At 39.4% G+C, this 72,089-nt stretch overlaps 2 protein-coding genes across 2 annotated transcripts in view; both read left to right on the top strand.

The window, feature by feature from the left end:
- The first annotated feature begins 20,495 nt into the window (after positions 1-20,495).
- LOC142108234 (extracellular calcium-sensing receptor-like) lies at positions 20,496-51,645 on the top strand. Its single transcript, XM_075191864.1, has 5 exons — positions 20,496-20,753; positions 28,546-29,379; positions 30,970-31,194; positions 32,852-32,975; positions 50,747-51,645. The coding sequence occupies exons 1-5, from the start codon at positions 20,496-20,498 to the stop codon at positions 51,643-51,645; spliced, it is 2,340 nt and encodes a 779-aa protein (XP_075047965.1).
- An 18,918-nt stretch (positions 51,646-70,563) lies between these two features.
- Positions 70,564-72,089, top strand: part of LOC142108191 (extracellular calcium-sensing receptor-like) — a 12,287-nt gene continuing 10,761 nt past the window's right edge. Inside the window, exons 1-2 of the mRNA XM_075191817.1 lie at positions 70,564-70,821; positions 71,831-72,089. The exon at positions 71,831-72,089 is cut by the window's right edge and continues 584 nt beyond it. Of these exons, the coding sequence (XP_075047918.1) occupies positions 70,564-70,821; positions 71,831-72,089 (517 nt within the window). The remainder of the gene's footprint in view (positions 70,822-71,830) is intronic.

Here is a 72,089-nt window from a genome sequence, read left to right as displayed (position 1 = left end):
GGTTGCAATAATCAAGATGAAAAATGATGAGTGAATGGACCAGGATTTTGGATGCTTCCTGACAGAGGAAGGGATGGATTTTTGTGATGTTACAGAGGAGGAAGTGGCAGGATTTGTTGAGGGACTGAATATGAGGGGTAAAGCTGAGGGCAGAGTTAAGGGTGACTTCAAGGCAGTAGCTTGGGTGACAGCAAAGATCTTTATATTGTCAACCAAGAGAGAGATTTTGGAAGGGACAGCAACATTGGCGAGAGGAAAGGTGATGAGCTCGGGATTGGAGATTTTGAGTTTGAGGAAGCGCTGTGCATCTAAGAAGTTACAGCAGAGAGACAATTAGATACTTGGGTTAGGAAAGCGGGAGAAAGGTCAGGGGAGGAAAGATAGATTTGCGTGTCATCAGCATAGAGGTGGTATTAAAAACCAAATGATTGAATAAGTTCACTGACAGAGTTGGTATAAAGAGAGAAGAGACAGAGCCTTGGAGAACTGCATACAGTAAGAAGATGAGGGGAGAGGAAGAGCAGCTAAAAGAGTGGTAGGATGCAAACCAGCAAAGAGCTGTTTTGCGAAGACCTAGGAAGTGAAGGGTGGCACGGAGAAGAGAATGAGCGATGGTGTCAAAGGCAGTAGAGAGGTCAAGGAGTACAAGATGGGAGAAGTGACCTTTGGACTTAGCTGAGAGTAAGTCATTAGCTACTTAAGCAAGGGCAGTTTCAGTAAAGTGAAGGGGACAGAAGTCAGACTGGAGAGGGTCTAGAAGAGAGTGGGAGAAGAGAAAGTGAGTCTAACAATTGAAGACAAGTTGTTAGAAAATTTTAGAAGCAAAGGGAAGCAGAGATACGAAAAGAAAGTTGGAGAGAGAGGATGGGTCAAGGGAGAATTTCTTGAGAATAGGGGAGATGGGAGCATGTTTGAAGGCTGAGTGGAAGATACCAGTGGAGAGGGAGAGGTTAAAGAGCTGAACAAGGTGATGACAGACTTTGGGAGAGAGATAGCGGAGGAACTTGTAGGGGACAGGTTCAAGAGGACAGGTTGTAGAAGAAAAGGAGGAGAGAAGAGTAAGGATCTCAGAGACAGTTAAAGGAGAGTAGGAGCCAAGGATGGCAGAGACTGATGGGTGGGGACAGGTGAGTCTGGCTAGAGCAGATATCACTATCGATAGAGTCAATCTTGTCATCGAAGTAGGTGGCAAAATCAAGAGGGAGGGTGGACGCGGGGGGTGGAGGTGGGTGAGGACTCAGTAAATAATTAAGGGTAGCAAAGAGGCGTCAGGGTTTATTGGAAAAGGAGGAGATGATGGATGTGAAATAAATTTGTTTATCAAGAAAGAGGGCAGATTAGTAGGAGGAAAGAATGAATTTAAAGTGGATGAAATCAGCAATGGAGAGGGGTTTCCTCCATTGGCGTTCAGAGGAGAGGGAACACTTTTGGAGGAGACGAGTAAGAGTGGAGTGTCAGAGTTGGAGTTTATATTGGTGGAGACGGAGTGGGGTGGCTGAAGTTGCAGAGTCAAGGTCAACAAAGTGTGAGGAGTTGTAAAGAGTGACAGCGCCATTGGGGCAAGATAGGGAAGAAATGGAAGTGAGGAGGGGTTCGAAGGGATGACACAAAGATGATGGGATCAATGCTGTTGATGGGATACTGCATGCAAGTGACTTTGGGTGGGAGAGGTGGGGCAAGAGGTAAAGAGAAGGTAAAGGGAATTCAATTGTGGTTAGAGAGTGGGAATACAGAATTGGAGAAGTTAGAGATGTCACAGAGATGGGAGAACACCAGGTCCAGGGAGTGAGCATCATGGTGGGTGGCAGAAGTTGTCCATTGGGAGAGGCCATAGGAAGAAATGAGAGTTAGGAGTTTAGAGGTAGCTGTAGTAATAGGAGAATCAGTAGAGATGTTAAAATCCCTGATAATATTTATGGGAAGATCAGAAGAGAGGGAATGGGAAAGACAGGCAGCAAATTTATGAAAAAATTGGGAGGAAGGGCCATGGGGACGATTGATGATAGCAACACGAAGGTGAAGAGGGGAGAATAGATGGATAGAGTGAAAATCGAAGGAGGAGAAGGAGATTGAGGGTTCAGGGAGAATAACACTGAAAGTATAGCCAGAAGACAGTAGGACTCCCACACCACCTCCTTGGCAGACCCTAGGATGGGGAGTGTTGTAGATTGATAGACCCCCATGGTAGAGTGCATCGGGGAAGCAGTATCAGAGGGGGAGATCCAGGTTTCTGTAATGGCCAGGAGACTAAAGGAATGGGAGTGGAAGTGGTCATAATTGGGAGTGCAGACAGATCTTGCATTCCAGAGTGCACAGGACAAGGGAAGGTGTGTGAGAGAAAGGATGGGAACAAGATTGTCGGTATTGAATGTCCTGGGGAGAAAGGTGATATGTGGTAGAGGGGGGAGCAACAGTGGATAGATGAGATAGGCTTGGCATATAGTAACTAGTAATGATTTGGAAGTGGGTGGAAGTGCTGAATATAGAGTAATAAGGCAGAGCTGATATAGTAACTGAGTTCTTTCAGAGTCATGAAATTGAAGTGTCGGCTAAAGTCAGTTTAAACTCGGTTTCAACTCTTCATACTTGTGATGGCAGACAAAGCCTTGAGTAGCCTTGAAAGTACAATGATGAGATAGAATACTGAAACAACTGTTGTAGGGGGAGGACGTGACTGAGCAAGTAGTACAGCAGGCTAATTAAACAGAGGGGATATTGCAGGGAAATAAACTGACAGATAAAACAAATGTTCATTAGCTGAGAAGGAAATGAGATCAGAGTTCAAAACAGACTTCTTGTGGTGTGAAGCTTGCAGTCAGGGAGAGATGGAAACATCAGGGGGTAAATATATCAAGCTGCGGTTTTGAATTTCCAGCAATTTTCTCAGGAGAGTTTATAATCGCCAATTTATTAACCTGCGATTTGAAGTAAAATCACCACAGATGTGTTACTTTCAAAATTGCCATTTTCAAAAATCGCTATAAATTGCGGCCCCGGGAAATAAACTGACAGATAAAACAAATGTTCATTAGCTGAGAAGGAAATGAGATCAGAGTTCAAAACAGACTTCTTGTGGTGTGAAGCTTGCAGTCAGGGAGAGATGGAAACATCAGGGGGTAAATATATCAAGCTGCGGTTTTGAATTTCCAGCAATTTTCTCAGGAGAGTTTATAATCGCCAATTTATTAACCTGCGATTTGAAGTAAAATCACCACAGATGTGTTACTTTCAAAATTGCCATTTTCAAAAATCGCTATAAATTGCGGCCCCGATTTTTTCCCACTCTAGCTATACAACTCGCCATAGTATGAAGCTGCGATTTTGCAAACTCGCCCGAGTTTAAATTTAAAATCGCCAAATACAACACGCTGTATTATATAGGCAAGATTGGCAAACACATCACTGTTACCCTCCAGGGCAATGTTAAAATAACAGGAGGCATAATGGAAGTTTAAATAAATCATCTTTTTGTTGTAGAGGGGCAAAAATTATTATGACTTTTCTTACGGGGGACAATTTATTTTGATAATAAATTAGTGGCCCCAATGTAATTATAGAATAATACCGCTTTCATACTTCCGCCCCGGCAATATCCCGGGTTTTTCAAGCCGGGTTTTTGCCGGGGCTTGGAGTGTCCCAGCTCAGAAACACCATTCATACTGCACCTCGGACCCGGGAATTTCCCGGGTTGACCCCATTCATACTGCACAAGTCTGTGCCCTGGCAATTTGTGGGAGTCATCACCAGAGCAGTTTTCATTGGCTGAAAAATGGTGATTTCATTGAAAGGTGACTGGTTTTTTGACGCATAAAGATGATGCAAAAGTGGGTGGTGATTGTTTACCACATTACTTTTCATCATGGCCGACGACTCACTTTTGTGTAGCCCAGAGTTCATGTTTACTAGTGTGTTTTTGCTGTTTTATGCAGCAAATGAGAGTTTGCTGCAGCTGCTGACACTGTGCACTCTTGCACAGTCCCAGTTCAGGAGGAGGAAGTCTGTATATGCGCAGGAGGAGAGCTTTTCTCAGGGCCAGCATTGCCTCAATTTTGAGATTCAGTGCTGCCAGTAACCGAACCATGCGTGCCAGAGAGCGTAGCCACGGAGAAGCCTTCTGGTCTACTGTGGAAGCGTTTGAGGAACAGCAGTGGATGCAACACTTCAGAATGTCACGTGGGACATTTAACTATGTGCTGGACCTTATTACCCCAGCACTTTCCAGGAAGGCCACTAACTTTGGGAAACCTATTCCACCATGTAGGCGCCTTTCTATTGTGTTGTGGTGGTATGCTACCCCTGGAGAATACCGGACAATCTCCTGCTTGTTTGGAGTGGGGATATCCACGGTGTGCACTCTAGTGCATGAAGTCACCACGGCATTGCTGGAAGCCCTGTATCATCGCTTCATCTCCTTACCGCAAGGTCAGCGCCTGGATGATACAATTGCAGGATTCCTGAAGCGTGGGTTTCCACAGTGTGCTGGAGCCATAGACGGGACACACATCCCCATCATTGCCCCCACAGACAACCATGTGGATTACTACAACCGAAAAGGCTGGCATTCCATCATTCTGCAGGCTGTGGGTGACCACAACTATTGGTAAGCATTTTTCATGTTTTTTTTCATGTGACTGTGCCATGTGTAATGCGTATTGTAAAACATTGCTATATGTATTTTTTTATGTCAGTTTCACAGATGTTTTCATTGGCTGGCCTGGACGTTCCCATGACGCCAGAGTTCTAGCAAATTCAGACCTTTACCAAATTGTTGAGGAAAGACAAGATGGCTGGCTGTTCCCTAGAGAGGTAAATATAGGTGTAATGTTGTATGATGTTTTTGTAATTGAAGCTTATATACTATTGTTTGCTATCAATATTGTATGTATTTACTGCCCCTTTTTATATATAGATGTACCACTTGCAAAATGCATTTTCACCATATAGTACCAAGTGTACTGCGTTATGTGACCAATATTTTTAACATGGTGACGTGAAACTGCATGTTTTTATTTACAGAAATCTACATTTGTTGATGGTGTGGAGATACCAGTGCACATCATTGGGGATGCTGCTTACCCTTTGAGGCGCTGGCTGATGAAGGGGTTCACTCAGCAACATCACCTGTCTCAGGAACAGATCCGGTTTACACATACCCTCAGCTCGGCTCGGATGGTGGTGGAAAATGCTTTTGGGCACTTGAAAGGATGTTGGCGCTGTCTATTGAAGCGCAATGACATTGACACCAAGCTTGTGCCCCACGTGGTTGCTGCTTGCTGTATTTTACATAACATTTGCGAAATACAAAAAGAGCAATTTCTACCTGAGTGGAATGTGCAGGAATCTGAAATGCCAGTGCTGTCAGTGGACTCCAGTACTTTTGAAGGAGAGCGCACCAATACCTCTGCTGAACTTCTTAGGACCACCCTCACTGCCAATTTGACCTCACTTGTTTGAATGTACCACACAAATGTAAAAGTAAAAAAAAAATGTTTATTTCACATATTGTATTTTGTTTTGTACATATTTCCTCATATGTCTCTTCACAAAAATATAAAATGACACAATACAAAAGTGCTTACTTGCATGTAGAAACAAATATATATATATACACAAGTAGTAAACAGAAGACACAAATTTGCCCAAACAGTAAGTGCAAATTTGCTTTTCACGTAATATGTGAAGCTAATGGCGTGTTTCCAGATCACACGTAACATACATGATAACAATTAACTGTTAAACATTTGTCCATAAAACATGATTATTACAATTGCCGATATTGTGGCATTTCTGGTTGTGGAGTGGTTTGGTTACCAGGTGGGTATTCTATATTGGGGTTACCCATAGGTTGAGCATGTTGTGTATTCTCTACCGGGTTTGGAGGGTTGTTGTTGCCTAACATGGGTTGCCCCCGCTGGTACATAGGATAATGTCCATCATAATAGTAAGGACTTGGAGGAGGTGCCTGCACCCATGAGAGGAGTCTGTCCATGAATCCCATCATACAGTCACGATTTTCGCGTAACACGCGTTCCTGCATGTTCATGATTTGCATGAGGAAAGAGTCCTGGAGATCCAGCTCATTGTCCATGAAACGCTGCAGTTGTGTATTCTCGTGTTCCCTCATGGTGCTGTCCATCTCCCGCAGTTGATCCATCATGACAGTTGTCATTGTTTTAGTTGCTTGCTTCATTTTGTTGGGCCTTTTGCATTTTTTAGGAACGTTGTAAACTGTACGTAGAAAAAAACACAGTATAACATACATTAGAATATATAATGTGGCAGAACAAAAAAGCAGTGTTGTAAGCTGATATGTGCTTGAGGCCTCCTCCCTCTTGCCCAGTAGTTTTGCACTGCAACATATGCGTGTTAATGTTTTAATACTTTGGAGTGTATTATATTTGTCTTTTGGGCTTTTTGTTGATATAGTTCTCTTTTTTAAGTTATGTAGATATATTGGTATTTGGTTTGCATTTATATACTTCTCTTTTTTTGCCAGTTATGTTCAAACATTTTTTTTTTTTTTAAAAGTTATGTAGATATATTTATTGGTATTTGGCTTGCATTTCTGTTGATATAGTTCTCTGTTTTTGGCAGTTATGTTTATACAGATAATTATTTTTTTTGCCAATTATGTAGATATATTGGTATGTATATATAGTTGGTTATTATGTGAGATTATTAAAGATACTTACTGTTGGAGCGTAAACTGGGACCTGGCGTAGACTTTGACACCGGCACTGGTTCTGGCTGCGTTTCTTGAGAAGTATCTGTAACGACTTGCGCAGCAGGGAATGGCTGTGAATCATTCAGTTCATCCCAAGAAATGTTGGTGTCATCTGTTGTGGCAGAGCACTCCAGTTCTGGGGTGTCTTCTATAGAATCTTCTATTATTACCGTTGCGGCCTCACTTGTCTGTGTGCTCTCTGGTGGTGTTGGTATAGCTGCATCCACATTGCTAGAAGATGACAGTGCAATTGGATTTGTCAGAGGAGAATGTCCAAAGACCATATTGCACTGGTCATAAAAGGGCCACTTGCAGCGCCACTTTTGCGCCTGTTGTGGTCATGGACTTTAGTGTACTGCTTCCTCAGGGACTTCAATTTTTTCAGGACTTGTTGCTGTGTCCTCTTTATGCCATGTTGTGTGAGTATTTTGGCAATGTTGTAGTACACTGTGGCATCCTTCACAGTCCCAGTCACTTGCCTTCGAATTTCTTCCTTCCCTCTGACATTCAGCAGCTCACGCACCTCTTCCTCCATCCAGTGTGTCATAATTGCTGTTAATACACACTTTTTCAGTGAAATAAAAGCAATTTTCTCCAACAAACTCCGATTCTGCTTCAGCTTGATCTGCACTCCACCATCCACCATTTCTCCTAAACTCCTTCTCGAATCTTCCACGGGCTCCCACCGATGACATCATCCTCTAGAGACAGGCAGACAGCCAATCAGCTTGTTATCTGTGCAACCCGGGTTGAAAAACCTGGGTTGCACCATTTATAGTGCAGGCAACCCGGGTCCGACCCGGGAATTACCCCTCGATAAATCCCGGGTTGACGACCTGGGTTTTTAGACCCGGGATTTTTGACTTGTACCATTCATACTGGACCAAGACCCAGGTCGTTTGAGCTCGCCCCGGCTAAAACCCGGGATTTTGGTGCAGTATGAATGGGGTTTAAATGTAAGTGTTATTTTTTTTTATAACAGTGGCTTACTATTTCGTCAGCAATGGGCCAATTTGTATATTTTCATGATATACCAATGGGTCATCATTAAAAGTACAGACGTGTGGCATTATAAGTGCTCATGTGCATGCTAACACTTGTAGTACCACAACTCTGTACTTTTAAGAGTATCCCCATCAGGAAATTTTAAGTAAGGTGTGCGTAAAGAAGTCCCTGAAGAAGCTTGAGTAGGCATGAAAGCTGAGAGGTGGGGTGGTAATCTGAGAGAGAGCTTGTTTCCAAGTATTTTTTTTATAAGAATAGGAGTAATCACCATGTTTGAATAGTGATGGAAATATAACAGTTGACAGATAAATTACAAATTTAATTAAAGCTGGAATGAGCACTTGGGACAGGGCTCAGTAGATTTTTGAGGGTGTGGGGTCAAGTGGACAGGTAGTAGGAAAATAAGAAGAGAGTACATGCATAGTCTTCATTTGTGAGATAAAATGAAGAGGAGGTGTCAGCGGCTGCGAAAATTGAGCAGATTTTTGGTTGAGGAAGAAGATACATTTTGGTTTGGTAGGGTAGAGAATAATTGAAAAAACATGGCGATGACAGATCAGTAGACTGGTTTTTTAGAATATTTCAATAATTGAGTGCTAGATATCAGTAATGTGAGGACGTAATAAGAAGTAGGAAACCTTTGCCAATGTTGTTGTACTTTGTGAGAAAGTTTTTGAAGATATTGTCGTTCTTTATTTGTGCCATGGCTGACCCCATGGTTAGTGCAGACTTGATGGAGCCTCTTGATCAAGGGCATATGGTAGAGTTTGGTAAAGTTATAGTACTTTTTAAACATAAGGAAAAAAGAGATTTGCAGTATTCATTCATCCATAATACTCTTTTGAAGGGATGTAGTTGCAATGTCGACAGTTAAAATGCCTATGTTAAAATGTCTACAGTCATAAGGTTGACACAATTATAAGGTCGACAGTCAAAATGTCTATGCTGCTGCTTCTAGTCCTACACAGAGAAAAATATCAATCAATGTCACCTGTTAATAATATAGACAGTTTGGGAACCGCCGGTATAGAGTGTAGTGGCACTCCTTTTGTGTATCAGGGCAGCAATCTGAAGAGAGCGCTTGGTTAGGGATCACATATTTTTCTTGCTTATACTAGGTCATATGCTACACTTGAGTTTAGCAAAAAGGACAAATCGAGATTGAAATTTTAATCTCAAACTGAAGATGGCAACTGGATGTATATATACATGGTAACTGGCAAACATTTCAGAGTGCCTTTGTTTGACTCACATGGGCCGTGTTATGGCACACATCTACCTTATTCATAGCATAAACAAACACTTATAAGTAAATTAAAGTATTTAAAATCTCCACTTTTGTCATACAATAATGTGATGCTTTGCTCTTACTTTTGTGCATGTGCATTAGGATTTATGGGAAAATGTATGGATTTGCGGGGCAAAAGGACAGCGCCTACAGGGTTGCAAAAAGTTTTCCTTGCTGAGTGAGGATTAAGAGCATGAGTGCGGCTACGTTTGCACCAAGAAGCAAAAATGAGATTTCATCTTGCGGGACAAGAGCTATGGAGATGACGCAATTACATGGGCGCACCACCTCTTTCATCCTGTCTCACCAGTCACAGTTCCAGTCCCACCACCAGTGCATTTTCAGGTCACCTCTGGGCACTGTCATCTTCATCATCATCAACATTTATTTATATAGCGACAGCAAATTACATAGCGCTTTACAATCGTGTATCTACTTGTCTAAATACCTACTGATGTCTCTGTCCTTCTATCGAAATCTGATTGTCACGGCCTCTTCCCTCTCCATGATGCATGCTGTTTAACATTTCAAATTTAGTGTGTGCTTAGTGTTTCAACATTTTTATCTCTTTCACCTTACACTCAGTACGCTACAGTTTTTTTAGTTTAATTTATCTAATGGGCCTGCTTCAGTGGGTGGTATGGCAGATGAAATATTTTTTGCACCCGCTACAATGTTCTACCTGATTGCTGAATGTCAAAAATGCCCAGAAAAGAAACACACTTTTTTTCCCACTTAATATAGATTTCACTGAATGACTCTTAACAACTTCACAAGTGTAGAAAAATAGAATAAGTTTTAGAATATGGTAGCTTTTTGGAGGGGTTCTGCTGCTGACCCTCACATACAAACACTCCAACTTAATACAGATGTCACTTCCCCACACAAGATTACTTTCACTGCAACTTAGAATTTTAAAATAAACTAACTTATTTTTTGGGTTCTGCTTGTAAGTATTCTTACCTCTCTGTACACCTGCTCCATCAGCCGCTCACTTCCGGGTTTGCGTGGGGAGTGTCACATGACTCCACGTCGGGGATCATCAGATGATTCCTCGGCGGGGAATTTGAAGAAAAAGGAGAATCTGACATTTTACCTTTGTCAGGTTAACAGGTTAACTTCCTCCTGACTCCAGCGTGGGTTTCTCTGTTCCGTGAACCTCCTGCTCGTTTTTTTGTTTCCTGTGTACCAGACCCGGCTTGTAACCTGATTACTCCTCTGCTCTTCCCTGTGTACTGTCAGCCATCAGACCTGTGTACCAGACCCAGCTTGTGACCTGACGCCTCCTTTACTCATCACTGTGTGATGTCGGCCATCGCATCTGTATACTGAACCTGTCTCGTATTCAAACTTCACCTGTTGGAACCCGCAGTGTGCCAGCTGTATCCAGCATCACTCCCTACCAACCCTCCTAAGGTGCTACCTTATTTATATCTATATTGCCTTTATCACCTATCCCTCTCACGTCTAGAGGCCAAACCAAGGGCCGCGACCTGCAGTCTATTTGCAGCCAAGCCCATCCCACCTTGCGGTGGTTATTTGTAAAGACCAGAGGGCTGTTAGACCCCTGGTCTTCACCAAGACTGAGTGTACACTTAACCGTACACTGCTGCTATTAGTCTTTCAGAAAGGCCACATTGTTTTTCTCCACTAATTACTAGTTAGTTGTAAAATGGCAGATGAGAACATGAAGGAGGACTTTATATAGAAGATATTGATACAAAATTTGTGAGATCTGACATTTTCCTGGAAATTACGTTTTGCCTCGTTTTCAGATCCGAGTCATGACTCGGTTTCACTCAGAGCCCTAAATCTCGGATCTGTCGGATTTCTATGAATCCAGACCACTCATCTCTAATATTTAAGCATCCACTCCAGATCTGTTGTGGTGATCAGTGTGATTATAGTGAATTTGTCTAATAGCATAGCTATGTCTATTATTTTCTATTTTATATAATCATATAGTAACTTTCTCTATATGCAGAATCAGTCAATGATAATTATATAACAAATCTTGAAAGGGAAATTCCTCTTCAATAGTGATTGAGGCTTTGTAAACATTACTACATATACAGGATATTACAGTATTTGCAACAGTGAGATACATATACTTAAAGAATGACATATACATTACATTATATTATCTATAATATAAATGCCTAGTTGCGTGTGTTAGTCTGTCTGTGTGTGTGTGGAAAAATTAAAACTAAGCTGCAGCGCCACCTGCTGAGCGGAGTTATACACTGACCTACTAAATTCTTAGTGTGTGTGGGGAAAAAAATTCAGAAAGGGCTGAAATTTGGTATACTAAGATGTTTTTAATTTGTTAATTTAATTTGTTAATTGTTAAAAGTGTTTATAAAGATTTAAAATATATATATATATATATATATTTCTTGAAGGAGAAGTGACAGTTGGGAGCGGTTGGTGGTTGCCGGGGGTGACAGTGGGGAGTGGTTGCCGGGGGTGACAGAGTGAGAGAAGTGTGATACTCAGGACCGCTGAGAGAGAATCCTGTGTCTGGATAGACATCTGGATAGATGTGGCGATAAAGATGAAGGATGAGGTGATGGAGAAAAATGATGAGGTGGTGACATGTGGACAAAACCATGTTACAAAAGGGAGCTTGCGTCCGGAAGTAACGCTCTTCCCCTGAGGAGGCCTGGGCTAGGGCCCAAATGCATGACAAGAACCTTTTTAACACCTTAAGTAGCTTGATTTGACTAGAATGCATGAGTATCATGCACGGGTTAACTTGTATTATATATTGTGACAAAGGGAGTAATTTACCATAGGTCTTTAAGAGAGGAGATAGGTGTTCAGTTGACAGTATGAAGGCAAAGCTGCCGACAAAATCATATAAAAGCATACTATAATGCTATTAATAACAACCAGTAGTCACTTCTCAGTCTAAATTCTCTGACACCCTATCGATTAGCAGAACACAATTCTAGCAGACTGATATCTGCATCTCTGCATAAATAAACTGCAGTAAAATAACAGCTTGCTTCCTATCTAAATTGTCTATTTCACCCTGCCTTATCGCTTTCTAACCCTCTCTACATGTGATTTTTAAGGAAGAAAACTGCTGCTGACATCCTCTTACACACTGTCTGACTTAAAATGGCAGGTGAGAACAGGAGGGAGGGCTATAATACAAAACATATCGATCCAAAACTTCTGAGATCCACTTTTTCAACATTTTCCTAGAATTTACTTTTTCCCTCGTTTCGAGATTCGAATCAACACGCGAAACCGAGGCAACTTGGGGGCTCCCTCTGACCCCCAAACTTGGATCTATTGGATTAGACAGAATGCCAATATATATTATATTAATGCCCGTGGTTTTGGAATGAGATGCTCAACAAGCATACAGGATTTGATGCTTGGGTGACCACATACGTTTGGCCATGTATTGTACAAAATGGGGGAGGGGGAGGCGCTTAAAAACATCCACTTGTTTTTAGGATTCGAACATTAAGACGATATCAGTTATCCATTTCAGCTTAATGCGGTTTTACATGGTAGTACTCTGCTAGCCACTGATAAAAGTAAAATATTATTATTAAAGTGGAACTATCTTTTTTTTTGAGGAGCTTTCCCAAATGTACATTTTAATATAATAATTTTGAATGAACCCTTTTTCAGTAGTGTCCTTAAAATTGGCACATCACTGGCCTTTTAACAATGTAGTGTGACATCCCTTGTGCATTGCTGAATATTGCTAACTGCACACATCTAAATAGCTGTAGGGCAATTTGCTTAGTCAGCACAGACAAATATGCCACACCATTATATTTATGAATCCCCTCCAGATCATTCCTAATGTGCAAGATACTTTGGTGAGCAATGTAATTATAATGATTTTACCTAATAACATAGTCAATTAATTATGCTCTTTGAATATAATCACATAGTAGCCTCCTCTATAATCAGAATCATTCTGCCAAAGAGAGGGAATTATATAAAAAATCTGCTTAGGGAAATTCTTCTGTAGTGCTCGAGGATATTTAAACATATAAGGTGTATTATAGTATGCTACAACAGTAAGCTACAGATGTTTAAAGCATGACAACTATAAATTACTTTAAATTTACACTGAATGAAATAAATATTTGAAGAGCAGATTTTGAAATTTCCACTTTCCTATGATTTATAGCTATTTTGGATTTATTTTAATAAAGCCATTTCGAACCATATTGTACATTACACTTTATCAGTAATGTTTGGTTATGGAACTTGAATCATGGATACATTTTCTTGAAAGATTTTACGCTCAGTTTTAAGGTAAGCAATTATTATACTGTTAATTAGCTTTATGAAATACACTGTAAATCTAGAAGTGCCTGACTATCTATCTATCTATCCATCTATCTATCTATCTCATATCTATCTATCTGTCTGTCTATCTATCTATCTATCTCATATCTACCTATCTATCTCATATCTATCTATCTATCTATCTATCTATCTATCTCATATCTATCTATCTATCTATCTATCTATCTATCTATCTATCTATCTGTCTGTCTGTCTGTCTGTCTGTCTATCTGTCTATCTGTCTATCTATCTATCTATCTATCTAACTCATATCTATCTATCTATCTATCTATCTCATATCTACCTATCTATCTATCTATCTATCTCATATCTACCTATCTACCTATCTCATATCTATCTATCTATCTATCTATCTATCTACATATCTATCGATCGTGGTATGTGTTTAGCAAACACACCAAAAAAGTATAATAAAAAATCTATGTGTTTATTACTGCTTTTGTGCTTTTAGAAAGAAAATCACAAAATGTAAGATGTCCTTAATTCACAAGGAAAAGCTCATGTTTTGGAAATGTTATAGTTTTGCAATACTAACAGAGCAAGCTAGATAAATTTCTTAGCATCTGGTCTTATTGTATAGGCCTTAAAGTTTATAATTTATTGTGAAGGTGTAACTAAATTTTAAAAAGTGCATAATAATCAGGTTCAGTAAAGATGACATGATGGGATTTGTAGTTCCCCAAGGCCCACCAAGACAGTTTCATAATGTGATGTGTTTAGATGTATTGACTCAGAAGCAATGTGTCTCTGAAAGTTATCTTAAAATATTAGCAACTGTCAAGTGGGACAATAGTCTTAATATATTTTATTTTTGTTATCACAGATACAGTTGTCAAGTTTACTCAAGGTTGATTACTGGAGGCACTGTACACAAACGACATTTTTGACAGCTTTATATCCTCCAGGGCTGTGTCTGTAATGTGATAAACTGATTCAGAAGCCTCACATAGCAGTTAATGGGGTGATACAAAATGTAGCTAATTAATTGAAATAGTTCACTATGTTTTGTGCTGCACAATTCTAAATTGTATGTGATATCTTATTGGTATATCTAATTATTAAAGTTAAGCCAATTGTTTTTTGAAGAACGCATTGCCTGATTCATCAACACACGTATCTGCCGATTTTGTGCGGACTGTACACAAAATCACTCTGTGCATGCCCATAACCGTAGCATATGCAACTAAATGTTGCAACATTCAATGGATCTATGTACTTAAAGCACACACACTACAGCCTATGATATCTGGGAATGAACGGGGTGGGGAAGGGGTGTTTGCCATTGGTCAATGTACAGTAATGGCACGCAGTCATGTCTGAATCAAGCTTTGGGCATCTTGAAGTTACTTGTTTTTCTGCCGTAACTCTTGCTCCTGCTACAGGGCTAGTTTAAGCCCTGAGTACTATTGATGACAGTCTCGTATGCATGCTATAACATATGTTTGCAAATCAGAAGCAACTGTAGGAATGTATTTTATGTTCAGTAGACATAAATATTATCCTATTAATTGTATTTTTTTAACTGTTTTGTCCCTAATGCTTATGTTATTAACAGGTAGCCTTAATGGCCTGATTGATTAAGAATAGTAAGGCAAAAAAAATTGTACATTTTCTCCTGGACAAAACCATGTTACAATGCAAGGGGTGCAAATTAGTTTATCATTTTGCACATTAGATAAATACTAGCTGTTTTTTCATGTAGCACACAAATACTTGATAGCTTTCTTTGTACACTGAAATTTAAAGTTGATCTAAAACATGCCTTATCCAACTATAAATCTGCCATCACAATTTTAAATTTGCCCCCCCCCCCCTCCAGTGCAACATGGTTTTACCAAGGTGCAAAGTTACTTATTTTTTTTTCTTTACTTTCCTTAATGAATCAGGCCCAAAGTGTTTATATTATGCTCACCTGATCCAGGTGAGATTCCAGGTTTATTATGACTTTATGTTGGAAGTCTCCATTAGTGAAAATGATTTACCATGGTGCTTAAAAAGATATATCAGAAAAAACAACATAGGGACTGATGTTGGATGTCTGCCTGTTTTCTTAAAATACACACTGCGCGCAGCCACACAAAAAATTGGACGCTTTTGTCCTTATGCAGATACTTAAGCCTGGAGGTATTGGGAGGGAAAATGCTTGCAAATCTAGACCAAATAAGGTAAGAAAGTGTTTAACGTAATTGCAAAGAGAAGCACACCTACATGGAGATGCATATACTCTTGCCAATAGACATATCAATTGTAGGTGCCTATACGCAGATAAAGATGGTGGTCAGCAACACCAGCTAAAGGCTTCAGTTTGACTGATTGCAAATTAACCTCTGAAGCTGAAAGAGCTTTCTTATTAATTGTGCATATACTATATGATTTTGTGTACGTATTTTTTTAAAAAACTTTTTTTTTGGCTACTTTTTTTTGAGAAAGAAAATTATATTTAATGTCTTTTTTGTATTTTTGAATGCTAATCAAACTTAATAGCAAATGCATTTTTCACTGTCAAAACAAATGTTAGAAAAGTTTTCTTGTGCTTTTGACCTAGATAGCTGTACGCAGGACCGTAACTAGGGCTGTGCGATAGGGGCGACCGCCCAGGGTGCAATGCTGAAGGGGGCGCAATTTAGGAATGTTTTAGGTTCATTTGGTTAAAATTGAGGGCTAGGGGGGAGGCATTTATCTTTCTCGCCCCAGGCGCTAGAATTCTACGTTACGGCTCTGGCTGTACGTAAAACTTGGTGTAAGCAAGTCTGACGTAAACCTGGCCCATATGCTACCCAGGGCATGTGTAAGATTGCTCGACGGCCTTGGCAAAGCTTCAGCCTATCACCCCTCCTCCCCCCCAATACTCACTTCCCAGCCCCTCACACACTTTAGATTTCTAAAATAATACATAGTTGTCAACCTTTATCGATTGGCCTCCGGGAGTCTCGGTGTGGAGGTGGGCGCGAGGGGACAGGGCTCAGCGAATTGCGTCATTTTGGCCCTGCCCCCTGTGATGTAATGACGCAAACGCTTCATTTTAACACTGGGGGCGGGCCAAAATGATGCGATTCCCGGAGAATAACATCATGGAGGCTTCAAATCTGCCCCCTTCACTAGGAAGTGGGCAAATGCGGGAGAATTGTCAGCTCTCCCAGGAGTCCGGGAGACCTACCCGGAATTCGGGAGTCTCCGGGTATCCCGGGAGAGTTGGCAAGTATGAAATAAAAATAATAAAGCTCTTACCTACATTGCTATACTGCAGGAGAAATTACAGTACTCTCCTCACTTCTACCAAATGAGTCTTATTTTCAGACAGGTAGAATGTTGTCAAACAAAAAAACAGGCTACGTATGGTAGTAAGGAAAGCAGCTCTGGAAATCACCAGACATTGGGATCCAAAAAAAGGGCATGTAAACACTGAACTCCAGGGTAAATAATTTTCTGGGATGGGGTTTAAGTAAAATTTTCAGTTTTGGGTGTAATTAGTTTTTAAGTTTAATTGATCAGGTCTGTATATTTAAAATATAAAAAAATTCCTGAACAGAACATGAAAAGTTACTTTCTCAACAGTAAAGTGTTCCTGGAAAATGTGCCACATGGGGCATATTCAATTAGCCATGGACATTGTGTCTACGCGCGGCTGAACATTTTTAATGTTAATACGGTACCGCAACATCGCGGATATCCCTTTGCAAACCTTTGGAGACATGGTGAACGGAAATCCGCGATGTTGCGGTAACCTGGAGTGCCTCCGGGTCCATTCTGGAGGCACTTTGCGCTTAATTGAATATGCCCCATGATGTTATAAGGAATATATGTGTCATATGGTGTATTGCTGTTACTGCCTACTAACAGTCAGGGGTGCATGTGGGGTCCAGCTCCTAAGTGGAAAAGACACTTATTACAAAACTGAGAGCAGACTGAGACATATCTCCCTCTTTGGGCTTAGAGAGGAGGATTTGGGGAGGTAGTGGGTGGGTAGCCATAGACCTAGTGCAGTATGCTTGTGTTAATGCTCCATGCTCACTATGTTGAGATGAAGTAGTTGTAGATATTACTCTGCTGTGTCTGCTATACTACTGGTGTAAGATCCGCACTGATAGTTGTACGCATTTTGCGTACTATTCCAAGTTACGCCTATCTTAGGATACGTGTGGCTTGGAAGACAATGTACAGGACCCCTTGTATGTGTAAACTGTGTTAAACTCTACATGACCCCCCCAATGTGTATTTTGGTGGTGAATTCGCCCAATTGCACATGCACTGGATCAAACTTGTGGCTCTGAAAACACAAAGGGCCTGATCCATTAAGGAAAGTAAAGCAAAAAAAAATGACCTTGGCAAAACCATGTTGCATTGGAGGGGGGAGACAAATTTAAAATGGGATGGCAGATTTACAGTTGGGGTAAGGCATGTTTTAGATCAACTTTAAATATCAGTGTACAAATACAGTTATCTATTATTTGTGTGCTACATGAAAAACAGTCAGTATTTAACTTATCTGCGCAGTAATAAACTGATTTGCACCCCTTGCATTGTAACATGGTTTTGTCCAGGAGCAAACTTACTAATTTTTTTGCTTTCCATAATGAATCAGGGCCAATATATTTATGTATAACATCTTATATATATTAAATTGCTGTTTTAATTAAAATAGCAAACCCTGTCATATATCTTGCAATTCATGAATTCAAACACCTTTCAGACATTTTTGCCTGTTGCTAAAAAATGTGCACTTTATTTTTTCAAAACAGAATGAAGCTGTGTATATACTTCATGGAATCTTCCTTTGTGTATCTCATCCTGATACTGCTGCTGCTTCTGCTAACAAATTGTGATGATACGTGTGGAGCACCACTCAGTGGGTGCAGACTGACTAATGAGAACATTAATGGTTACACTGTAAAGGGGGATATAACACTTGGAGGGCTCTTTGCTATCCATTTGAATGTAGAATATCCAAAAGTAACATTCAGAGAACAGCCACCACCTCTCCAATGCCGCACGTAAGTCTTATTTTCAGATCTGCATAAATACACAATTTTGCTTACTTTCCAATTGCACTCTATGGGCATGAGTCATTAAAAAAAGTAAAGTAAAAAAATGAGTAAGTTATCTCCTGGATAAAACCATGTTACAATGCAAGGGGTGCGAATTAGTTTACCATTTTGCACATAAGTTAAATAATGTCTGCTTTTTCATGTGGCACACAGATACTTGTTAGCTTATTTGAACACTCAGTTTTAAAGTAGACCTAGGACATGCCCTGTCCCAACTGTTAATCTGCCATCACATTTTAAATTTACCTCCCCTCCAAAGCAACATAGTTTTGCCAAGGTGCAAAGTTACTCATTTTTTTTGCTTTGCTTTCCTTAATGAATCAGGCTCAATATGCATAAGAATATATAGTAAAATAAATAGTGGGCTCCATTACACAGCATGATCTCAAGAGCGGCATTGAGTAAGGCTGGTTACACACTACAGGGCTTCCAGCCGTTTACTGGGCCAATGGACCTGATATCGCATTAGTGTGTACGCTCCAACAATAGAGCAATGTTGTTCCAATTCTGCAGTGTGTATGCACTCACAACCAGCAGTGTCCATATATCTCTATGGAGTGTGAAGAGTCACTATCTCTGAAAGTAGAACTTGTAAAACGTGTTTAGTGTGTACACATAAGTCGGCATGCTGATCAGGACATTTTTTTTTCAGTCATTGGTAAAATCGTTAACTATATCACACCAGGAGAAATTTTGTGTAGTGTGTATCCAGCCTACGGGTATACACTTCATATCCACAGTCCAACATATTTCCACTTTAGAACCAACTCTTTTATAAAACAAAATGTTTCCATGTTTCTCCTAAAATACAGATTTGTTTAGTTTCGTTTATAGATTAAACATTAGTAAGATGGAACATGAGGACTGTCTCTAATATATGTAGCACTTTTATGTAATGTAAGATGACATCTGATCAACACTAGTTTAACTCCACTCATCAAGGATGGCCCAAAATATGCACCCCGAAAATATGCACCCTCTGCTTTTATCCCATTTCAATTATCTAGCTTCACAAAATTAAATTTCATATTTGTTCCGCTCCTCAAAACTATGTACACATGCTGTATATGTGTACTTTCTCTCACGCCAACAAACTCTACAAATTGGCCGGTGCAAATATCTGCTCCTCCTCAAATGGTTCCATCCTTCTCTGCAAACCGGACATATTTAGGCACTCCTATACATATCGAGGGGCACAGCATCGCAACAATATTTTTTTTCTCTGTGTCTCAGCCATTTTGCATTTTATTCATGACTCCATGTAGTACAATCTACTTTAAAAACTTTTTTTTTATATATATATATATATATATCCACATATTCACCTAGGAGAACAACAGCATTGTAAAACAGATTACCTGTGCAGCTTTATCTCTCCTCCACTGCCCCCCTTGTCAGGCTTTTAACAAGAAAGAAGCACTTGGAAAGCCAATATAAATAAGGCTGGTGCTGGAGTGTCTCAGCACTCTATGTTCATTTTATTATATGGCGCGAGTTTGAGCTGTATCTCCAGAATAAATCAACGCCTCTGTGTTGTCACTCTTCTTTAGGCAAATATTTAGGCTAATGCATGAATCTAAATTGTGTGAAATCTTTATGGATATTCCTCCATTAAAATCTAAAATAATGAAATCCTTCATAGTTTAACTTATGTATGCATTGTTAATTTATAGATTTCATTTTTATGAATTGGGTGGTAGCATCCCCATCCCCCCAATTGTGTGAAATCTTTCAAAATTAGGAAAACCTGATTGTCATCACACATGCTAGATTCATATACGAAGACATATATAGAAAGTACACATTCGGGTAAAAAGAAATTGTGATTCAGTAAGACACTGTAGATGGCACAGATTATTACCAAAGCAATTGTAATGTCACAACAGCACAGTACACCAAAGTCACCTTGAAGGCTCCTTTTAAAGGGACATTGTAATTCAAAGAATCACCCAGATCCACACAATCAGTGCTTTGTTTATATGTTTCCTTTCAAAGTATAAAATAATGAAATCCTTCATACTTTTACTTATTATTCTTACTTACATTGATTATTTGTAGGTTTCATATAAGGTATTACCGCTTCCTCCTGGCTATGGTGTATGCTATACAGGAAATCAACAGGTCAACAGATATTCTGCCAAATATTACACTGGGTTTTCAATTGTATGATTCCTGCTACAATGAAGTTAGATCATTGATGGGGACAACATGGATCTTATCAGGGAAAAAACAAACAGTGCCAAATTTCAACTGTGCAATAGAGGGCATACCAGCTGCTATAGTTGGGGACATAACTTCTAAAGCCTCAATTCCAGTGGCTAGAATTCTTGGACTATACAGATTTCCCCAAGTAAGTTCCTGCAAGATACTGCTGATTTAAGAATACGGAAAATATATGTCCTAATTAAAAATTCCCAATGCAATGTGAGTCTGTTGTTACATCTTACAAACATTCTACACCAGGCCTGGCCAACCTGTGGCTCTCCAGGTGTGGTGACTACAAGTCCCAGCATGCCATGCCAGTTATAGATTGACGTTCTACTGGCAAAGCATACTGGGGCTTGTAGTTTCACAAGACCCGGGGAGCCATAGGTTGGAGAGGTCTGTTCTACGTCATTCATATTGGTATCATGTAATTTAATTATATGTTTGATTCTCTAAAGATTCAGAGAATCATAAACAAACTGAAAAACAAGGTGTGCACATATTAAATAAGTTGTTCGCTCCCATTGTTTGTCTGTATGCATGTTTTTTTCAAATGAGTGTCAACATGACATTGTCTGTATCATGTGCAAATAATTACCTTAGGTGGTTAAAGGGCCTGGGAAGATCAAAATGTTTCTTATATACATGCTATAGATCATTAATGAATTGTATTATGCTGACATACTGTATGCAAAATCAAGATTTAATGTTTATGGTTTTGAATGTGTAGAAGTGTAGAAGTGAAGGAGGTTGGGAATCATATATTAAGGCCTTTCCAATGGGGCTTGAGTCTAGAGTGCTTTTTTAGCCAAGCAAAATGACTTGATTTCTTCACCACTTAGAAGGAATTGAAACTGATTACTTTTTGCATTGTATAGCAGACATCCATTAAAGCAAATATTGGCACACACAAAAGGGAAATTGAAATAAAGTCACATTGTTATTGTTAAGTATTGTACAGGGTGAGTCAAAAGTCGCAGTACACCCTTTTATTTCAAAACCTCTACAAGAATTGGGCCGATTGGCCAATTTTAAGATGGCACCCATGTTTGGTACATACCGTAAAAGATAGACCACGTCACCCATACCTTACTGGAGTATTCAGGTTTCCCAATTCCTGTAGAGTTTTTTGAAATAAAAGGGTGTACTGCGACTTTTGACTCACCCTGTATAATAAGTAAATATACAGTAAATAAGGCGGAAATGTTCATTATTCTATGGAAACAAAAGAAAAAGGTCAAATTAAGGGAGTATTAAAAATGCAACAATAGAAAATGCTGCTCCCAAATATTCAAAAGTATTATACTGCTACCCATTTAACCAAAGAGGTCCTTTTTCACTCACCCTCATTCACAAGACTCTGGGTAGATATAGAAGCCAAACTCCGCCGATTGATCTCTCCATACACTCTGTTGTGGATCTCCATCAAACACTGTCCACCCCTTTCCCTTCTTTCTCCTGCTACATGATTCTCCCTCAAAATATTGGATTATAGCACATCCATCTACCAACTGATTAGCAATGCCTAAATTATGACCCCCTTGTGGAACAAACAAGCTTTCCGTAGACTCCATAACTGCTTTAAGATTTGGTCCCGCCATAACATTAGATTTTTATCCCATGCGATTCGTTCCTGAATTTGTGGATCTTCAACGTCGTTTTGACATCCCTCATAGTCACTTTGATCAATTCCTACAACTGCGACATCTATACCACTCTATTCCTGAATTTAAGCTGACTTACCAGCTCACTCCTTTCGAAACATTTTGTGTATGTAAATCCCCTTCCGGTGATCTTCATCATCATCATCATCATTTATTTAAATAGCGCCACTAATTCCGCAGCGCTGTTCAGAGAACTCATTAACATCAGTCCCTGCCCCATTGGAGCTTACAGTCTAAATTTCCTAATATAGACACACAGTCACACACAGAAACAGACAGACAGACAGACAGAGAGTGAGACAGACAGAGAGGGAGAGACTAGGGTCAATTTGGATAGCAGCCAATTAACCTACCAGTATGTTTTTGGAGTGTGGGAGGAAACCGGAGCACCGGGAGGAAACCCACATAAACACAGGAAAAACATACAAACTTCACACAGATAAGGCCATGGTCGGGAATTGAACTCACTACCCCAGTGCTGTGAGGCAGAAGTGCTAACCACTAGACCACTGTGCTGCCCATCTTATTTCCACCCTCTGCCTCCTCATTATAGCCCACCAAAGAAACCACCTACAAATTAGTATTCCAATGGTATTTGTTCCCTACCCATTTACATACAATTTACTCTGACTCCTCAAAGCTCTGTTGGAAACTTTGTGGTCAGGAGGGTTCTTACGGCCAAATTTGGTGGACTTGTCCTAAGATTGTGAGATTCTGGCACTATCCATGACTTGATCTGCACCATTACAACCCTCAAGCTACCAACCTGTTTGTCCTACTCCCTTTTACACCATTCTGTTTTGGATACAGATAAATACACGATGACCTTCATTAGTCACATCTTCAATGCGGCCAAATGTGCTATTGCAGCCGCCTGGAAGCAACCTTACCCTCATGCCTTGCTGGCAGTGATTATCAGCATTTGACAAACTTATATGTGTGAATATATCAGATTTATTATAAATGACGACCCCAATAAACTTCACACCATGTGGTGCCATTGACTCTTTGGCTGATACTTAGGGCTAGATTTACTAAGCTGTGGGTTTGAAAAAGTGGGGATGTTGCATATAGCAACCAATCAGAGTCTAGCTGTCATTTTGTAGAAGGTATTAAATAAATGAAAGCTAGAATCTGATTGGTTGCTATAGGCAACATTCCCACTTTTTCAAACCCGCAGTTTAGTAAATCTAGCCCTTAATCTCTGTTCTGCCTATACGGGAGGATTTTTCCCTCCGTTCTCTTTTTTACTATCCAGCGTTTATATGACCTTAGTAGACTTGATTTTCGATATGTCACTAGCGCTTATCCGGACATACACTCCTTCCCCTCTTTTTTCCTTACTAACATCTTCATTTGCCCTGTCCTTTCTTCCTCTCCTCTCCTTGGGGTATATTTACTGTACTGCGGGTTTGAAAAAGTGGGGATGTTGCATATAGCAACCAATCAGACTCTAGCTGTCATTTTGTTGAATGTGCTAAATAAAATAATAACTAGAATCTGATTGGTTGCATTAGACATCTGAACATCCAATTCTACAGCGCTCAATTGCCAGAACCTAAAACACACAACATAACTTTGTCTGTTGATTGCATATAGAAAATGACCAGTTGTGTATAAATGAGCTGTATCTGCATAATAAATATCATAACCACAGAGCGCTTGGTTTTCAACCTTCTCACGACCACCGCTGCTTCCAAAATAACTGCCAAGCAATAATATACAGTTAAAAGTACCAGTGTAGGTTCAATCTTAGGGATACCGTAGTAATCTGGGTGGATGCAATCCTCCAGAAATTGTGGACGTGTAATGTTGTGCCAGATGATAAGATATCCCTTGCCGGGGATCGGGTGTAGCGCCCTAGCGGGACTCAGATCCACCACCGTGAAGCATCTAAAGGATTCTGGATGTTTCAAAATTGATTCTCCCGTGGAGATGTGGATGTACAGCTTGCAGCGAGATGTTGATTAGTTCCAGTCGTCGGCAGTGCCCTCCAGTCCGTGTGTCAGCACCCAAGGAAGACCAGAGCAATCGATCAATTGTACCATACAAAAGTACATCAGTACGTACATTTCAGTAAATGCCAAAATATTCTTAATTGTCTCATCAACACGTTTCGTTCCTCTATGGAACTTTATCAAGAGTGAGCAATTACAGGTCTTGTTGCCCTATATACCTATTGTATTGTTTCCATTGGTCAATATCAACCAATACTAAATGTATCTATTTAACTCTTTAGTTACTCAATCCTCAGAGAGAGTGTATCCTTGTACAGAGTGTGCCTCATAGTCAGGAAAGGAACACAGAAGCAATTGAATGAATTCCTGCAGTACATAAATTGCAACCGGAGTAACCTTGTCTTCACTCATACTTGTAGTCAAACCAGAGTAGAGTATTTAGACTAAGAGATATATGTGGAAGGGAACATCTTGAAAACAAAAACATTTAACAAACCAGTAGATGTGAATGGATATATCTTGGCTGCAAGCCACCACCATTACAACTGGCTAACCAACATCCCGCAGGGGCAGTTTCGCAGAATTCGTTGGAACTGCACAGATTTGGATGTATATAAAGAACAGAGTGTACATCTGCGAGGTAAGTTTCTCGAGAAAAAATACAATCCAAATTTAGTTACAAGAGCTTACGAGTCCAATAGAGATATAGATCGTTCTACCTTGCTCAGATATAAGTCCAAATCGGACAATAGTCAGGAAACACAACGAGCACAAAAACCTCTGTTCATAACTCAATATTTAAGATCAGCTCCACAATTGAGGAAAATCCTCAATAGACACTGGCACGTGTTATTGAAAGATGAACAACTTCACTCTATCTTACCCACCAAACCAAAATTGGTCTTCCGAAAACAACCTAATCTGGCTTTGAAAATTACACATAGTTATATTTCTGGAGAATCAAAATCTAATAATTGACATACGGACATTTCTCAAAAAGGGGGCTTTTATTATTGTGGTACATGTACAAATTGTAAACATTTGGGTCTGAGATCTAGCAAATCCATTGATGTATTTCAATCTAATCAAACATTAGAACAATTCAAAATAAAACAACAACTGACCTGCAGTAGTAAAAATGTAATCTACTTATTGGAATGTCCATGCCATACCCAATATATGGGTCGCACCACAAGAAAACTAAAGGTTCGTATCAGCGAACATATTCGGAATATCTGTAAATCCAATATGATGCATAGTGTATCATGGATTTTTCAGCACACCATGGAGGAAACCAAAATGGTTTAAAATGTATTGCTTTGACCCAAATCAAACCAGATTGGAGGGGGGGTGACCATATTAGAAAGTTGAATAAAGAGGAAATGAAGTGGATATTTAAATTGAGGACTTTAGCCCCTAGAGGGATGAACATTGATTTTGAGATTAATACTCTACTCTAAAACAATATGAAGATTATTTATTACTCATTATCCTTAGCAACATGCTAGATGCTAACTGGTGGTGGCACATATCTTTGTACAAAGTGTTTTTTGTTAGGTAACATATACATTGTAGGGATATTGATATGTCAGTATAATGATATCTGGTAATATCTAATATCTAATAATATCTGGTAATATCGAATAGGAAGGAGGTTTTTGTTTGTTCTTTTATGTTTTTTAATCTCATATATATCTTCATTTTAATTTATTTTTAATTTTATTTTTATTTTATATATTTTTTTATTTTGATATAATTGTTTTTTATATATATATATATATATGATCATTATAATACTTAATCAACAACATGGTATATTTTAATAAGGGAATTTAGAAGGAAGTTTAATCATTACATCTAGTTGTTTATATATTGTGAATCCAATTGTTAGATAATTAACAACACTATGGGATTCTCAAACAAAACTTATAATATTATATTATATATACATTCCCTATTATTTTGTTATTTTATTTAGTATTGTCTTAATTAAATTATCAGAAAGGATGTATAAATACAACGATAGAGGCACACTCTGTACAAGGATACACTCTCTCTGAGGATTGAGTAACTAAAGAGTTAAATAGATACATTTAGTATTGGTTGATATTGACCAATGGAAACAATACAATAGGTATATAGGGCAACAAGACCTGTAATTGCTCACTCTTGATAAAGTTCCATAGAGGAACGAAACGCGTTGAGGAGACAATTAAGAATATTTTGGCATTTACTGAAATGTACGTACTGATGTACTTTTGTATGGTACAATTGATTGATTGCTCTGGTCTTCCTTGGGTGCTGACACACGGACTGGAGGGCACTGCCGACGACTGGAACTAATCAACATCTCGCTGCAAGCTGTACATCCACATCTCCACGGTAGAGTCAATTTTGAAACATCCAGAATCCTTTAGATGCTTCACGGTGGTGGATCTGAGTCCCGCTAGGGCGCTACCGATCGAGCGGTACACCCGATCCCCTGCAAGGAATATCTTATCATCTGGCACAACATTACACGTGCACAAGCCTGCAATTTCTGGAGGATTGCATCCACCCAGATTACTACGGTATCCCTAAGATTGAACCTACACTGGTACTTTTAACTGTATATTATTGCTTGGCAGTTATTTTGGAAGCAGCGGTGGTCGTGAGAAGGTTGAAAACCAAGCGCTCTGTGGTTATGATATTTATTATGCAGATACAGCTCATTTATACACAACTGGTCATTTTCTATATGCAATCAACAGACAAAGTTATGTTGTGTGTTTTAGGTTCTGGCAATTGAGCGCTGTAGAATTGGATTTTAAGACGTAAGATTGAGTACTTGGGGGAGTCTCTCTACATGCTGCTCGTGTCAGAGCGTTAGTTATTACTAGATTTGAGCGCTTATCCACAATATATACCTATATGTGTAATTGGTTGTAATAGACAACAGCTCCACTTTTTCAAACCCGCAGTTTAGCAATTATACCCCCTAGACTCTTGTTTTACTTACTGTTCTATGTCTTTGGTCTGAGGTTGTAATTATGCTCGGGACCTTATGTGAGCTTTCTGCTTCATCATTTGTGGATCCATGTCTGATGCTCAATTACTGTTCTCCAATTAGAGCACATCTGGAAACATTGAATGATTTTAGTTATTCACTTCCCCTTCCTTTCCCCCAACACTTGCTCCTTCCCCCTATCCTTTGCCCTCCCCCATCTCAGTTGTTTTTTTTACAATGTCTTCTTCTTTGCATCTTTGTACAATTCTGCAAAAAAAAGAAATGTTATTTAAAAAAAAATACTGGTTATGTTTTGGGAAAGCATCTGAGTAGTGGGACAACAAAATTTATATATGATGTATATGGCCAAATTGTTCTCAATAAAATCCGTCAGTAACAAAATGTTTGACAGGCAACATTTTATTTGTCAGTAAATCATCCATTAAAATGGTAACAAAATTATTTTCTGCATAAACTACATAATATCCTAGACACATTTCTCTTTCTAGACCCCTACAATAACATCTCTCCTGCCAGTCTGCTATACATTATGTTACAGGGCAGGCCTGGCCAACCTGTGGCTCTCCAGGTGTTGTGAAACTACAAGCCCCAGCATGCTTTGCCAGTATAAAGACAACCTGTAACTGGCAGGGCATGTTGGGACTAGTTTCATAACACCTGGAGAGCCACAGGTTAGCCAGCCCTGTTATAGGGCTCCATGCTGTAGAGTTCAGAGTATACTTTTGAGAGATGAATGTCAGCTTGACAGTGAAAGGCACCAGTCTTCCACATTACTGACTGCAAATATGGCATACTTACCAACTTGATGGTGCTGTCTTCCGGGAGCCTGCTGGGGGAGGTGGGAGTGAGGGGGGCGGCATTTTGGACTAAATTTTGTCTACTTCACTAGGAAGTGGGCAGAATTCAGGAGATTGCCATACTCTCCCGGGAGTCCGGGAGACTCTCCCAAGATGTGGGAGTCTCCCGGACATTCTGGGAGAGTTGGCAAGTATGAAATATGGCTGTAATTTTATTTGACATATAAAGTAAGAAGAAAACACACAAGGCAATGAAATTACATATGTAGTATTGTTGCCATATGTCTAGGCTTCTCTAAATGTTTGAAGCCTTTATGCCCTTGGCTAGGCAGTTCTCACTCAATATCTGCCAAGTTACCATTGTCCTATGTTACGCATGTTATGACAAATGAAACTTTGAGTGTGCCAGTTAAAATCTTTAAGACGAATCTATGTCAACTAGATTGTGTTAAATATTTTTTGTTGGTTTATACTTTCATATGTTGTGTCTGTCTTCTTTCTCTCTAATTAGATAAGTTATGGTGCAGGACATCCAATCCTCAGTGATAAATTACAATTCCCATCCTTCTTTAGAACACTACCTAATGATGACTATGAAGTTATAGGACTTGCAAGTTTGGTGAATCACTTTAACTGGACTTGGGTGGGGATCATAAGCTCTAATAATGAATTGGGAAGATCAGGTTCTCAATTACTAATCAAGGAAGTAGAAGGGAATGGAGGCTGCATTGCATTTCATGAAATTCTACCTATCTTCAGATCTATGGAGTCAGTTTTGCGCATCGTAGATGTCATCAAGAACTCAAAAGCCACAGTCATTGTGTATTCTACCATGGAGAACGTTATTCCTCTTATGGAGGAGGCCTCATTTCACAATATTACAGATAAAGTGTGGATAGGTGGTGGAAGTTTGACCATCACGTCCGACTTCCCCAGAACAGACATTTTAACAACTTTAAATGGCAGTCTTGGTGTGTTACCTCCAAGTGGAAACATTCCTGGTTTTAAAGAATTTCTTTACAGCATCCACCCATCTAAATTCCCAGATGACATCTTTATTAAAACATTTTGGCAGAATGCTTTTGGTTGTGTTTGGCCAACAGACAGTCCTTACACATTTTCAAACACTTCTGAAAGCCAAACTATTTGGTGCACAGGGAAGGAGAGATTAGACAGTATTGATCCAAATGTATATGATGTTTACAAATTTGTATACACATACAAATCTCACAATGCAGTTTATGTGATTGCCCATGCTTTACATGAGATGCATTCCTGTATACCAGGACACGGACCCTTTCTCAACAGATCCTGTGCGGAAATTTTTAGATATCAACACTGGCAGGTACAGTATTTCAGAATAGACTTCTTAATGATGTGTTGTGTTGATGTTTATTTTAAAAGATAATTCTTATATATTCTTCCCTTTTAATATCTTAGGTCTCAGGGCTTGGGGATTTTGATTTTAAGAATTCTATATGATTAAGCAATGCATAAGGCTATGGCACATATTGAATTATCCATGGAGTGTCTCCAGAATGGTCGCTCCGTGGCGATGTAACATCGCAGATTTCTCTTGCCCCCATTAAAGTGCGAGCAGAAATCCGCGATGATGAGGTACCGTACCTGCAAATGTGCAAAGCCGCGATGTTCATCATCATCATCATCATCAACATTAATTTATCTAGTGCCAGCAAATTCCGTAGCGCTTTACAATTGGGAACAAACATTAATAAGACAACACTGGGTAATGCATACAGACAGAGAGGTAAGAGAACCCTGCTCACAAGCTTAGTATCTATAGGACAATGGGAGTTTGAAACACAAGGGCACGTGCAACATCATATTGCACACTGGACCAGCTAGAATGCAAAGGTAAAAGTATTGAGTGGGCTGTGTGTGTGGCAATGTTGGTCAGAGGGTTGTTGTCTTGTGTTAACTATGGAGAGGGTGGTAATAGGGTAACCTAGGGAGATTAAGATGGTGGTTGAGGAATATCATAAGCTTGCCTGAAGAGGTGGGTTTTCAGAGAACGCTTGAATGTTTGAAGACTAGAGGAAACTCTTACTGTGCGAGGGAGGGAATTCCACAAAGTGGGTGTAACCCGAAAAAAGTTCTGTAACTGAGAATGGGAGGATGGGATGAGAGTGGAAAAGAGACGCAGAACGAAGGTGTCGAGTTGGGAGATATTTTGAGATAAGTGAGGAAATGTATGTCGGTGCACTTTTGTTGACGGCCTTGTATGTTAGTAGAAGAATTTTATATAATGTAGAGACTGACAAAGTGGCTCAGCAGAGGAAGAATGATGTTCTTCCATACAGTGCGGTAAATTGAATATGCCCTATATGTACCAGGTTCTAAAGTTAAAAAATCAAAATCTATAATGCATTTAGTTAAAATATAAAGCCACATGCCTAAACCCTGCCATTTAATTTGTGGATATGCTGAGTCAAAATCTCTATTATTGTCAAACTTAGTCATGCAATATTAGACAACAAAATTAAACATATCTGTTAAAAATCCATATATAGTTAGCTAAATGTCTATAGAAGCTCTAATATTGGATTGATAATACCAAAAGTTCAATACAGTTCAGAGATGCATTAACTCTGTAATTAGTGAGTATAAAAATAAGGTAAAGTTGTACTAAATATACTTTTTGAAATGATCCGGTTTTATGTAACAAAACACATTTATAGCACCATTCACCACTTCAGTAGATTTAGTTAGTTAACACCCAATTGAGGCTCTCAATCTGATTTTGTTATGCTCTCTTTGTATAAGGACTATAGCTTATTCGAAAAAGAGTAATGCTCTGCTGTAATAGTCCATTTGACCGGATTTCATCAATAAAGAGGGGTGGGGGAAAGTTAAAAAAATATATAGCATATATGATATAGTTAACCTTTTAAAAAAATCCAATTTTTTCTTTCAGCTACTTTACTACATTAAAAAAGTAAACTTCATCAATAATGCAGGGGAACAAATATTCTTTGATAAGAATGGAGATATACCCCTTTATATGGATATCCTTAACTGGCAGCTCTATGGTAATGGTAGCAATCAGTATGTCCACATTGGCAGTTTTGATGCACGTGCCCCAAAAGGCCAGGAACTACAGATGGAGGAAAGAAAGATTGTCTGGAATGGTCACAGCCATGTAAGTCTTAGGCATCTGTTTATTAGAAGTACACATATATGTTGCATGTAAGATTTTCACATTTACAGATTTTGGCTGATTAATGCTTTACCTAATACAATAAGGAAATTGAATAATAACATCTAACTCTACGTATTTGTTTGGACCATTGGAATGCAATAACATAGAGAGTTTGACTGCATCCATAACAGTGTAAGCGTTCATTTCTGTTATTTTTAATTGTATTTAGCTTAGTTTAGAGATTGTAGCAAACCTTTTATCGAATTAAAAATCAATGAGATCTAAAAACTAGAAAATCATAAAAAAAATTCATCCATGTCAGTGTTCAGAATCCTAATTTTGGATCTTTATACGATTAGTTTATCAAACTTAATCAAACATATTGCATCATAAATATATACAAGATATTTAGTTACTCACTAGCTATGCCAAACTGCTTTATTAACATGTTAAGCACAGTTATCTCTTCAACCATTTGCATAGGTCTATTCAAAATATAATTTGAATAACTATTGTTTAACAGTGCTGAAACTATATGGTATGTTGTTGGATAAGTATCACGCGCCGGGTGTTCAGGCAGCGCACCTGACACCCGGCAGACTTACCTCTCATCGGCGCTCCGCTTCCCGCTGGGCGCCGCCATCTTGGATTCGGGTCTGCGCATGCGCAGACCCGGCAATTACACTAATTCCCCTGCTCACTGCTGATTGGACCTTCTCCCTGGCGGCAAGTTTAAAAGGCACCTCCTCTCTATCTTCAGTGCCTGTTCTTTGAGTTACCTCCTGGTGATAGAAGTGGCTTCCTGTTACTTTCCAGCTATTTACCTCCATTCTGGACTGCAGAGCTGACGCTCATCTTCGGACATCTCCACTACATTTGTCTTCAGAGCTGACGCTCATTCTCCTGAACTCTCCGCCACATAGTGGTCTGCAGAGCTGACGCTCACTCTACTGAACTCTCCGCCACATAGTGGTCTGCAGAGCTGAGGCTCATCTCCAGACACCTCCTCTACATTTGTCTTCAGAGCTGACACTCATTCTCCTGAACTTTACACCACATAGTGGTCTGCAGAGCTGACGCTCACTCTACTGAACTCTCCGCCACATAGTGGTCTGCAGAGCTGACGCTCATCTCCGGACAACTCCTCTACATTTGCCTTTAGAGCTGACGCTCATTCTCCTGAACCTTATACCACATAGTGGTTTACAGAGTTACACCAATCTGCATTATCTTCATTGCCATTACTTATTGTATTGACCATCCTTCCTACAGTACTACTGCCTGTAGTCTTCCCAGGGACTTCCGTACAGTGCTCTAGTAGGGACCGCGACCTGCGAGGTAGACGCAGCTGAGCCCATACTGCTTTGCGGCGGTTCCTGGTGAACACCGTCTCCTCGTTAGACTCCGCGCCCTGTTGGAGTAGTGCCAAACTGTTCGAATCTCTTGGTTTCGCTACATCTGCCGAGTCTCCTCGTAAGAACCGTGACAATAAGTAATGTTTTATCTTGACCTCCAAATGGTATAAATCTTGAACGGCAATATTTGTTTTAGATCTACATCTCTTTTTTAGTCCTTGTTTTACTTGTTCTAAGTCTCTTTGTCTTTTCCTGCATTTCATGTTTCATTACATTGACTTGCGTACTGCAAATTGTGTCAGCCCCCGATCTCAGTCTGCAGAAATCCTTGCCCAAAGGGCTTCAGAAGAGCCACAGGTCAAGGAAAAAAGATTTGTTGTTTTGATTGTGTTCCATGTTCTGAAGGAGAGATCCTCAACCCAAATGGTATGTAGTATTACATATTTTTGACATTATTATGGTATATATATATATATATATATATATATATATATATATATATATATATATCTATGATTCTTATATTTAGATTATCTACTGTATATATAATTTACAATCCACTACTATAATGCATTTCATCATTTAACACTTTAAAAATGAGGGACATAATATAAATTGTTAGGTTCTCTGTATTGAGAACACAAATGCACATTGTGGCAGGATTCATGTTCGGCTGCAACTTGTATACAAGTTGGGTTTTAAAATTAAAGTATGATGCTTAAATGTAGTTCTGACTGTATTCAAAAGGAAGCAGATCTCAAGATGCATTTTGATCTGAATCTGTGTTTAAGAATGCTTTTCCTAAACAGTACTATCCTTACGTAGGCAAACAGAAAAGACTGCACTTGAGAACCTAGGACCCAATGACCATCAAGCAGTATGGTTTAGTATAAAGGCAGACTCAACACACCACACAAAAACAAAGGTGTTAGAGTTTAAGAAGACTGACTTTGCAGAGATGGGAAAATATGTAAGCAATTCTTTGGCAGAGTGAAGGAATTTGAAAGCAGTGCTGGAAAGGTGGGACAAATTAAAAAGTGTAATACTAAACGCAACAAACCTTTGTATCAAAAGGATTAGGACAAGCACAAGGAAATGGAAACCAGTATGGTTTGTAGAAGAAGTATCATCATCATCATCATTTATTTATATAGCGCCACTGATTCTGCAGCGCTGTACAGAAAACTTATTCACATCAGTCCCTGCCCCATTGGAGCTTACAGTCTAAATTCCCTAACATACACACACAGACACAGACAGACAAAGAGGGAGATAGACAGACAGAGACTAGGGTCAATTTTTGATAGCAGCCAATTAACCTAGCAGTATGTTTTTGGAGTGTGGGAGGAAACCGAAGCACCCGGAGGAAACCCATGCAAACACAGGGAGAAAATGCAAACTCCACACAGATAAGGCCATGGTCGGGAATTGAACTCATGACCCCAGTGCTGTGAGGCAGAAGTGCTAACCACTAGGCCACTGTGCTGCCCAGTAGCAAGTATTTTGAAAGAAAAATAGATGGCCTTTAGGAAATATAAGCAGACTCATAATAATGAAGAAAAAGAGGTGTATCTTGTTAGACAAAATGAGGCTAAGAAGGTAATCATATGTGCAAAGGCACATGCTGAAGAGAAAATGGCCCAGTCAGTAGGTAAAGGGGGCAATTTTTTTTAGGTATATAAGTGAAAGGAGAGAAACAAAAGAAGGAATGATAAGGCTAAAAACAGAGAGTGAGAGTTTTGTTGAGGGAGATAAGGTAATAGCAGATCATCTAAATATTTTTTATTTTTATCATCAATATTTTTATTTAAACTTCTCAAAAATATAAGGGGTACAGAAAAATGAAAAGAGGGGAAATCACACAAGGAGGAACACATGGGGGACCCTCACGCAGGGGGGAGGAGTCACTCAGTTGAAGCAAGGCTCATAAAATCAGCAATATACATACAAAAGAGTGCAAGTATACATTAATACACGTTAACCTTCATTTTGACAGTCTGAAAATACTCCCAGCATGGCAGGGGTGCCAGAGGGTGTAGTCTGTTTGTTGGGCTGGGGGAATTCTATGAGAGCCACTGGAAAGGGGAATGGTGGGGAGTCCGTGGTGACCCCAGGGTCATTTGTGACATATTCATGCGACCTAAACCATCATAATGGGAGCTGATGCAGATGTGGAATAGGACATGTCTATTGTTTCCATCTCAAATAGTAGGGGAGGTGGGGGACTTCCAGTTTTGGGCTACTGTCACTCTAGCAGCTATCAATATGTGCCCCAAAAGATATCAGTCTTGTTTAGGAATGGAAGTCGGATATACATGAAGAAGAGCTAAGGCGGGGTCTGTTTTTAAAAGAGCGGAGATCAGGGCGAATACCCTGCCCCAGAGTGGCTGAAACACTGGGCATGTCCAAAAGATGTGAAAGACATCAGCTACCAGAGTACAGTGGCGCCAGCAGAATTTTGATTTGTTTGGCCAGATCTTGTGTAGTCAGTCTGGGGTAAGGTATAGCTGAATGAAAAGTTTGACCTGTATCTCTGTGTGATTGATGCATTTTTACATGCGATGGTAGGTTACATAGATTTTCTCCCATTTTCGCAGGGTGAAGCTTAAGCTCACATTTGCTTCCCAGCAAAGTTGGGCTGCGACTTTAGTGGAAGTAACATAGTAACATAGTTGATGAGGTTGAAAAAAGACACCAGTCCATCAAGTTCAACCTATTTTGGATCTCCTGCGATCCTGCACTTATATTAGAAAGTAATCCAGAGTAAGCAACCGCCAATCTATTTCAATTTTGAAAATCCCCCCAGACTCAATATTGCAATCCAATTTTTACCCTATATCCACTACTATCCTTTATTTTAAATTAACGGTCGTATCCCTGGATACACCTTTCCGCTAAAAATTTGTCTAACCCTTTCTTAAACATATCTATTGAGTCTGCCATCACAACCTTCCCTGGCAATGAATTCCATATATTGACTGCCCTTACTGTAAAGAACCCCTTCCTTTGCTGGTTGTGAAATTTCCTCTCCTCTAACCTTAGGGGATGACCACGTTTCCTGTGTATGGTCCTTGGGGTAAAAAGTTCCCGTATTGACCCCTAATGTATTTGTACATAGTAATCATATCTCCCATTAGACGCCTCTTTTCTAAAGTAAACATGCCTAAACTGGCTAACCTTTACTCATAACTTAATGACTCCATACCCTTTATCAATTTTGTTGCCCTTCTCTGAACCCTTTCTAGTTCCAAATTATCTTTTTTATAGAGTGGTGCCCAGAACTGTACTGCATATTCAAGATGAGGTCTTACCAACGATTTATACAGTGGCAAAATTACACTGTCTTCCCTTGCATCTATGCCCCTTTTTATGCATGCCAATACTTTGTTTGCCCTTGCAGCTGCTGCTTGACATTGAGCACTATTGCTAAGTCTACTGTCTAGGAGCACTCCCAAATCCTTTTCCATTATAGATTCTCCTAAATTAATTCCATTTAATTTATAGATTGCGTTCAAGGAGAGGAGGTATATTGATACAAGAACGTTATTCCGCATACATTGGCACTCTTTGTCAGTCTAAAACAGACGGTGGGAGCGAGGAGAGAAAGTAAGGGGTCTTATAGACAGTCATCACCCAGTACCTAACTTGCAAGTACTTATATGTTTCCGATGAGGGTAAGCTATAACGATCTAGGAGCAGAGAGAAGGGAAGAAAGAGGCTCTGTTCAAACAAACCTGATAGGAAGGAAACCCCCATGTCTTTCCAGGCGGTAAGATTTAAATCTGGAATGAGTTTGCATACTGCATGAAGAGAGAGATTGCGTGACGGAAGTGTAAAAATCTGTATGTAACCCAATAATCCTGTCCCACATCTGCATGGTGTCTGAGATAGACAGTAGTCTAAGGGGCAGGTGAGCCTGGGAGTCCAGAGAAGGTCCAGAGGATAGCTAGTGCACAGGGCCCTTTCAATGTCTAACCATGGCTTAGAGGCTTGGGGAAGTGCCCAATCCCGCAGGTAGCTCAATATAATGGCTTCTTGGTAGTGAGTTAAGTTGGGAAGCATCAGACCTCCATGCTGTTTAGATAGAGCCATATGTTTGTGGGTGAGAAGGGGGCATTTCTGTCTCCACACGTATGTCATCATTAGTGTATGGAAGTGGGCCATCAATCATTTAGGTACAATATATGGTATAGTGCGAAAAATATACACGAGTTTAGGTAATAACATCATTTTAAAGGCAGCTATGCGGCCCAGCCAGAAGTTAATCCAATACTTGGCCAAGGAGGAATAATGGAGAAAAATCTGGGAGAATTTAATTTCAAATATATTAGATAGGGTAGGGGTTATGTGTATACCCAGATAAGGCAGAGATTCCCTTACCCAAACAAAAGGAAATTGCTTTTGCAGGGTTGATAGTGAGGATTGCGGTATGTTGATAAGGAGGGCCTCAGATTTAGTGATGTTCAATTTGTTGAACGAGGCTGCACTATAACCGTCCAAGATGTGTTTCAAGGCTGACAACGAGGTCTCCGAGCTGGTAAGAAATAGGAATACATCTATTGTGAACAGACACAGTTTGTGTGTATAGGAGTGAAGCGTAATACCCGGGAAGTTTGATGCCTGGCTATTTGTATGTAGTAGAGGTTCTATGGCCAGAACAAAGAAGGGAACCCCTGCCTTGTTCCATTGGTGAAAGGGCAAGGGGAAGATAGGAAACTAAATACCCTCGCAGAAGGTCCCTGATATAGGGCCAATATGGAGTATATTATATTTCCCTGTATACCAAATTTAAGTTATACTTCTTTCATATGAAGCCAGTGGAGCCTATCAAAAGCTTTCTCTGCATTCAGAAAAAGCATAACAAGCTCCTCTCCGGTCCCAGACAGGAGGTCCACCACATCCAAAATGCAGTGTATTTTCTCTGATACCTGAAGACCCAATATGAAGTCAACCTGATTCGAATGGATCAACTGTGGTAAAAAAAAGATTAAGACAGTCAGCTATCAACATAGCATACATTTTTAGGCCAGTGTTGAGTAGCACTATGGGTCTGTAGTTCTTACAATTGGAATGGTCTCACCAGGTTTGGGATTAGTTATTATTTGTGCCTCCAACATCTCAGCTGGGAAGCTATCACCCGTCAAAACATTGTTATAAAGATTGGTGAGAAGCGGGGCCAGATCTGACCTAAACGTGATGTAGAAGGCATTAACGAAACCATCCGAACCAGGGGCTTTGTCTTTCGGGAGGTTGTTTGATGACCTCTTCAACCTCCCTCTGGGACCAAGGGAGATCAAGAAGCTCCAAACTTTTTATATCTAATAAAGGGAGGTTAAGGTGGTGGAGAAACGTAGATATGGAGAGTTTTGTTGGTTGCACCGTGTCTTTGTCATCCTGCAAGTTATAAAGTCTGCGTAATATTTAGTGAATTGATTTGCTATGTCAGTGGGGTTGTAGATCTTATTGCCCTTAAAGTCATGGAGAGTTTTTATTCGATTTCTGGCTTGTTTACACCTAAGTGTACAGGCCAAGAGCCACCTGGCTCTATTGCCCGTGGAGTAGAATTTCTGAGGCAATTTAGTGAGAGCTGATTTCATGCAGGATATCAAAAATGTATTGAGCAGTTTCCTAACATCATTTTTTCTGTTTGGAGAGCTTTGGAGAGGAGCTTCTGGATTTGCAATTCTAGAGTGGTTAAAGTGAACTCAAGAGTTCCTTGATGGGAAAGGTATTGCTTTTTTAAGCGAGCACCTATTTGTATGGCTGAGCCTCGCAGGATTGCTTTCAGTGCACACCAATGAATGGAAAGACATGTATCGTCTGGGTCGTTAGTCTGAATGTATTGTGACAACGCTTACGAAAGATCGACCCTGGGTTCCAAAGAGGTAAGTAGGTATCTGCCAAGGTCTCGGGGGAGTTTTAGTAAGTTGTAGGTTCCAGGACCGCTCTATCGGGGCATGGTCTGACCATGTGATAGGGAGTATGTTATTAGTACTGGTGTGTTGAGGTGTCCATGTATGTATGTATTATGAACCCCGGAGTAGGTAGGCATATTCTCGTACATTTCGAGACTGAACCCGCCAAATGTCATATAGGTCATGGTCCTCTAATAGTTTACAAAAAGCGTTAGAAAGTCCAAGGGTTGGGTCAGGTCCTGCCGATCTTAGTAGTCTGGACTTGTCTATTTTGGGGTCTGTCAGGTTAAAGTCTCCCAGCTGGACTAAATGGCCTCTACGGACTTTCTGTACCTCTTTGCGTAGTGATTTGAGGAAATGAATTTGACGGGAGTTAGGGGCAAAATGATACCAACCTTGGTATCATTTTGAGGGGTGGTGGAGCTAAATAAATCCCACCCATGTAGCATTTGGAGAAGGAAAAGGGGGACACCAACAATGTAGCAACAATATAACATCAAATGATACATCATCATTATCATCAGTTATTTATATAGTGCTACTAATTCCGCAGCGCTGCACAGAGAATTCATTCACATCAATCCCTGCACCATTGGAGCTTACAATCGAAATCCCCTAACATACACACACACAGACCGAGAGAGACTAGGACATCTTATATATTGCAGGTAACAGTATTATATCAGTGCAATGTGAGCAATGCGAGGAGGGATGTGCGTCAGCCGGGGGCATCAAGGCTTCTCACCGCTGCATCCCAGGCCCCACAGGACATTAAAACTACCCTTAAGTAAACCTATTATCACACATCATGACTTATGTATCAAAAACGTAGAAGGTAACATTTCAAACATTAAACATGAAACATTAGACAGTAAAATTGCTAATAGTTATTTATATCGATTCAGAGGTAGAAGCTGTAAGACTTCAGCAAAAACAGTAAACCTCAGTCTTTAGAAACATGAGTCCATTCTGGTTGAAGCGGAGGCTTGCTAGCAGCGACTAGATGGAAGAGGCATGTGTCATTCCTCCAGAAGTTTAGTGCCGGCTTCAAGGGACGAGATAATAGATGAGGAATCTTAATGTCGGACCAGCAGCTTGACTGGGAAGCCCCATCGGTAAGAGATATCATTTGCTCACAGGGCTGTCATGATTGGATGAAGAGTTCTTCTTTGGTTGATGGAAATAAGTGAGAGGTCTTGAAAAAGCTGCAAATCACTAAGCACAGCTGTGTTGCTCAGATTATGTGCCTCTCGGAGTATGGCGCCTTGATATGGAAGAAATGGACCCGGAGGAGAGTTTCTCTCGGGACATTCCCCGACATTGAGGACATGGGAGGCGGTATATATGGTCAAAAAGAAGGTCCTAAACGTCCACAGAAGGTAGTAGTTTCTTGAACAGTGAAACGCCATAGTCTTGTAGATCTGTATTGGAGATCGATTCTGGAATACCTCTGATTTTGATGTTTCTGCTGGAGCGTTCCTCTAGATCCGCAACTTTATCTTTCAGAAAGGCAACTTCACTCTGAAGTGAGTGTTGTGAGGAAAAATAGTCATTATGGGAGGCAACCAATCCCCCCATCTTTGTGTCCAGATGGTCTGTACGATCTCCAATGTCAACAATGTCATGTCAGCAATGGCAATTTTCAGGCCTCCGATCACTGCCCTGATCTCAGAAGTCAGATCAGCCAAAAGGCAGTTAACATCTGATGTAAAGTAGAGTGCAATATGCGCGCTGTTAATGGGGCGTCCAGTGCTCCTTAAGATCCCAAATTGGGGGTAAGAGGACACGGAGGTGGGACCTCCGGTTCCTGGTTCTGGACCGATTGAGGAGAGCCTCTTGACGTAGAAGGTGAGCTTGATGCAGACTTGGGCTTTGGAAAGAATTTAATTGGAGAAGCCAAGACATTAGGCTTGATCTTTTTAGCAGCCATGACCGACTACCTAATATCTAGGACCTGCAGTGTTTGAAGGTAGACTCTGACTAGCAATCTGTTGCTTAGGGTGCTACACTGGGTGGGTATCCTACTTGCTAATTCAAAAGACTTCCATTAATATGCCGGTAAGAAGTGTTATGGCCTGCAGTGTGGTAGTGGGTGGGCCGATATATATTGTGCTGGATGTTCAGCTGTGACCGTTGCAGTTACTGGGCAACTTCAATGCGGATCGGTGAGCAGTTGGGGTTTGCCAGGGGGTGTATGCCAGCCAGTGGTAGAACAGTCCTGTGAGTGTATCGCGGATCCCCTGTTCATGTTTAGTTGATTAACTGGTGCCGGGAGGCACTTAACAAATGCTCGAAAGAGGGGGATTCATGAGTGGCAGGGAGCCAATAAAGTCAGAGGATGCGGTGTTATGAGGTAATTTCTCATTGTATATGTCTTCCACATCAGATAGCCACACACACAATATATGCACAGACTCAACCACTAGATGGCAGTGGAATTCACTCTGTGTTGCCATTAGGACAAAAGTCCACAAGATGGCAGCTGTGAGTTCCGAATTTACAGTCTTGAAATATGCTGTGAAAAATGCATGCGTGTTGAAGACATCCAGCAAGTGAAAATGAAAATATACGGTGACATGGCGTTACCCAGTTATCACAATTTGTCTATGGGAATCCCAATGCTGGGTAACTGATGTGCTTTGACAGGTAAGGAGTGCCCTGATGTTAAATTGAGTGCTGTGAGTAGCCTGTGTTAATTCTGTTGGTGGTTAGATGTCAGGCAGCTCTAAAATAGGTTTCACAGTCTATAAAGCAGGTCTGACAGAGCTTGTGTCTGCAGCCTCAGCAGCTGTGGAGTTAATAGGAGATAGCCTCACCACCAATCCAACCACGCAGGCAAGGTAAGAAATATTACGGTTTGTCTGCTGGTATAGGGCACATCGTTCAGAACTGAGAGGGGAGAAGATGGTCTCTCCAGAGAGGGACAGAGGATATTTTCATGCCAAAATGGTGCTCAGGTGAAGTGTGACCAAATATAATGTAAAAGTGGTTGTCTGACAGGCAATATGCCATACTTGCCAACTTTCCCGGAATGACCGGGAGACTCCCGCATTTTGCGAGAGTCTCCCAGACTCCCGGGTGAGTGTGGCAATCTCCCGAATTCTGCCCACTTGACTAGGAAGTGCCCCACTTTCTAGTGAAGTGGGAAGAATTAGATCCGAAACGCCGCGATTCCCGGTGAATAAAAATGAAGCGATTTTGGCCGCCCTGCCCCGTCACGCCCACCTCCACTGGCTGGCTCCCGGAAGAGAGCTGAAGAAAGTAGGTAAGTACGCAATATGCTCCTGGATCGGGAGCTTCCTGTTCGAATCACAGGACAGTATTTTAAGGAGAGATAGGCTTTGATTTGTGCAGATGGGTTCAGCTGAATATACAGGCTGCATGGAGGTCTTACATTTTGCCTGTGGCCATCTTGGCTGCCAAGCCACGCCCCCCTCTTAATAATTATTTTTGCTCAGTGTTCACCACAGAAAGAGAGTCGAAGGGGCCACAGTTAAGTTGCAAGTATATTCATAAGAGAAGGTCCTAAAAGAACTCTCAAAACTGAAAGTGGATAAATCAATGGGACCTGATGGGAAACATCCCAGGATACTAAAAGAGCTTAAACAGGTGCTGGTAACACCATTAACAGAATTATTCAACCAGTCGCTAACTACAGGAGAAATTACAGAGGACTGGAAAAGAGTGAATGTAGTCCCACTGCACAAAAGTGGAACCAAGGAAGAGGAAAGCAGTTACCAACCAGTGAGCCTTACAACAGTAGTAGGAAATTTGATGGAAACTAGAGACGCTCACTGACCCCGTGTTTTGGTTTTGGTTTTGGATCTGGATTACCGTCGTGTTTTGGTTTTGGTTTTGCCAAACCGTCATTGCGTGTTTTGGTTTTGGATTTGGTTTTCTTTGATTTTGTTTTTCTATTTGGTTTAAAAATCAATGTTTTTGGGCCTAAAATAACCAAATTTAGTGCTCCACCTGTTTCTTGGATAAGTAATGTAATTGTAAAGCTAATAAATTATCCAAAAAACAGTTTAATTCCTGGTAGGCCTTCATTAATTCGACACACAAACCAGATTGTCTCCTCTCCATCTATGAATATTGGCAATGCAGCCATCATCTTTGAATATATATTACACCCTATAGTTATACTTAAATATGTAAAGAAATGGACAAAGGCAGTTTGGTTTCTTGTCTCTCCAGGCCCCCCTCCAGTTGTATAAAATACCAAAAATTTCAGCCGTTATAGACTGTACAATATTAATTGAAATGGAGAAAACCAGTTTGGTTTCTGTCTCTCTAGGCCCCCCTTCACTTGTATAAAATACCAAAAAATTCAGCCGTTATAGACTGTACAATATTAAGAGAAATGGACAAAGACAGGTTGGGGTCACTCTGTGTATGACTCAAGATGATACGTGATATGGAAATGCCCCAAGTCCCTTTCCTCTTTGGGGGTAGATTGCACCCTACACTTACATAGAAAGTTTTAAAAAGATGTTAATGTCGGGATCTGGAGCTTCATCCTCACCCTCATCAGTGTGTACGTCATCATCACAGACTATCAATTCATCGCCGCTTGAATCCACCATTAGAGAACAGTCAGTGCTAGGATGTCTTGGATAGTGAAGGCCTTCCTCGTGGAAGGTGTAGTTCATTTTTATAAACATCATTTTCTCCACATTTTTGGGAAGTAACCTTCTACGGTGATCACTGACTGACCCTCCAGTGTGTACTCGTTCAGAGTACACACTGGAGGGTGGGCAGCTTAAGTATTGCAAAGCAAGTTTGTACATGGGTTTCCAAATTGCCTGCTTTTCTTCCCAGTAAGGAAAGGGACTGTCTGACATTTCTATATAAATTACCTCTTGAAAATAATCCTCCACCATCCTTTGCATGTTAATACTCATATTGGATGGAGTTATGGGGAAGGTCACACCTTTTTTAGAAAAATCCTTCAAACCAGCCCAGATGTTAAATTGTTCTGGTCTGCCCTCTGCGTCTTCCCTGCTTCTTTTTTGAAAATTCATTTTTTTTACGAGCAGCAGCTGCTTGAGAAACTGAAGGAGGACACGTCGACAAGCCAAGGCCCACTTAAGCGGACAACTTGCTGAGCAATAGCTACTTGCAAAAGTTCACATCTCGTCCATTTTGAAGCAAAGACTCAATGTAGGTCTTAAATCTTGGATCAAGCACTGTGGCCAAAAGTACTGATCCGAGTTCAAGATCTTAATAACTCGAGGATCATTGTGAAGCAAATTAAGTACTTGATCGACAAGGCCAACATACTTTGCGGAATTTCTTGCTTTCATCTCCTCCTTCAGTTTCTCAAGCTGCTTTTCCAATAGTCTAATTAAAGGAATGACTTGGCTCAAACTAGCAGAATCTGCACTCACTTCACACGTCACAACTTCAGATGGTTTCAGCACCTTGCACAGCACTGAAAGGATTCCCTACTGTGCAAGAGTGAAATACATGCCCCCTCCTTTCCCAATGTCATGGCTTGTGCAATACGCTTGGATGGCTTTGCACTGTTCCTCCATCCTCTGCAGCATGTACCTGGTGGAATTCCACCTAGTTACCACCTCTTGCTTAAGTTGGTGGGAGGGCAAGTTAAACTGCTCTTGGAGCTGCTGCATTCTCCTACATGCTGTGGCAGAATGCCTGAAATGGCCTGAAATCTTACAGGCCACCGAAAGCATCTCTTGCACCTCCCGGTTATTTCTTAGGAAGCTCTGCACCACCAAGTTGAGGGTGTGAGCAAAACAGGGTATGTGCTGGAAATCACCCAGCTGTAATGCTCGCACTATATTGTTGGCGTTATCAGAAATGACATATCCTGGGGAGAGTCCAAGTGGTATAAGCCATGTATCAATCACATCTCTTAGTTTGCGTAACAAATTGTCAGCTGTATGCCTGTTAGTGAAGCCTGTCATACAAAGAGTCGCCTGCCTGTGACAAATGTTACGTAGTGGTGTACATGCTGCTGCTGTTCCTGCTGGTGAAGGTGAATGACCAACCCAGTGGGCTGTCACAGTCATATAGTCTTTGGTTTGCCCACTTCCACTTCTCCACATATCTGTGGTTTTGTGGACAGTGGGCATAATGGCATTTTTCAGCGCAATCTCTACATTTGTACACACTTTTTGGTAGAGTTGTGGAATAGCTTTACGGGAAAAATGGTGTCGCGATGGAATTCTGTAACGCAGGCACAAAACCCCAATTAACTGTGAAAAACCAGCTGCGTTTATTGTGGATATTGGACGCAGATCTAACACTAACATGGCAGTCATGGCGTCTGTGATTCGCTTGGCGACTGGGTGACTGCTGTCCTATTTGCTTCCCCTAGCAAATGATTGTTTCACAGTTATTTGTTGAAATGTAGGACTGCTCTTTTTCTTGGCCTTCCTCTGGGCTGACGATTCACCCCCAGAAGCTGCAACAGCAGCAGCAGCGGGACTAACGCTTTCTTCAGAGGAATCAATAATAGTGCAGGAGTCATCCAGCCTTAAAAAGTGGGATACAGGGCTAACTCCGAGCGCTACTGAGGATATTGATGAGGATGGTGTGGTATTTTGTAGCCGTCAGGATGTCGGTAAGCGGAGCTTCCTACCTGATGATGGAGTGCTTGCAATTTTTTTGGAAGAACTTTCAGCCTTTCCCAACACTTTGCCATGAACTCTCGTTAAATGGCGCAACATAGACGAGGTTCCAAGAGGGTTAAGGTCCCTCCCTCGACTGACTGTGGCTTGACATACACTACTAATGGCTATACAGTTGTTGTCTGGATTGGGTTAGAAATAATTCCACACATAAGAAGTGATTTTTTTTTTTTAATGGCCTGGCATGACAATGGCCTTTTTCTTGTCACGTGCCAGAACTGCTGCCACTGGTGCAGGACTGACACAAACAACCTCATCCTCATCAACATCCTCATTAGCGCCCTCGTCGCCTACACAAATCTCCCCCACATCCTCTTCTATTTCCAAAGTGGCATCCTCAATTTGTGTATCACCGGCTACACTCGGGCTATTAAGGCACACATCAGCAAACATTATCCTCTACTGCCTTACTGTTATCTTGCAGCTCGGCTTTGACGCGTTACAATAGTTGTGCACCACTTGTAGGCTCGGTTACATTTTTTGATCTGCCACTATAAGACAAAGGTGAAGGCCTCATTCTCTCTTTGCCAATGTGTGTGTAGAATGGCATGTTGGCAATTTTTTTTTTATCGGCACTTAACTTTTCCTCAGTTACACTTCTTTTTCGCTTTAACACGGTAAAAAAAAAAATTGGGTGTGTTTTTTTGACTGATTTCAAAAGACTGTGTAGTTTGACATCGCCTTTCCCAGATGACGTACTGGGAACACTACCATCAGGACTGGTGACAGAACCTGGTTACTGATTCTGCTCATATGTGGACTGCTTTGAATCCATTATGAGCCCAAAGCACTTGTACTGCTACAAATTGTTTTAGATACTGCTGACGAATATGACTTTTGACAGCCAGAAAAATTAATGCAAAAGAATGGGGGACACCCCAAAAGCACTTGGAGTGCTAAATATTATTTTTTTTAGATGGCTGACAAACAGGACTTTTGACAGCCAGAAATATTAATGCAAAAGAATGGGGCACAGCCCAAAAGCACTTGGAGTGCTAAATATTATTTTTGTAGACTGTTGACAAACAGGACTTTTGACAGCCAGAAATATTAATGCAAAAGAATGGGGGACACCCCAAAAGCACTTGGAGTGCTAAATATTATTTTTTTGGCACTGCTGCAAAATAGGACTTTTTTGACAGCCAGATAAATTTCTGCAAAAGAATGGGTGACACCCCAACAGCACTTGGAGTGCCAAAAACTGAACAAAAAAAACCCTCCTCTCTTCTCTTCTTACTGCTGTAACAACTGATTACAATGGTATTGAATACAATCAATCACTGTCTCTGCGCTGATCTAGCCAGTGTGACCTAACCCTGCTTTCTCCCTCTGTCAAATGGCGATGGATTGCTGTGGAGGCTGGTATCTATGCTTTTCAAATCTCACGAGAACCGAGCTCAGAAAAACGAATACGTCACAATGACGTTTTGCCTCGATTTCGAATCCGAATGGGCGGGAGAGTACCGAGCGTGCTCGGCTCGGTACTAAGATACCCTAAATTCGGAAGGATTCGGATCTCGGGGAACCGAGCCCGCCCATCTCTAATGGAAACACTCTTAAAAAAAAAAAGAGTTATAGAATATCTCAAATCCAGGAACTTACAGAATCCCAAACAGCATGTGTTACAAATCTTTTTGACTTATTGACTGGGTGAATAAAGTAATAGATGAAGCGGGTCTGTAGATTTCACAACTAACCAGTTTTGAGGTCTCAGTGCTGATGGCTCAGCTATGATACATGTGATACAATCATGCTTTCCGGGAACACTGCATGTTGGAATAAACTTAATCATGGGCTTCTCCGCAGCTTGGATCTCATCTTTTTTCCACACTTCTTTATGTCCTGAAAAGAAGAGGAGTTGTTCATTACGAATCTGCGAAAAACAGAGAAAGCAATGAGCTTTTGCATAACAAAACCGTACTGGGAGGCAGTGATACTTCTGGTGCACCCTGATGTCATGCCAGAGAAGTCTACCAATTTATCCAATGTTGTATTGTTTAGGTTGAGAACATTTGAAGGAGTGATAACATGCTTTCGGGGCTTCGTGGAAGACATTATTTGGGGATTTTTTTCTTCACACTCCTGGGCAAAGAGGCATATGCAATAGGAGACTCTAAAATGTGACGCTGCATCTTGTGTGGCAAACATATTAACATTTTAGGCAGTCATTTCACATTCTTCACGCTTTTTTGCAATAAAGTCCACTGCTCTTTGTTTTTTTTTTTGTGTCAGCAGGATTGGAACATTTCTCCATTGTTTTCCAATCCTGCTGACACATGATTTCAATCCATGTGAAATGCCAGCAGAGCTACTTCTCAAGCTCGGAAAGCACTTGGGCAGAATTTTCATGGAGATCAGAAGTCAACAGCATCTTAGAAACTTGCCCTTCTCTTCTCTGATAGAGTAAGATCATTTTTGCCAGCGTGGTCTTTTCAAACAATGCCCAGTATTTATTTGAAGGCTCAGTGGATAAATAGCTTTCTGTTATGTTCTTGCCCTTAGATTTGCCCTCATTCAAGATGGCCGTGATTGTCTCAGGAAGATTCCATCTTGGATCTCATTTCCTGTTTGGGCCTAGAAAAGGCACTTCCTGTTATGCAGCCTTTGCTCGAGTATTGTGTTTGTGTCTGAACCAGATGCTTCCACAGAACCTTGCTCCATTGATTTGGAATACAATTACTTGGTACCTCTACAGGATATTTATCCTGTTGATACTTTGGACTTGCTTGCTGGACATTTAAGATTTAGTTCTGTATCAAAATAAATCCTGTTTACTACAGTACTACCTGGCTATTGGGTTCCGTTTGTAATACCAGAAGTGTGACACTTTCATATGCTTTCTGTTTCTCATCTAGATACAAATGAATCTTTTTCACATCTTCAGAGAAAGGTAAGAGTTGAGGTTCTTTCCCTATTGCCTGATAGATCTTCCTGAAATTTTGTGCATTTCCCACCACAGCAGCGCAACCCTCCTTCATTGCTTGATATTTGACAATACTCAATATCTTTTGCAAGCAACTTCCAACCTTTCATGCCAGCGAGAGTATATTTAATGTGTAGGTTTCATCATCAACCACAGCTACCAGCTTCACCGCATCTACTACTTGCAGAAAGTTTGATGGGTCAGTAAAGTCTTCCATCTTCTCTAAAGGGGTAGCTTCTCTGGCATGTAATATTAGACTTCCCGTTTCTTAAAGCTTCTGACGGATGTAGTCATGTTGCCGAAATCTGACATGACCCAGTTGCAGATATGGTGCCCCATCTGAATGATGCATCTGTCATTTTTTACTTAATCGTGACTTAATGTGTTTAACCTGGGGTCATGTCGGTCAAGAGCTTTCAAAAGCCACCATGGTTGTCTGGTTGAAGAAGCAGAGCAGAGGCACACAGAGACTGGACTCTGTTTTTGCCAGGTTTGAGTTTGTCGCACCTTTGGTTGAGCTTGAATGTTTTCATGTGTAGCCACAAGAATATTTAGCAAACAAGCCTTGGCAAGCAGTACAGTGTATGAAACCTTGGGGAACCATCTCTTTGTCTGCCAATTGGCATGCTAATTTTCATGGAATACGAACACTGTGTCTAGTGCTTAGCACCTCGGAGTTGTGTGCAAAGTTGCCTCTATTCTGAAGATGTGCAAATTGCTTGAACCTTTCTTTCAAGTGCTTGGGAAATTTCATGGCCCAGGCAACTTCAGTCTCATTACAGCTCGTAATGCCGAGTACTTTTTGAGAGAGACTTTTGTAGCCATCACTTTTTTTGAAAAATGTTTGTACGGACACTGCCTCATCTTTTTGGCCTTCTGTGTTTAAAGCACCACTGTCATAAGGTCAAGAATTGTGGTGCATGAATGTGTCTCTGTGTTTCTTTGCTTTGTTCCTCAACCCCAATAGCACACCACTGCTGCTGTTGCTGGCTTATGAATTTTTCTCCTCTGAAGGGTCAGGATGTTAGAGCCACCACTGGCCTGTGTTATAACCTACTGTCCTCACTTTCCTTTCGGCAGGAGAAGGATGTGACTATGTCTTATTCCCGTTATGTGTATAAGGACAAGAAAGCTGCATTCTCCTTTACTTCCAGTGCATAGTGGAACGTGCATATTAGAACATAACATGCTCACACTTTCCCTTCCACATCAGAAATACACTCTTTGGGACACACCATAGTTCAATGCTAAATATATTAGATTAGTGGGGGAACGTTGCAAACTTCTAATTTTCAGGAGATCTATAGGAAGTGACATTCTATGACTATGACCTAGGAAATTCACCATCTATAAGATACATTGTGATTTTACATTACCATTCTGGTAGTAAGACTTGTATTTTAATCATTATATCTAAGTGGATAATGGAGCTAAAGAAACATATTTAGGACCTCATAAGTCCCTACAAATCTATAGTAATAAGCTGATAATAAAATAGGTATGTAAAATTCAATGGAATTCTATTGACATTTAAAATAATGTCAGGCATGACATTGCTGCTAAAGGTTCAATATTGTACCCTGGGTCTTGATTGACATATAAGTATAAATAGTGAAGGGATTATCTTTTAGGTAAACATACATTTTAAACCTGCTCATCCTCATTTTACGGTGTATTGTAATATAATTGTTTATATTAAAAAATAACTGTATTGTTACGTTATCTTTATTCTTATCAAAGTAGTGAGGGATGTGCTGTGTTTCATTACCTTATTACAATGTTCGCTAATGCATATTGTACAATCCAAATAAGCTAAAAGTTTTCTCCATATATTTCTAAAAGAAAGCCTCATTTACAACGTGAACAAATAAGAGTTGTTTCATACGTAAATATTCTCAACTACTATACCTTTGCTAGAAAAATCATTGATATTTGTTAATTCACTAATGAAGAAAGTGTCTACATAATACATTTTGTCCTTAAGAATTAAAATATAATCACTGACAGGGACAAATGCAGGATTTTTAAGCGGGGGTTTTCTCCCCCCCAAAAAATATATACAGAGAGAGCTGCTGTGCATGCGGCCGCGCATGCGCAGCAGCTCCATTTTGGCGATGCTGTACTGTACAAAGAAGCATCCGCAGCAGTGCTGTATTGTAGTACAATACAGCACCGCCACGGACACTTCTGTGACAGCGCCGCGACTGCTGTACAGTATAGTGCTGCTGTGTAGGGGCAATGTTTAGTGCCCGTTCGTTCACGGAGAGGAGGGGTTTCTGGAGAACCAGACATCCCCCCTGCGTGCGCCCCTGACTGATTGCACAATATGGGAGTGAGCAGTATTTGAGAAATAATTCACAAAAGGCAGCTTATCAAATCTGTAGGAACCAGAGATATTGGTAAAGCATGTTCCACAAAGCAGATTGTAACAAAGTACCTTATACTTCAGTAAGATAACTAATTCCAGAAGAATTGATAGATTGCCTTATCATGAAAATAATTTTAAGCAAACAAAATGGCTGCCTCCCATGTGGGTACATAAATGGCATATTTACTTAACCTGTTACTTTTATATATATGTAAAAAAAAAATAACTTTTTGTTTTCAATAGGCAACAGTGATAAAAAGAGAAAACAGGTTATTGAACATAGAAATAACATTGTCACAAATTCCGATAATAATTGTTATTGAATTTTTCCACAGATGTTACTGAATGTATCAAATGTCCAGAAGATCAATGGCCAAATGTATCAAAAGAGAAATGTGTGCCAAAACTCATCCAGTTTCTTGCTTATGATGAGTTTTTGGGTTCCTCTTTAGCTTTCATCTCAATCATTAGCTGTCTTCTCACTTTTTCTGTGCTTTGTTTGTTTATTATTAAGCATAAAACACCCATAGTTAAGGCCAACAACAGAGAACTTAGTTATCTACTACTGGTTTCCATTATGTTTTGCTTCCTGTGCTCTTTAGTATTCATTGGACGACCCAACCTACTAACCTGCATGCTGCGCCAAGTGGTGTTTGGAATTATCTTCTCCATTTGTCTGTCAGCGATACTAGCCAAGACTATCACTGTCATCATGGTATTCAATGCTACAAATCCAGATAGTAAAATAAAAAGACTTGTTGGACTGAGAATTCCAATATACATTGTCCCTACTTGTACATTAGTCCAGCTAGTCCTGTGCTTAATATGGTTATGTAGTTCTGCTCCCTTTGAAGAATTCAATATGGTAGCAGAGATTGGAACTATAATTATTGAATGCAATGAAGGATCTAAATTATTATTTGCATGTGTTTTGGGCTACATGGGACTCTTGGCTTCTATCAGCCTTCTTGTTGCCTTTCTAGCCAGGAACCTCCCTGACACCTTCAATGAAGCCAAGTTTATCACTTTCAGCATGCTAGTGTTTGCCAGTGTCTGGATTACATTTATCCCAGCCTATCTAAGCACCAAAGGAAAACACATGGTCGCAGTGGAGATATTTGCCATCATATCTTCCAGTGCTGGGCTCCTTGTGTGTATATTCTTTCCCAAATGTTACATTATTTTACTGCAGCCAGAAATGAACAATAAGAAATATATAACAGGAAGAAAATGATCCAAAAATGATGAAGACTAAATTGGCAGATGTTCTGTAAAGCATTAGGATTATAATGTAATTTTAAGCATATGCTGCCTTTAATTATAATGATTAGATTTCACAAGTAAAAATCGTTTTGTCATTCTTATTTTTTCTTTATCCTTATACTCCTTTGTAGCACTGCTTCTCTTGCTGAATTTTTCATTGCGTGTCTTCACATTGTAATCATTTCAGAAAATAGCATATTTCAGTTACCGTAGAATCATGTCAATATTGTTCGTTGAATAAATAAAGTTTCAGTATATTGTTCCTTATTTTTTTTTATTTTTATGCCACAGACATTTTACTAGTAAAGTAGAACATTACAAGAATGCATAGAAGAGTTATACAAAAAAAAACAACGATAAGTAACTACAGCCTCTTGCTATCTGAAGCTGATACACACAGAAAAGAACGATTTTAGAGCTACAAAAGTGGATGGGGATATTGGGTAGGAAGTTAGGAGGATTGGAGAGAGGGAATAAAAAGAGAGAGGGACAAATTAAGGAGTCAGGAGGTGTCTACTCAACCCCAGATCCAATGAGGTAAGGGTACGATGAGGCTTAAATCTCTAGGGTTAGTGAGGTGCAAGTTTAAAAATGTATAGACATTTAAACTGCAAGTGAACTACTGAAATGATCCGCACTTGGAAGCCAAATTCTAGAAAAAGATGTTTCAGAGCTATGAAGGATACTAGTAATGTACTCCATGTGGTAAGTATTCCATATCTGATTGATCGTAACCACAAGTTGGAGTCCTTCCAGTAGGCACCTATGTGGCATGTGGCAACACGAGGAATATGGTAAACTAGTTTGTACAAGTGTTTGGGTAATAGGTGTAGAAGAAATTCTGCGGAGTTAGGAATTGTGGTTCTGGTTAATGGGTGAATCAGGACTCTAACCTCAGAACAGTATGAGGGGATTTTGGGACAACTCCAGCAAATGTGGCAGAAGAAACCCATCTGCCGGAGGTTCTCCATAATACCTCAGATTATTCCAAGTTCAGGGATACCCCAATCCCTTGTTTCCAGTTAACTTGAAATGAGGATTTATCAGAGTTAGGTTTGGAACTCAAGTTACAAGATATTGTGACGATCAGCTTGATGGATGTAGGATGGAATAAACAAAGAAACTTTATGTTCATGTCAAAGTATACAGAACTGGGTGGCCTCTCGAATGGTAGAAGTATAGCATTTGCCACAACTGTTTGAAGGCTTTGGGCTAGATTTACTAAGCTGCGGGTTTGAAAAAGTGGGGATGTTGCCTATAGCAACCAATCAGATTCTAGCTGTCATTTTGTAGAAGGTACTAAATAAATGAAAGCTAGAATCTGGTTGCTATAGGCAACATCCCCACTTTCTCAAACCCGCAGCTTAGTAAATCTAGCTCTTTGTGTAGTTGGATCATTTTAAGTCAGATATATCAGGCAGGTTCCTCAAAAGAGTAAAATTGTTTAGATATCTATTATGTTGCTTGATCTAAGTAGCAAAGGAATCTTTTGTCAAGCTCGAAGGAAACAGTGGTTTGTTCCATGGTGGACAGATCGAGTATATCTTAGTGGCTGGGTCCAAATGTGGCCCAAACATACAGCAGTAGGACATAACTTTACAGAAGTTATTCTTAGGTGTCTGGGAAGCCAAAAAGATAGTAGGTATCAACAAGGTAGACTCTATGTCCATCAAGGTTTTGACTCCCACACGGGAGTGCATTTAAACATATTTAGCAAGATGAGTAGCAAGATAATATTTTTTAAAGCCTGGAACACTAAGGACACCATTTCTTATATGAGATAAACGTAACTTTATTTGATGTCAACTATAGGAACCTAGGTATCAGCTTTTGAAGATTGCTTAGGTAGTTATCTGGGAATTTAATTGGCATGGATGGAACAAGTAGAGCAGGCATATAAGTAGATTCATTTTGATTGGGATGATTCAACCTATTCATGAGATAAAGAGTTTGTGCTACCACTTTAAGTCCTGGTTGAGTTTTTCAAGAACTGGGATGAAATTGACAGCAGAGGGCTGGATGTAACATGAATTTAAATTTAAAATGATATTCTAATAAACATTTAATGGGTGATGTGATATTCAGGTTCAATATTTTCTTTTTGTCCAAATTTAGTTGTTATCCTGACATGGCACTAAAGCTCTGGTTCTCCTCAAGCTTGAAAGTGAGGTTAGAAGACTGGTGAGTGTAAGGAGGATACTGTTCCCATGTAATGCTATTTTATTGTTTACATATTCTGATCGGATGCTTGAAATATTTATACTAGTCCTAATTCTGAAAGGTAATGACTCCAAGAATAGGGGAGAAATGAGGATGGAGAACAGGAAACCCATGCCATTGGATATCTTTAAAGAAGGTGGCAAATAGACATAGACAAACATATATACTGAAGGATTGTTGGCTTGGATACTATTCAGAAATCAGGCTTCGGGGGGCATATCTTTGTTTCCAACAATTAATAAACAAGTTATTCTATTGCCAGAATCTTTGGTAAGCAGTATACCCTTGGTAATCGGGGGGATCCAAGCAGTAAAGCTACCAGAGCTTTGTAAGAATTGCCAGAGAATGCTGAGGACTTCAGAGGAGGAAGGCACCAAAGGTATTAATGCAGGGTGGGCAAGCTGTGCGTGACTGATCTCTTCTACACTAGTCAGTACCGGACAAATCTTGACTCCCAGTGGATTAGTCTCCACTTAACCTTTCAGTCACAACCACCAACCTAAAGTCTATGTCTATTTCTAGTACTATGCCATTTTCCCATTACAAATGGGAGACCACACTGTCTCTATTTGTCCCTGCTTGGATCAGGCTCTAACCTTCACTTTGGAGATTCATTACAAAATCAAAATTTTGCAGAACTGAAATTTTAGAGCATAGCCTGGGCCTTAGGAAACATCCATATATTGATTACACTTACCTGCAACCTTCCAGTAGGGGTGGCCCCAGCTATAATAAATTGAGTCTCTGTGCCAGTATAAACAAACTTATTAAATATTTTTTATAAGAATAAGAGCTTTCTATCTACTGGTGCAACAGGGTTATCAAGGCAGCTTGAATGCTGTATTTGATGGACCCCACATTCCTGTTTGCTCAAGTCACAAAATTCCACCAATTTACCCTGTAATATCTATATAAAGGGTTCAATACAGTTTTATATCCAATTCTGTAGCAACAGCTCCACGTGCTGGTGTTAATCCAAATAAAAATCAGCTTCACCCTGTACAGATAAAATAAGCTGAAATCGCATAATCAAATGCTCTTAAAAACTGGTCTACCCACCCAGAGCTTTCATACATAAGCAAGGAATACGTGAACATTCATGGTAAAAATTGTGATGTACTATTATCACTCAAACATGCATAACCGAAGCAGAAAGATGTGCATTAAAGCAAGTATTGTGCAAAATATCTAATTAGCTATGTTAGTTTTCTAATAAGTTACACTAATGCTCACATTCTTGTTTGAAAAAGTTACATTCACTATATACAATATCTTTACAATGTCCAAGATTTACAACTGTTCTACTTATGGTTCTAAAGGCTCTCGGTGAGAGTCACTTACACACAGACCACTACCCCCCCCCCCCCCAAGGATTATTAGCCCTGTACTTTGTGGGCTATGTTCTATTTAGTCTTCCATATATAGTTACATTCACTGTATAATATATCTTTACAATGTCCAAGATTTACAACTGTTCTACTCATGGTTCTAAAGGCTCTCAGTGAGAGTCACTTACACACAGACCACTACCACCCCCAAGGATTATTAGCCCTGTACTTTGTGGGCTATGTTCTATTTAGTCTTCCATATATAGTTACATTCACTGTATAATATATCTTTACAATGTCCAAGATTTACAACTGTTCTACTTATGGTTCTAAAGGCTCTCGGTGAGAGACATTTACACACAGACCACTACCACCCCCACTAGGGATTATTAGCCCTGTACTTTGTAGGCTTTGTTCTATTTAGTCTTCCATATATAGTTACAAATCCCACCTTTGAGCTCTATTTGTTGTAGAGCACTAATTAAGTAGTGGGCACTCCTGAGTTTTGGCTACACAAGCTATTCACCTCAAACCCTCCTTTCCTGATACACCTTTGTTCTTCAGGAATGTATTTAGTATCTTGAGAGCCAAAACACACATTGCCTTCAAATTCTTGTTCATTAACGGTCAAAGGCCTAAAGCAACCCAAAAACGCTCTCAATTTTTTTGTACAGTTATTAAACGGTGAGTTGATCTTATGGAGGCGCATCTTAAGAAGGACAGTCATTTCTAATTGTCCTCCAAAAAGTTCCCGACTATGTTTTATTCTACTCATGCTGGATGGGGTTGCATTCCTGATCCGGTTCCATCCCTTTCGAGGTAACAGGCCTTAAGAGTGATATCATCATTATGTCATATTTTATCATGACTTACATAAATTCAAGAAGGGTAAAACATTAGTGGGTGGTTAAAGACACGGGGCCTGATTCATTAAGGATCTTAACTTGAGAAACTTCTTATTTCAGTCTCCTGGACAAAACCATGTTACAATGCAAGGGGTGCAAATTAGTATTCTGTTTTGCACATAAGTTAAATACTGACTGTTTTTCATGTAGCACACAAATATCAACTTTAAATTTCAGTGTACAAATAAGTTATCAAGTATTTGTGTGTTACATGAAAAAACAGTCAGTATTTAACTTATGTGCAAAACAGAATACTAATTTGCACCCCTTGCATTGTAACATGGTTTTGTCCAGGAGACTAAAATTAGAAGTTTCTCAAGTTAAGATCCTTAATGAATCAGGTCCACAGTTCCTTCACAGGCAATGGATACAAAGTTAAAAATAAATTATTTCTAACTTTGCATCAGGTTGCAAATCTCTCACCCAACGTGTCTGAGGTTGGTCTGTTCAATATTTGGAGAACACACAACCCATCTACAAGGGTTCACACTTATTGCAGGATCTTTTCCTCATTTGTGCATCACTAAACCAAACCTTAGCTCAGTCCATCATTCACCCAAACACCTGGTCGGACAAATTTATTTTTGAAGCATCATTAATATAATAGAAGCGAAAAGTGGAAGACATTCAAGGAGGGTGAATGAGACGTTACTAAAATCACCCTTGCTGCAAGACCTAAAAAAATATATTTCAAGAATACTTTGAGATCAGGTCAAACGAGGACAGTAATAAGTCTATGGTTTGGGAGATGCATAACGCTGTCATTAGGGGAAGTGATTAAGTATGCTTTCCAGAGCAAAAAACAACAGGAGACACTTTGATTTGCTGTGTTAGAACAAGAACACAAATGCACCCACTTAAAAAATCCTTAAAAAGCAGAATAATCAGAGGGGAGAATTATAAACTGCCAAAAAAAACAGAGAGAAGCTTATGCTGACTTAACCAAAAAATGTGTGAAAAGAGTTATAAGGCAGATACCCTTTCAGCAAATAGACTAAAAGTTAAAAAAAAAAAAGCTTATCAGGCAATAAAAACCATTGGGGACAAAAAAGGAAACTTATCATACAACACCTCACAAATGAATAACATTTTTAAAAAAATCTATGAAAAATTACACAGCCTTGAAAAACACTCATCGCAAGAGCACAGGAAAAAGATCCAACAATACAAAGAATCGAGTAATCTCCATAAACTCAATAATTCTTCAGTTCAATCACTCAACAAAGATATTATGGAAGAATGAATAAAAATAACTATAAAATTGCAGAAACCTTCAAATGTTCTTAGTCAGGATGACTACCCTATGAGTTATTTCAAAACTTTCCCAGGCACGGAACTTCCCATCTAGATAATGGGCTAGATTTACTAAACTGCGGGTTTGAAAAAGTGGAGAAGTTGTCTATAGCAACTAATCAGATTCTAGCTGTCATTTTCTTAGTGCATTCTACAAAATGGCAGCTAGAATCTGATTGGTTACTATAGGCAACATCTCCACTTTTTCAAACCCACAGTTTAGTAAATATACCCCTAGGTCTTTAACTATATACTCCATGGAAATAAATTCTACACTGATCCTGCCAGATCCAAAATAATTGTAATCCCCATACCTGAAAATGACCCTACAATTTTCTCAAATCTTCAGACCTATTTCTTCTCCTGAATAGAGATGTTGAGCTTTTTGCCAAAATTCTGGCAAACAGACTTAAAACTTTGATGAACTCCCTGATTGATTCAGACCAAGTAGGGTTTATCCCAACCAGACAGGCTTCAGGGAATACAGGTAGTACCATCAGTATGACCCATATATTAAAAGCATTAATCTTCCTTCAATTATCCTAGCATTAGATGCTGAAAAAGATTGCATGTCATGACTGTGAAGGAGTTCCCTTTCCGGAGCTTTGATTGGCAAGGACACGTCCTTATCATGGGGGCATAGCTTAGCCACAGGACTCCCGCAGGGATTCTCATAATAGTTGCTTGTTGTGTACTACAGCCTGCATGCACCAGATGCCGAATGACCAGGGCACGGTATTAGCTGGAAGATTTTTATGAAAAATTTTAGACTATATGTACATTTCTATATTTTAAATATATCCCACACCATGTTTAAGTAATATCAAGGTTTATAGATTTGCTGTGCATTTTTTAAACTGTATAACTGTCATTTAGATTAACATTTCATTGTCATACACTTCTCACACAACGTCTGCACATTGAAAGTGATATACAGTGGGACATCAAGTCCATGGTAGTTTAAGAACAGCAACACAATCCTGCTTTCAATTATTTCAAGTATTTCTTGCACCTTGCAGTTGTTTTTTGTGGCTTCTAAATAAAGTGTCCACAAAAGAAAGTAAAAAATAAATAAAAATAAATAAGATAAAGGATAGATAGATAGATAGATATAATATAGATGGATGTAGTTGAGTGCATCAGGAGTTAATAAGCAGAGGCGGGGACTGACAGCGGAACACTGCTTTGGGTAAGTGTATAAAATACAGATGCAAAATATACTTCATCTCCTTGAGAAAGTTCCATTTATGGGATGAAACGAGTAGGAGTGATTTGCAATATAAAGATTTAACCAATGATTTATTGACCATCTACTACCTTCCAGGTCCGGCGCTCCCATTAGGCAAGGTTAGGCACTTGCCTAGGGCGCCGGGCTCTGGATGGCGCCTGGAGGGCGCCCTCCAGAATGAAAATTACTTTAAAACTGTGCGGCGACTGCTGACCATACCTGTCACGGCCGCCGCACAGCATTCAGATGCACGGGGGGGGGAGAGGCTATTGCTCACCACTGCCACCTCTCTGCTCCGTCTCCTCCCCTCCACTCACTAGTGTCAGTGAGTGGAGGGGAGGACACGGAGCAGAGAGGCGGCGGTGGTGAGGTAAGGAAAGACGGGGTGAGGGGGGAGGAGGGAGGAGGGCGCCGATTGTTGCGGGGGGGGGGGGGGGCTGGGGCGCCGATTTTGTAAAAATGCCTAGGGCGCCATGGAGGCTAGCACCGGCCCTGCTACCTTCCAATTGGATTTTTTTAACTGTGGCCAGAGCTATTTTTGATAAGTTGCATACTTTGACTTTGCTAATGAGTGGTCTGATTACCATCATCTGATAGAGGAGCACAAGCGATGTGAAACACTGCTATTGCCTTGGACGGAACCCACAACACGGGACCCATTCCGTAGGAAGTTCAATCATTCTTACACGGCGAACCTTTATCTATCCGGACTTACCTGAATTAGTTGGATCCCCTCAAGAACCACTGAGCCACTGTACAATCAATCCGCATAACATTCCCCTAAAGGTAACAGCATTGATCTAGTACATTTATACTGTTGCACTCACTAAATATTTTATATTTTTTTTATATGACAGCCCAACACGCGGAGGTTTAAGAAGTGGATGAGTCGTAACATCTTATCAGGAGTGTTATCGATATTGACCACTACCAAAGAGAGGTTATCATACAGCGGAATCTCATATTTAAACCATATGTTTATGTATTTTAGATATACCCATCTGCTCCAACGAGGCACATTATCCACATGAGAATCTTAGTTGATTTTATTGGAAGATTTACTTCATTTTATGATAGTATATTTATAGTATATACTATAGTATATAAAATTGTGTTTGATTATGCATATGGTTCTCTTAGCATTAGTTTTCACAATTATTTAGTCTGGTGTGCGCTTCGAATAATTGTATATGGTACTGTAAAAGATAAATACAGGAGGTTTCTCTTATCCCAAGTAGCACACAGGCTGGACTGTTGGAGAGTGTATTTATTAATCCATAAATAGCTAAGGTAATATCGCATATAACTTGTGTGAGAGAATTGTGTACTTCCGATTTTGCAGAAATAATGTGGGAAAAGCCATATCCAGGTGACATTGCAAGGTCCATCAAAAAATGGTATCCCAAGTTAGTTGTGTAAAAACGTCATTGGCCTGCACAGATCCATGACCTCATCCCCATTAAACATCTTTGGAATGAATTGGAACACTGACTGCAAGCTAGGCTTTATCAACCAACATTAGTGCCCAACCTCACTAATGCTTATATGGCTGAATGGATGTGAATACCATCCGCAATTTTCCAAAACCTAGCAGAAAGTCTTTCCAAAAGTGTGGAAGATGTTTTAGTAGCAATGTGGGGACCAACTCAATATTAATGCCCATGATTTTGGAATGAGAGCACATATGGATGTGGGTCCTGATTCATTCAGGAAAGTACTCATTTTTTTTACTTAAGTTTTCTCCTGGACAAAACCATGTAACAATGCAAGGGGTGCAAATTATTATTTTTTATTTTGAACATAAGTTAAATACTGGCTTTTTTTTCCTAGATCAACTTTAAATTTCAGTGTACAAATAAGCTATCACGTATTTGTGTGCTACATGAAAAAACAGCCAGTATTTAACTTATATGCAAAATAAAAAACTCATTTGCACTCCTTGCATTGCAACATGGTTTTGTCCAGAGAACTTAAGTAAGAAACTTACTCAATTTCTTGCTTAATGAATCAGGAGCTTGATGCTCAGGTGTTAACATACTTTTGGTCATGTAGTGTAAAATGTGTGTGTGTGTGTGGGGGGGGGGGGGCTTAAAAAACCTTCACAAATTGTTAGTATTTGAATGTACCCTAAAATTATTTTTGAAAGTACAGATTCATTTGATATTAAAACACTGCCACTGCCAAGAGCGGACTAGTTAGAATGGTAGGAAAAAAATGGCACTGCGTTCTCCTAATGTTGTCACTTTTCTAAGACAGTATCAGTTGCCCATTTCGGCAGTTTTGCAATAAATTGTAGGACTGTGGCAGCCACTGAGGAAAGTAGTGAAACATTGTTACTGAAGCAAAGTGAAAATAAAGCTTTAAATTTAATTTATGTGTTTTGGTATTATAATAGATCATATGCATGACTGATTGTTCTACAAAACTGTCTGGAAGGTTTGCATTTTAAATGTATTTAGTTAGCAAATAAAAGGGGTGACTTAAGGATATTCATTTTTTTCAAGGTGCTTTCCTAAAATATAAAGTTTTATGTAATCATTTTAAATGAAAGCTAGGTGAAACCTGCTGATCACTGTCCTTTTAGGAATGCATTGTAACATCCCTTGTGCATTCTTGAATATCTCTAGCTACACACATCTAAATGTGCTTAGTCAGTCCAAACAGATGTACCATGTCATTATATTTATGCATCCCCTCCAGATCATCTGTAATGTACAAGATACTATGGTGATTATTGTAATTATAATGATTTTGACTTAGCTCAACCTGTTATTTTCTTAGAATATAATCATATAGTAACATCCTCTATAATCAAAATCATTCTCCCAATTAGGTGGGATTATATAAAAAGTCTTGAATGGGGAATTCCCTTCAGTAGTGCTCGAGATTTTGAAAACATATACAGGGTATTACAGTATAAAGCTGCTTAATGACAGCTATAAATGACATGAAATTACAATGTATTAAATCTATATTTGTATAGCAGATTTGCAAATTAATACTTTCCTACAATTTATAATTATTTTTGCATATTATTTTATAAAGCCATTTTAGAACCAAACTGGACATTACACTTTACCAATTGTGTTTGGTTGTGGAACTTGAATCATGGATACGTTTTCTTGAAGATTTTACTCTCAGTTGTGAGGTGAGTAATTAGTACATTGTTAATTAGTTGTATGAAATGCACTGTAAATCCAAGAGTGCCTATCTATCTATCTATTTATCTATCTATCTATCTATCTATCTATATGTTGGTCAGTCTGTCTGTCTGTATGAAAGAGAAAAAAGCACACTTCTTTAAATTAATGAAATGTGTACAAGGGAATAAAGAGACCGATTTATATGTTCAAACAGAAGAAAGTTGTTGTCTGGTGCTCACAAACAAACAATATTGAAATAATTATGGGCCTGATTCATTACGGAAAGTAAGGCAAAAAAGTTAGTAAGCTTTTCTTTCTTGGACTAAGCCATGTTACAATGCAAGGGGTGCACATTGGTTAATTATTTTGCACAGAAGTTAAATACTGGCTGCTTTTTCATGTAGGACACAAATACTTGATAGCTTTATGTTTACACTCAATTTCAAAGTTGATCTAGGACATGCTCTACCACAACTATAAATCTGTCCCCACATTTTAAATATAACCCCCCCCCCTCCAATGCAACATGGTGTTGCCAAGGTGCAAAGTTACTCTTTTTTTTTTTTTCTTTACTTTCCTTAATGAATCAAACCCTATGTGTCAGCATATACATAAGGGAGAATTTTGTGCACAATATAGCTATATTGGGATTAACGTCACCTGCCAGCGTCAAGGCATCTCCTGTAGGTGAGTGTCTGTCTGTCTGTGTGTGTGTGTGTGTGTCTAACTATTCTATTACACAGAACTTTTCCTTTGCCTTCTGTGGTATGTGATTAGATAAACCCATCAAAAGGATTATAAAAAGGATATGTGGTTATTGCTGCCCAAAAAAATGCAAATGAATAGATGCCAACTTTCCTTAATTCCCAGGGACAAGCTTAGGTTTTATTGTTACTGTTTTTCAATTTTGATAAACTGCAATATAAAATAATGTATATATATATATATTTATGCATTTTGGATGCATTTCTTAACATTTGTTCCTATTGGCTAGGCCTTATAATTAACAATTTATTGTACTTACATTTTTAAAACGTGCATTATTTTCTAGTTCGGCAAAGTTGACATGAAGGGAGTTGTAGTTCCCCAAGGTACACCAAACAGTATCATAATGTGATGTCCTTTGATACACTGACTCAGCAGCAATGTGCAAATGGAAAGTATTTTCAAATGTTGGTAACTGTACAATATTCTAAATATAATTAATGTATGATGTCAGATACAGAACTCAAGTTTACGTATTTTTGTCCATAAATAAATACATAATGGACGAGTGAGATTTAATGATTACTGGAGGCATTGTGCACAAATCGCCAGAATCATTTTCAACAGTCCTCCGGTCTGTGTCTATAATGTGATCATCTGATTTGACAGCCTCATTTAGCAGGGCCTGGAGTTCTATAGCGAATTCAGTGAAACAGTTCTGTAGCTTTTGTGTTTTTGTGCTGTACAATTCTTAATTATATGTAATAACTTATTGTTATATCTAATTAATATAATGAAAACAATTTTCATATAAGGTACACTACAGTTTTCATATGTTTGGTACTAGTGTATAAGGGATGAGAAAAGAACTATATCATATTCCTTTTCCAGAATTTCTATGGAGTAAAAGCTATTATATTCTTTATTAAACCAAACAGCTGGAGACGTGGCCATTTAAAGGCCCTGCGCAATATAATTTACAATGAATCCTGCGCAAAAGGACCTCATATTGGTAGGGAAAGTGAATATGGTATGTACATTCTCATCAAGTCTTGAAAAGAATAAAACTCACCGAATATATCATCATCATCATCATCAACATTTATTATTTATATAATGCCAGCAGATTCCGTAGCGTTTTAGAATTGGAAACAAACATTAATAAAACAATACTGGGTAATACATACAGACAGAGAGGTAAGAAGACCCTGCTCGCAAGCTTGCAATCTATGGGACAATAGTTTGATACACAAGGGTAAATGCTACATCAAAGTGCACATTGGTCCAGTTAGAATGCAAAGATAAAAAGTAGTGGGCTGTATGATCAGTCACACGAATATGTTGGTCAGAGGGTTGTTGTCTTGTGTTAGCTATGTAGAGTGTGGTAATAGGGTACCCTAGGGAGGATAAGACGGTGGTTGAGGAATATTATAAGCTTGCCCGAAAAGGTGGGTTTTCAGAGAACACTTGAAGGTTTGAAGACTAGAGGAAAGTCTCTTGTGCGAGGGAGGGAATTGCACAAAGTGGGTGCAGCCCGAAAAAAGTCCGGTAACCGGTAATGGGAGGATGTGATGAGAGAGGAAGAGAGACATAGATCTTGTGCAGAACGGTATTGTCAAGTTGGGAGATAGTTTTAGACAAGCGAAGAGATGTATGTTGGTGCTATTTTGATTATGGTCTTGTATGTTAGTAGAAGAATTTTATATTGGATTCGTTGACAAACAGGCAACCAATGTAGAGTCATAGGAATTTTCATAACATGTGATCATTACAGATATGTTCTCTATCAGTTCTCTAGGTCCAGTATGTGAAAGAAACAGACAAAACAAATGATGTTAATAAATTGCATGACTAAAGTGTTTACATCATGCACACCTGAGCCAGGTGAGATGTCAGTATTCTTATGACTTTGGGCAGGAAGTCTTCAATAATAAAGGATACAGAGATTTATAGAAAATGCAGGATACATGGATATATCTTACAGTCTTGTGGAACAGGCACTAGTCACAGGGATATAGTGTCTCAGGGAGATTAGGTACTACACTGTAGTACCGATATCTATCATAGGTTTTCTTGAACTTCATGTCCTATTTCTCCACTACGTGATACTGTTTCATGGAATATGATGTTCTGGTTTTTTTGAGTTTCTTATTCACAATGTCCAAAAGCCTGTAGTCTTTACTCTCAAGACACTATCCAAGTACAACACAGTCTTGTGATTTCAATTCCAATTTATGCGTTCTCTCTTTAGGGATGTGCACATTTTCTTTGCATTTAAAAACACCCGAAGATAACTGATGTTAGGCATTCTTTCCGACTACGCTTCAGTTGGTGTCTCGCCTTTGGGTGCATGGTTTTTCAAATAAACTGCTATTTGTACTGCTTCATCCCAAAATCTCTTTTCTAGGCCTGTGTCACTTAAGATCGTATATATGCTCTTTCAACTAATGTACACTTTTCATGCTCATTTACACCATTTTGTTCAGGCGTCTATGACATAGTCAACTGATGTTGAACGCAGTGATTTTTTAGAAAACCAACAAAGTTCTTGTTCAGGTATTCTGCTCTGTTATCGGATCTCAAAAATATTCATTTATGACCCGTTTGAGTCACTACCAGAGTTTTCGTATTCCTTGATCTTGTGTATGGCTTCACATTTCGCTTTAAGGAAGTACACATGAGTCATCCTTGTATAGTCATTAATCAGTGTCATAAAGTAAATGTAATCACTCATTGATTCAGTCTCTTACGACCACATGCATCCATGTGCCCCAATGCTAATAGTGCCTCAGCCCTTTTCGCTAATTTCAGGAAGGGCAATCAGATTAGTTCCTAAATCTGGTACGACATAACATTTATTCAATATTTTTAATTACAGTTCTATCTTTTTATCCTCCGATGGACTGTAATTTTTCTTACTTTCATTGCTTTTAGGATCTTGCCTATGATCCCTCTGACTCTGATGGAATCACAGTCACTTAAAGAAGTAGACCAGTGCCTATTACAACTGAAGTGTCTGTTATCTCCAGAATCTACCAAAAGTCCTTTCAAAGCTGACTTGTTGCTTTTGTCACAGTTATTTTTTGCACCATTCTGCACTCCGAGGCCTTATGTTCCATTTTGTAACAAAAGAAGCACTTGTACTTTGGCCTTTTAGGCTTAGTGTCCTTGCTCCTGAACTTGTTACAGCTTCGTCCTCATGACCTTTGGGGTTAAGTTGGTAGTACATAGCTTCAACGCCACTACAAAAAAATCTAATTCAGGGGTCAGGTTCAGCAACATAGCCATGGCAACCACAACCACTTGAGCTCATACAGACATTAATTGCTACAAAACTGATAATATTTTCTCAATGTATTCACCTGGGTACAGGTACAGGATACAGGAATGTATAGATAATACAGAACACAGGATACAGTAATAAATCTTGCAGTCTTGTGTAACAGACACTTGTCACAGAGATATATTGTCTCAGGGAGATTATGTACTATACATCCATGTAGTACCGATATCTATTAGACACTGCACATCCATACAGTTCAGTTATTTTTTTGCACTCACTTATACTAGAATAGATTTAGCATAGGGACAGAATGAAATCCTCTGCGTATGCACAGTAGGTAACACAAACCGGAGTTCGGCGGCACTGCACATCCGACTCTAGATCATCGGGCAACGAAGATAGCGCATAACACTCACTCAAAAATGGGAGGTGAAAGGGGCATGCAAAGCTTAGACCTAACACAATAAGGGAATGTTCACGCAATTGTGAACTGAGGCAGACCCACACAGGAAGCATATATACCTGTCAATAGCCATCTCAATTGTGGGCTCCTTGGGACTGGTGCAAATACACACTGATAATGATGTTGGCCACCAGCAGTAAGTAGCCGCTTTTGATTCTTTGATTGGTTAATTGTGAATTCACCTCTGCAGCTGATAGGTGCTAGCTTCATTGATTCTGCATATATTATATGACTTTGTGTACGTGTTTTAAAATGAATTTGGCTGCATTTATTTGAGAAGCAATATTATATGTGATGTATTTTTTCATTTTTTATTATTAAGTCAAACTTTTTGCATTGCTTTTTTCACTATCAAAACAATTGTTATAAGGCTTTTCTTGTGCTTAGGACCTAATGCAAATTTAACTGGGTAAAAGCATGTCATGAATCACTGGAACATATGCTACTGATAGAAAGTTGGATAAATCTTGATATAGCTTCTTTGATATAGAGCATATGGCTGTAAATATTTTATTTTTAAGTGTGGTTTTTTAGAGCTTATTTTATTAATGAGTATTTATCCAACCAAGTGTCAGTCCCATTGTGTGTACTGCAAACATAATTGAATAAATCAATGAGGTATTTGTCATACATACCTAGAATAGATCTTGGGCAAGCCTTTTCTATTGATGGTTACACTGATATAACCATGCCCCCCTGCAATGAAATGACCTCCCATGCTCCATCTGATTGTCCCCTAATTTGTGCTCCTTCAAACGGACACTTAAAACTCACCTCTTTCTCAAAGCCTACCAGCCTTCCACTTAACCCTCTCTCCATGCTCGCTCTCATCACCTCGCTCCTCCTGCGCTTGTTCTCCTCTTTTGCCTCCCTTTGCGCCAGCCGCCTGCTTGCCCTCCCTTTAGGTTGTAAGCTCTTATAAGCATGGCCTTCTTCCTTCCTGTTTCTCTACCTACTCGTCGGCTCCAACTTCATTATAATTGCTATGCCTGGACACTCTGATGTCATGGTATTACTTGGTTATTGTTCTGTACTGTTTACCCCGTATGGTCTATTGCTTGCATTATGTACAGCACTGCGGAAATCTTGTGGTGCCTTATAAATAAAGAATAATAATAATAATAATAATAATAATAATAATAATAATAATAATAATAATAATAATAATATGATATCAATAATAATAATAATAATAATAATAATAATAATAATATATTTCTTAATATTTGGGCAAACATATAATTTTTTTATTATTATTAGCAGAATCCCAATTTCAGCATTTGCAGAGTGAGTAAATCCTCCAACACATCATGTTGATCTATTTCCCTGGTGAACAGTCTGCTTCATAAATATATATCACTGCCCAAGACTTTGAAAATAGGTCCTTCAGTTTGTATTGGGTGAAATGACATAAGTTAAACCTAATTCCAAAACATTCTTATTTGTGGCCAAGATTTAAAATAATGTTATGGGTTTCCAAATGTTTATTGAGCACATAAAACTGATCTCAAATGGTCAACTGGCTGCCAACACAAAATAAAGTGCTACATTGCAAGAACCACGGAAAATGTGGGATACATCCAAGGACTCTTCTCACTTCTGCTGACTGGCTCTTTTCTTCAGACAGGTAGCATGTTGTTAACCAAAAATATACTGCCTATGGTAGTAAGAAAAGGAACCCTGGAACTCCCAAGACATCAGGAGACCCAACAAAGTTTAATTTTAATTGATCAGGTCTGCATATTTAAAAATTCCTGAACGCAAAGTGAAAATTCACCTTCTCAACAATAAAGTGTCCCCTAAAGAACACTTAACACGTGACTCAATATGATACAAGTAATATATGTGCCATATTGTGCCTTGGTGTTATTGCCTATATACATTCAGGACCTCATGTAGCGCTAATGTAGACACAATTTCTGTCTAAAATGCAGACGGAAAATACATCCCAAAAAAACCCTAATCTTATATGGGAATGCTGAGTTAGACAAATCTAAGCTGATGATCATCACTACCAGTTCTTACATCAGTGATCAAGCACCTTCAGATTTGCGTCTCCTAACAGACACATATGCGCTTGAGTCTCAGTCAATATAAGTCATATTTGCTCCAACATGCCCTTGGGTGCAGTATAATGTTTTTAGGAAGGCATCAACATTATACAGCTGGCGGGTCTTTGCATTGCCCTCTTAATAGCATGAATAGAGCTGTCGCCCTTACAAGTGATGTAAAGCTCACTGTCGGTATGTGTGTTTTGCGGAATTATTGTATTTCAGTATTTGAAGACGTATCATTTCCTAAAAGTCAGAAATTAGCTCAGTCACGATTAACAAATCAATGTAAATGTTGTCGGAATTTAGCTCTTCATTTTAATGACTACCACAGGACCACACATTATATTTATATAAAACATATCTTCTACAATGTTTTTAAATCTCATAAAAAAACTGTTTGTTTAAAGTATCAAACCTCATCATGTCTCCTGAATATATCTGTTCATCAATTCCCACCTCTCTTGAACATTTTTCACTGTCACTAACTTATGTCTACTTTATTTTTCTAAAACAGAATGAAGGTGTGTCTGTACTTTGAAGAATCGTACTTTGTGTATCTCTTCTTGCTTCTGCTAAGAAGTTGTGATAATACTTGTGGAACATCACTGAATGGGTGCAGACTGGCAAATGAGGACATTAATGGTTACTCTATAAAAGGGGATATCATACTTGGAGGGCTCTTTGCTGTCCATTTGGATGTAGAATATCCAGAAGTAACATTCAGAGAACAGCCACCACCTCTCCAATGTCGCACGTAAGCGCTTAAAATATGAGGCAAATTTAGAATTAGAATATAGTGTATTTATTTACATAATATTGCTTTTCCCCCATTATAATGTACATAGAGATATATCCAAATATAGGGGGGGGGAGACCATTTAGTACCATTCCCAAATGCTAGACCAGTAAATAAAGAGGGACTGCTCATGTGTAGCTTAAAGTATATTATTGAGGTAAAATTAAAAAAAAAAAAACATTGACGCAGCAAGATCTCAAGTGGGGCACTGAGCAAAAGTATACACGCCCAACCCCTTACCACTTTAGAACCCCCTCTTTCACAAAACAAAATGTTCCTATGTTCTATTTAAAGACAGCTTTGTTAAGATACATTTATTTAATAAATTAAACATTAGAGAACAGTATCATGGATGGAGATTTTGAGATATCTCTATATATTAACAAAAAATGGGATCAAATGGGCGCTCCTGGAGGGAAGGGGGGGGGGGAGAGGTAGGATTTTGGAATGCTGCCTCAGTCCCTATGGGATTGTCTCAAATCCCCACCGGTTAAGGGTATAGAAAACAATATATTTAGGGAGAGGGTGCAAATAGGGGTGGGATACAACAATTAGGAGGGATATCAGTTTGCAATCCATCCACTTTCTGAATATAAGCCGTAATTATTCTATATATTTGCAAATGATTTCCTAAATCTAAAATGCTTGGCCAATAGCAAATGAGTAACCTTAACCTCAGGATTTCATACTGATATCCATCCTTATTGTTGCATCCCATCCTTATTTGCGCCCTCTCCCTAAAAATATTGTATTCTATACATCTCTACATGTGCAAATTATTATCATATAAAGTGCGTTTGACCTCATTTCGCTCTGCCAGTCCTTCCAGCACTTATTTTAAGTAAAATGTTTAGGCTAATGCAGGGTTTCCCAAACCCAGTCCTCAGGGCTCCCTAACAGTGCAGGTTTTCTGGATCACATGTGACATAATTAGGACCACCTGTGGATCTGTTACAATGTGTCAGTCAGTAATGAATACACCTGTGCTCCAGCAAGGAGCTATGGAAAATCTGCACTGTTGGGGAGCCCTGAGGACTGGGTTTGGGAAACCCTGGGCTAATGCAACCAGTTTATGAACTGGGTGGTAGTATCCCCATGCCCCCAATTGTGTGAAATCTATTTCAAAATTACGTAAACCTGATTGTTATCACACATGCTAGATTAATATATTGAGACATAAATAGAAGGTACGCATTAGGGTAAAAAGAAATTTTGATTCAGTAAGACACTGTAGATGCCACAGATTATTACCAAAGCCATTGTAACGTCACTACAGCACAGTACACCACAGTAATCTTTAAAAGGGTCATTGGAATTCAAAGAATCACCCAGATCCCCACAATCAGTGCTTTGTTTATATGTTTCCTTTCAAAGTATAAAATAATGAAATCATTCATACTTTTACTTATTATTGTTACTTACATTGATTATTTGTAGGTTTCATATAAGGTATTACCGTTATCTCCTGGCTATGGTGTATGCTATATGGGAAATCAACAGGTCACCAGATATTCTACCAAATATTACACTTGGTTTTAAATTGTTTGACTCCTGCTATAATGAAGTTAGATCATTGATGGGAACAACATGGATCTTATCAGGGAAAAAACAAACAGCACCAAATTTCAACTGTGAAAGAGAGGGCATGCCAGCTGCTATAGTTGGGGACATGACTTCTAAGGCCTCAATACCAATAGCCAGAATTCTTGGACTGTACAGATTTCCTCAGGTAAGTTCCTTGCAAGATACTGCTGAATGCAGCATATGGGGGTATATTTACTAAACTGCGGTTTTGAAAAAGCGGAGATGTTGCCCATATATGTCTGTTGAAAAATTCTCAAAACAAAGTGCAGTGATTCTGTAGTTACAACTTTAAAATATTCTACACCATTCACATTTAATATCATACAATTTCATTATATGTTTCACTTTCACTACTAAACACTCTGGTAATCCTTTAAACACGGAAAGAATAGGTGTGCAAACACTAAAGAAGATGATAATTGATTTTGTATTAATTACGTTGCAGGTAGTTGTAATATAAAGTAAAGAAACAACACAAAGCAATATAGTGTCATATATATATTTGTTGTCATATGTCTATGCTTTCCTAACTGTGAAGTCTTTATGTTCTTACCATGTTGTTCTAGTCATATACTACCTGTTTTCTGGTCCTTTCTCAATGTTCCAAAAAAGTTTGCAATGACAATTGAGATGGATCTCTTGGATAAATTTTGAAGAGGCAAGTTTAAGTTGTGTACATTTTCAAGACAAATCTATGTCATTCAGAATGTGATAAAATCACAAAACGTTATGCAAAGTGTATTAAATATTCCCTAATTCAGGATAAGCATTCTTTTTCTCATGATATGAAAAATTTGTTGTTTATAATGTTTAGTTTGCATGTGACTGTGATTCATTCTCTCTGGGAGTACCATTCAAGAAAATCCATCACATTGAAAGCCATGAAATTTCAATTGCATTCTTTGGGGGAAATTCAATTCCCCGCGGTGTTTTTTAGAACAACGCGGTGCGTGCATCATTACCGTTGAATTTTAACACGGATTTCTGCTGGCGGCTCAGAGCAAAAATCAGCATTGAAATTACTGTCCTAACAGTAATAATGCTCTTCAATTACCGTAGTAAAGGAATTTAATCTCCCCAATATATTTTAATGTGTAATATGCAATGGCTTTATATTTTTATATGTTGCTTATCTTTCCTTTCTCTTTAACTAGATAAGTTATGCTGCAGCACACCCAATTCTCAGTGATAAATTACAATTCCCATCTTTCTTTAGAACCATATCTAATGATGACTATGAGATTTTAGGAATTGCAGATTTGGTGAATCACTTTAACTGGACTTGGGTGGGGATCATAAGCTCTGATAATGAATTGGGAAGATCAGGTTCTCAGTTGCTGATCAAGGAAGTAGAACAGAATGGAGGCTGCATTGCGTTCCTTGAAATTCTACCGATCTTCAGATCCATGATGT

This window comes from Mixophyes fleayi, chromosome 12 (genome assembly GCF_038048845.1).
Source record: "Mixophyes fleayi isolate aMixFle1 chromosome 12, aMixFle1.hap1, whole genome shotgun sequence".
Lineage (NCBI taxonomy): Eukaryota > Metazoa > Chordata > Amphibia > Anura > Limnodynastidae > Mixophyes > Mixophyes fleayi.
Note: the sequence above shows the minus strand (reverse complement) of the source record. Positions and strands in the feature narration are given on the sequence as shown.

Coding starts and splice junctions, on each gene's coding strand:
- LOC142108234 (XM_075191864.1), top strand. CDS start 20,496: ATGGTGTATGCTATACAGGAAATCAACAGGTCAACAGATATTCTGCCA. Junction 20,754..28,545: donor GACTATACAGATTTCCCCAA/GTAAGTTCCTGC, acceptor CTCTCTAATTAG/ATAAGTTATGGTGCAGGACA. Junction 29,380..30,969: donor TTAGATATCAACACTGGCAG/GTACAGTATTTC, acceptor TTTTTCTTTCAG/CTACTTTACTACATTAAAAA.